The sequence below is a fragment of the Dendronephthya gigantea genome, unplaced genomic scaffold (assembly GCF_004324835.1).
Source record: "Dendronephthya gigantea isolate DGI-Jeju-01 unplaced genomic scaffold, DenGig_1.0 000003F, whole genome shotgun sequence".
In the NCBI taxonomy this organism is placed as follows: Eukaryota; Metazoa; Cnidaria; class Anthozoa; order Malacalcyonacea; family Nephtheidae; genus Dendronephthya; species Dendronephthya gigantea.
This window is the reverse complement of record NW_021163013.1, coordinates 2,434,098-2,501,233: the sequence shown is the minus strand read 5'-3', so window position 1 is coordinate 2,501,233 and position 67,136 is coordinate 2,434,098. Positions and strand designations below refer to the sequence as shown.

At 35.2% G+C, this 67,136-nt stretch overlaps 2 protein-coding genes, 1 long non-coding RNA gene and 60 other non-coding genes across 64 annotated transcripts; 29 read left to right on the top strand and 34 right to left on the bottom strand.

Moving 5' to 3' along the window:
• Nucleotides 1–580: 580 nt before the first annotated feature.
• On the bottom strand, nt 581–2,369 carry LOC114542165. Of its 2 annotated transcripts, XR_003689505.1 has the most exons (3): nt 2,271–2,369; nt 860–1,084; nt 581–757 (listed from the first exon to the last, which is right to left on the bottom strand). XR_003689505.1 is itself a non-coding variant. In XM_028561911.1 (2 exons), the coding sequence occupies exons 1-2, from the start codon at nt 1,065–1,067 to the stop codon at nt 657–659; spliced, it is 309 nt and encodes a 102-aa protein (XP_028417712.1). In that variant the 5' UTR covers nt 1,068–1,286; the 3' UTR covers nt 581–656. The 2 variants fall into 2 exon arrangements, 1 of the variants encoding a protein (XP_028417712.1); XM_028561911.1 differs by lacking the exon at nt 2,271–2,369 and having other exon boundaries at nt 860–1,286.
• A 392-nt stretch (nt 2,370–2,761) lies between these two features.
• LOC114542133 lies at nt 2,762–4,412 on the top strand. Its single transcript, XR_003689492.1, has 3 exons — nt 2,762–2,831; nt 3,198–3,305; nt 4,290–4,412. It is a non-coding gene; the product is annotated as an uncharacterized LOC114542133 (long non-coding RNA).
• Nucleotides 4,413–9,025: 4,613 nt separating this feature from the next.
• On the bottom strand, nt 9,026–12,992 carry LOC114539781 (fibroblast growth factor receptor 1-like). The gene is made up of 7 exons (XM_028560360.1): nt 12,665–12,992; nt 12,313–12,360; nt 11,079–11,216; nt 10,350–10,466; nt 10,004–10,197; nt 9,619–9,738; nt 9,026–9,100 (listed from the first exon to the last, which is right to left on the bottom strand). The coding sequence occupies exons 1-7, from the start codon at nt 12,990–12,992 to the stop codon at nt 9,026–9,028; spliced, it is 1,020 nt and encodes a 339-aa protein (XP_028416161.1).
• Nucleotides 12,993–24,880: 11,888 nt separating this feature from the next.
• Trnag-ucc lies at nt 24,881–24,952 on the top strand. The gene has a single exon. It is a non-coding gene; the product is annotated as a tRNA-Gly (tRNA).
• Nucleotides 24,953–25,273: 321 nt separating this feature from the next.
• On the bottom strand, nt 25,274–25,345 carry Trnaq-uug. The gene has a single exon. It is a non-coding gene; the product is annotated as a tRNA-Gln (tRNA).
• Nucleotides 25,346–25,661: 316 nt separating this feature from the next.
• Nucleotides 25,662–25,733, top strand: Trnag-ucc. Its single transcript has one exon. It is a non-coding gene; the product is annotated as a tRNA-Gly (tRNA).
• Nucleotides 25,734–26,311: 578 nt separating this feature from the next.
• Trnag-ucc lies at nt 26,312–26,383 on the top strand. Its single transcript has one exon. It is a non-coding gene; the product is annotated as a tRNA-Gly (tRNA).
• A 312-nt stretch (nt 26,384–26,695) lies between these two features.
• Nucleotides 26,696–26,766, bottom strand: Trnaq-uug. The gene has a single exon. It is a non-coding gene; the product is annotated as a tRNA-Gln (tRNA).
• A 192-nt stretch (nt 26,767–26,958) lies between these two features.
• Trnag-ucc lies at nt 26,959–27,030 on the top strand. Its single transcript has one exon. It is a non-coding gene; the product is annotated as a tRNA-Gly (tRNA).
• A 959-nt stretch (nt 27,031–27,989) lies between these two features.
• On the bottom strand, nt 27,990–28,060 carry Trnaq-uug. Its single transcript has one exon. It is a non-coding gene; the product is annotated as a tRNA-Gln (tRNA).
• A 195-nt stretch (nt 28,061–28,255) lies between these two features.
• Nucleotides 28,256–28,326, top strand: Trnag-ucc. The gene has a single exon. It is a non-coding gene; the product is annotated as a tRNA-Gly (tRNA).
• A 312-nt stretch (nt 28,327–28,638) lies between these two features.
• Trnaq-uug lies at nt 28,639–28,710 on the bottom strand. Its single transcript has one exon. It is a non-coding gene; the product is annotated as a tRNA-Gln (tRNA).
• Nucleotides 28,711–29,289: 579 nt separating this feature from the next.
• Trnaq-uug lies at nt 29,290–29,360 on the bottom strand. The gene has a single exon. It is a non-coding gene; the product is annotated as a tRNA-Gln (tRNA).
• A 195-nt stretch (nt 29,361–29,555) lies between these two features.
• On the top strand, nt 29,556–29,627 carry Trnag-ucc. Its single transcript has one exon. It is a non-coding gene; the product is annotated as a tRNA-Gly (tRNA).
• A 320-nt stretch (nt 29,628–29,947) lies between these two features.
• Nucleotides 29,948–30,018, bottom strand: Trnaq-uug. Its single transcript has one exon. It is a non-coding gene; the product is annotated as a tRNA-Gln (tRNA).
• A 312-nt stretch (nt 30,019–30,330) lies between these two features.
• Nucleotides 30,331–30,402, top strand: Trnag-ucc. Its single transcript has one exon. It is a non-coding gene; the product is annotated as a tRNA-Gly (tRNA).
• Nucleotides 30,403–30,722: 320 nt separating this feature from the next.
• Nucleotides 30,723–30,794, bottom strand: Trnaq-uug. The gene has a single exon. It is a non-coding gene; the product is annotated as a tRNA-Gln (tRNA).
• Nucleotides 30,795–30,991: 197 nt separating this feature from the next.
• On the top strand, nt 30,992–31,063 carry Trnag-ucc. Its single transcript has one exon. It is a non-coding gene; the product is annotated as a tRNA-Gly (tRNA).
• A 322-nt stretch (nt 31,064–31,385) lies between these two features.
• On the bottom strand, nt 31,386–31,457 carry Trnaq-uug. Its single transcript has one exon. It is a non-coding gene; the product is annotated as a tRNA-Gln (tRNA).
• A 197-nt stretch (nt 31,458–31,654) lies between these two features.
• Trnag-ucc lies at nt 31,655–31,726 on the top strand. The gene has a single exon. It is a non-coding gene; the product is annotated as a tRNA-Gly (tRNA).
• A 322-nt stretch (nt 31,727–32,048) lies between these two features.
• Nucleotides 32,049–32,120, bottom strand: Trnaq-uug. The gene has a single exon. It is a non-coding gene; the product is annotated as a tRNA-Gln (tRNA).
• A 198-nt stretch (nt 32,121–32,318) lies between these two features.
• On the top strand, nt 32,319–32,390 carry Trnag-ucc. Its single transcript has one exon. It is a non-coding gene; the product is annotated as a tRNA-Gly (tRNA).
• A 323-nt stretch (nt 32,391–32,713) lies between these two features.
• Nucleotides 32,714–32,785, bottom strand: Trnaq-uug. Its single transcript has one exon. It is a non-coding gene; the product is annotated as a tRNA-Gln (tRNA).
• A 198-nt stretch (nt 32,786–32,983) lies between these two features.
• Trnag-ucc lies at nt 32,984–33,055 on the top strand. Its single transcript has one exon. It is a non-coding gene; the product is annotated as a tRNA-Gly (tRNA).
• A 322-nt stretch (nt 33,056–33,377) lies between these two features.
• On the bottom strand, nt 33,378–33,449 carry Trnaq-uug. The gene has a single exon. It is a non-coding gene; the product is annotated as a tRNA-Gln (tRNA).
• A 311-nt stretch (nt 33,450–33,760) lies between these two features.
• Nucleotides 33,761–33,832, top strand: Trnag-ucc. Its single transcript has one exon. It is a non-coding gene; the product is annotated as a tRNA-Gly (tRNA).
• Nucleotides 33,833–34,155: 323 nt separating this feature from the next.
• On the bottom strand, nt 34,156–34,227 carry Trnaq-uug. Its single transcript has one exon. It is a non-coding gene; the product is annotated as a tRNA-Gln (tRNA).
• A 198-nt stretch (nt 34,228–34,425) lies between these two features.
• Trnag-ucc lies at nt 34,426–34,497 on the top strand. Its single transcript has one exon. It is a non-coding gene; the product is annotated as a tRNA-Gly (tRNA).
• A 592-nt stretch (nt 34,498–35,089) lies between these two features.
• On the top strand, nt 35,090–35,161 carry Trnag-ucc. Its single transcript has one exon. It is a non-coding gene; the product is annotated as a tRNA-Gly (tRNA).
• A 319-nt stretch (nt 35,162–35,480) lies between these two features.
• Nucleotides 35,481–35,552, bottom strand: Trnaq-uug. The gene has a single exon. It is a non-coding gene; the product is annotated as a tRNA-Gln (tRNA).
• Nucleotides 35,553–36,141: 589 nt separating this feature from the next.
• Trnak-uuu lies at nt 36,142–36,213 on the bottom strand. Its single transcript has one exon. It is a non-coding gene; the product is annotated as a tRNA-Lys (tRNA).
• Nucleotides 36,214–36,799: 586 nt separating this feature from the next.
• Nucleotides 36,800–36,870, bottom strand: Trnaq-uug. The gene has a single exon. It is a non-coding gene; the product is annotated as a tRNA-Gln (tRNA).
• A 313-nt stretch (nt 36,871–37,183) lies between these two features.
• On the top strand, nt 37,184–37,255 carry Trnag-ucc. Its single transcript has one exon. It is a non-coding gene; the product is annotated as a tRNA-Gly (tRNA).
• A 316-nt stretch (nt 37,256–37,571) lies between these two features.
• On the bottom strand, nt 37,572–37,643 carry Trnaq-uug. Its single transcript has one exon. It is a non-coding gene; the product is annotated as a tRNA-Gln (tRNA).
• A 582-nt stretch (nt 37,644–38,225) lies between these two features.
• Trnaq-uug lies at nt 38,226–38,297 on the bottom strand. The gene has a single exon. It is a non-coding gene; the product is annotated as a tRNA-Gln (tRNA).
• Nucleotides 38,298–38,609: 312 nt separating this feature from the next.
• On the top strand, nt 38,610–38,681 carry Trnag-ucc. Its single transcript has one exon. It is a non-coding gene; the product is annotated as a tRNA-Gly (tRNA).
• Nucleotides 38,682–39,004: 323 nt separating this feature from the next.
• Nucleotides 39,005–39,076, bottom strand: Trnaq-uug. The gene has a single exon. It is a non-coding gene; the product is annotated as a tRNA-Gln (tRNA).
• A 306-nt stretch (nt 39,077–39,382) lies between these two features.
• Trnag-ucc lies at nt 39,383–39,454 on the top strand. The gene has a single exon. It is a non-coding gene; the product is annotated as a tRNA-Gly (tRNA).
• Nucleotides 39,455–39,746: 292 nt separating this feature from the next.
• Trnaq-uug lies at nt 39,747–39,818 on the bottom strand. Its single transcript has one exon. It is a non-coding gene; the product is annotated as a tRNA-Gln (tRNA).
• A 197-nt stretch (nt 39,819–40,015) lies between these two features.
• On the top strand, nt 40,016–40,087 carry Trnag-ucc. The gene has a single exon. It is a non-coding gene; the product is annotated as a tRNA-Gly (tRNA).
• Nucleotides 40,088–40,410: 323 nt separating this feature from the next.
• Nucleotides 40,411–40,482, bottom strand: Trnaq-uug. Its single transcript has one exon. It is a non-coding gene; the product is annotated as a tRNA-Gln (tRNA).
• A 198-nt stretch (nt 40,483–40,680) lies between these two features.
• On the top strand, nt 40,681–40,752 carry Trnag-ucc. Its single transcript has one exon. It is a non-coding gene; the product is annotated as a tRNA-Gly (tRNA).
• A 320-nt stretch (nt 40,753–41,072) lies between these two features.
• On the bottom strand, nt 41,073–41,144 carry Trnaq-uug. The gene has a single exon. It is a non-coding gene; the product is annotated as a tRNA-Gln (tRNA).
• Nucleotides 41,145–41,456: 312 nt separating this feature from the next.
• Trnag-ucc lies at nt 41,457–41,528 on the top strand. The gene has a single exon. It is a non-coding gene; the product is annotated as a tRNA-Gly (tRNA).
• A 323-nt stretch (nt 41,529–41,851) lies between these two features.
• Trnaq-uug lies at nt 41,852–41,923 on the bottom strand. The gene has a single exon. It is a non-coding gene; the product is annotated as a tRNA-Gln (tRNA).
• A 587-nt stretch (nt 41,924–42,510) lies between these two features.
• On the bottom strand, nt 42,511–42,582 carry Trnaq-uug. The gene has a single exon. It is a non-coding gene; the product is annotated as a tRNA-Gln (tRNA).
• A 197-nt stretch (nt 42,583–42,779) lies between these two features.
• On the top strand, nt 42,780–42,851 carry Trnag-ucc. The gene has a single exon. It is a non-coding gene; the product is annotated as a tRNA-Gly (tRNA).
• Nucleotides 42,852–43,174: 323 nt separating this feature from the next.
• Nucleotides 43,175–43,246, bottom strand: Trnaq-uug. The gene has a single exon. It is a non-coding gene; the product is annotated as a tRNA-Gln (tRNA).
• A 198-nt stretch (nt 43,247–43,444) lies between these two features.
• Nucleotides 43,445–43,516, top strand: Trnag-ucc. Its single transcript has one exon. It is a non-coding gene; the product is annotated as a tRNA-Gly (tRNA).
• A 321-nt stretch (nt 43,517–43,837) lies between these two features.
• Trnaq-uug lies at nt 43,838–43,909 on the bottom strand. The gene has a single exon. It is a non-coding gene; the product is annotated as a tRNA-Gln (tRNA).
• A 198-nt stretch (nt 43,910–44,107) lies between these two features.
• Nucleotides 44,108–44,179, top strand: Trnag-ucc. Its single transcript has one exon. It is a non-coding gene; the product is annotated as a tRNA-Gly (tRNA).
• A 324-nt stretch (nt 44,180–44,503) lies between these two features.
• Nucleotides 44,504–44,575, bottom strand: Trnaq-uug. Its single transcript has one exon. It is a non-coding gene; the product is annotated as a tRNA-Gln (tRNA).
• A 198-nt stretch (nt 44,576–44,773) lies between these two features.
• Nucleotides 44,774–44,845, top strand: Trnag-ucc. The gene has a single exon. It is a non-coding gene; the product is annotated as a tRNA-Gly (tRNA).
• A 320-nt stretch (nt 44,846–45,165) lies between these two features.
• Trnaq-uug lies at nt 45,166–45,237 on the bottom strand. The gene has a single exon. It is a non-coding gene; the product is annotated as a tRNA-Gln (tRNA).
• Nucleotides 45,238–45,549: 312 nt separating this feature from the next.
• Nucleotides 45,550–45,621, top strand: Trnag-ucc. The gene has a single exon. It is a non-coding gene; the product is annotated as a tRNA-Gly (tRNA).
• Nucleotides 45,622–45,943: 322 nt separating this feature from the next.
• Nucleotides 45,944–46,015, bottom strand: Trnaq-uug. Its single transcript has one exon. It is a non-coding gene; the product is annotated as a tRNA-Gln (tRNA).
• Nucleotides 46,016–46,606: 591 nt separating this feature from the next.
• Nucleotides 46,607–46,678, bottom strand: Trnaq-uug. The gene has a single exon. It is a non-coding gene; the product is annotated as a tRNA-Gln (tRNA).
• Nucleotides 46,679–46,993: 315 nt separating this feature from the next.
• On the top strand, nt 46,994–47,065 carry Trnag-ucc. The gene has a single exon. It is a non-coding gene; the product is annotated as a tRNA-Gly (tRNA).
• A 323-nt stretch (nt 47,066–47,388) lies between these two features.
• On the bottom strand, nt 47,389–47,460 carry Trnaq-uug. The gene has a single exon. It is a non-coding gene; the product is annotated as a tRNA-Gln (tRNA).
• Nucleotides 47,461–53,294: 5,834 nt separating this feature from the next.
• On the bottom strand, nt 53,295–53,366 carry Trnaq-uug. Its single transcript has one exon. It is a non-coding gene; the product is annotated as a tRNA-Gln (tRNA).
• Nucleotides 53,367–53,675: 309 nt separating this feature from the next.
• On the top strand, nt 53,676–53,747 carry Trnag-ucc. Its single transcript has one exon. It is a non-coding gene; the product is annotated as a tRNA-Gly (tRNA).
• A 591-nt stretch (nt 53,748–54,338) lies between these two features.
• Trnag-ucc lies at nt 54,339–54,410 on the top strand. The gene has a single exon. It is a non-coding gene; the product is annotated as a tRNA-Gly (tRNA).
• A 324-nt stretch (nt 54,411–54,734) lies between these two features.
• Trnaq-uug lies at nt 54,735–54,806 on the bottom strand. Its single transcript has one exon. It is a non-coding gene; the product is annotated as a tRNA-Gln (tRNA).
• Nucleotides 54,807–67,136: the final 12,330 nt, after the last annotated feature.

Here is a 67,136-nt window from a genome sequence, read left to right as displayed (position 1 = left end):
ATAGGCGGGGTGTCTGAATTTCGGAAACCCCTATACCTCAATTTGAGAGACATATAGGGGTGTCCGAATTTCGGAAACGCTATATATCTCAATGTGAGAGACATATAAGGGTGTCCGAATTTCGGAAACCCCTATATCTCAATTCGAGAGAAATATAGGGGTGTCCGAATTTCGGAAACCCCTATATCTCAATGTGAGAGACATATAAGGGTATCCGAATTTCGGAAACCCCTGTATATCAATGTGAGAGACATATAAGGGTGTCCGAATTTCGGAAACCCCTATATCTCAATGTGAGAGACATATAGGGGTGTCCGAATTTCGGAAACCCTTATATCTCAATGTGAGAGACATATTGGGGTGTCCGAATTTCGGAAACCCTTATATCTCAATGCGAGAGACATATAGGGGTGTCCGAGTTACGCAGTGCATTGTATCTACAATTATTCGGGTTATATTCTCTACGCAAGTCGAATGGGCAATGGTCAAGTGAAACCAATTTAGAAGTATATTTTGTAAATTGCAAAGGAACATCTTGACAATTTAAAAAGTAAGTTGTCTTAATTAAATTTTCGTTATTGAATGTTTTCGCACGTAGAGCCGGGAATACCCAGCACACAATGAAGATATATAATATATATATAGATTTATAGGTTCTAAAGTTCTTTCAACTTTCGCCTGGCCTCTCGTTCCTCCTCTTCTGTTTTTACCAGAATGAGGCAATTGCGTTTGATCGTGACTGCTGCAACACCGCCAGCTGCAAGAAAAAGATTTGACAAAGATGATAATAAATGTTCAATACTGTACCAGGCGGGAAACGTATTATATTATTTACATATATATAACGTATTATATATACCTTCGGGTAAATTAACATCCAATATCCAGTCACCCGAGTGACTGAACATTTCTACCAGCCGCAAACATGTCTCAAATTCTCTGTTTGCCGAATTGACACAAATGAAGTTTGGGACCTTGCCAAACGTGAAGTTGAAGTGTTCTGGCAGAATTCGCCCAGATACCGAAGCATGCATGAAGACAACAAATGCTTCAACAGCCTCGTTCATGCCTGCTAATATATTCCCTACAGAGGGAAAAAGGACAACGATTAACCATTAGCTACAGTATTCTGCTACATGAATTGCGTACACAGTAACATTTTCTGCATTGTTTGGACAGAAGGAGGCCAGCCGCTCTGCTTGTGTTTGTCAACATAACAGGAAATTGCGAGTGAAATTATACACACTTCAAATTTAAATTAAAGCAAAATGAGTCAGCTATAGGTCCCCGGCAGGCTACGCTTTTACGTGCATCGAAACCCCTAAAATTTACGTGCATCAAGTGAAGTGCCAAAAATCATGCTTGATTGTGGATATATACTCCACAAACTGGAACAATCAGGAACACACACCACATGGTTGGCGGTTGCCTAACAAATTACTAACTATCATCTGTTTAAATTTATTTTTTACGCCCCTTAATTTACAAAAAACTTTTCAATACTCATGACGTTCCCCTTTTGCCCATAAAAACCTAAATTTGTGTTTTCATGGCATTCACGCATTGCCTGTATGCATATCGCTTAAGCGCAAGGCTATAAAAGGCATTTATTAATTTATATATAGTACTTTATTGATATCAAAACAGTCTCGCCGGGACAAAGGTCTTGTATAATAAGGAGAGTGTTTATATACATTGGTCACATACATGCAGTGGCGTAGCCAGCCTAAAGATTTTGTCCCGCTATCTAAATTTCAAGTTATTATAATTATTAATGCCTTTATAAATTCATTGTTTTCACAGTCAATGAACACCAAAATATTAGCATAGCATGACAAATCGTCGGGCTGCCTACGTTACTGCATACATTCAGCTGCATACTCGTACTTTACTCGTACTACGACACCGACATAGTCATTTTATTCAATCCCTATAAATAATGACATGCCTACTTCGTTTTTTCTCGGGCAAACAGGGATCATATACGAAGCGCCAATGAAACAAAATGAAAACGCAGCGCGAAAATGGAATTTCAGCGGTAACCAAATATAGATAACGACAGTCTCAAGCAATTTGATCACACATATAACTATATATACATGTGCATAGCATGCCTTTAAATAAGGCCTTTATATATGCTATATTTTTCTTCCTGCCTATAGCTTTGCTCTTAAAAAGGAGGTTTTTTTCTTTCTACCAACTATAAATCCGAGAAGACTAAGGCTAGCTAATATCAAAAAGTTTTCAAAATATCGAAACTTAATACATACCTTGAGAGGCTTATTATCCTCATTTTTCACGCCGGCAGCACTGATGATACTCGACGCCTGTCTTTGCTAGCGGCTTTCCAGCAACATATACATACGCCTTTCCTTGCCTGACGCAAACCGACCACTTTTTCATTTGTGGCATATCTATATATATAAACTCTCTCTCAAAACTACTGGCATTGACAATTGAAGCTCAATATGTTGGATGTGGGAAGAGCGCGCGTGCGAAGTATATCAGATGAACATTACACCTGGTCAAAGCGGTAAACTCAACCAATAACAAAGAAAGTTTTTTCTGTTGTCAGAGAGTTAATTAATAGGAATATCTTAATCCAATCAGTGGACTATAAAATAAAACAGGTTGTCAGACAACAAGGAATCACCTTCGAGCTTCGGCGCAATTTACTGATATACCATATATATGAACCAATATCACCAGCATTGTCTTTATTATCTACGAATAAGAAAGGACAAGCGTCAGCCACCAGCAGCTCACCCGGTTTTGATATAAGATTTAGTGACAGTGAAAAATCATCTCCTCTCATGATTCAGAGGCAAAAAGTAAGAGCATCATGAATTAATAATGCCATATAATTATACATATATTTTTTTTTTTCCCCTATCTTATGTATACAGTTTCAAACTCACTTGAAGCTTCTCCTTCATCAATCCCAACTAGTACAGATCTGCGCGAAGAATTTTCTTCACCATTTTCTGTTGGGTTAAGTAGCGACGCAAATGGATCCTTTATGATCCTTTATGATCTTATATGAAACTAAGCTAAATAGAAAGGCATTGGCGATTGCTATATATATTTTATCATATTTGGTTTTTGAGTGAAAATTTGGTTTCAGGTTTCAGAGCGATTTCTTAATTTGTGCTCTATTATGTGAAATAAGAATGCAAATTTTTGTTATTTGATTTTAGATCTTTCGTGTAATCTTTTGCCACACGATACGCCGTTAGCATATGTACCAAGTAGGAGCCCAAAAAAAGTCTAGAGAGCTTTACAATACGATTCAACCGATAGCAGTGGTAAGCGATAAATTTTTATGATATTTTGCAAGTTATTTTATTATATAAACACGCGATAATAATACTTCTGTATCCTGAGACACCATTCTGCAAATTTTCATATACCAAGCCGACTTTGCGTGCGCGCAACAATTAAAATATTTGGTCACTGAGGATTTACAGTTACATTATTCCCGGCGCTTGTTTGTGCGTGAATCAATATGTTAGATTATAATTTTGTTCCCCAAGACCAGAAAGGCGTAAAGATTGTTAAATATATAAACCAATGAATCACAGGCTGTAAAAAAACGCAATCACCAATATATTCATGAATATTTAAGTGAATATTAAGCGGATTTTTATGATCTTTGGCACTCGATCAAGTTCTAAAGTTCAAAGGGTCTTTATTTCGGGTGGAATTATACGTTTGAAGACGCTGCCACGCTGCTCCCTGGTTATATTAGCACATAACTTCATACATGCTAGAGTACTCATTTAATTATTTTAAAGACACACGTGGGGATAAATGGAACACCATACCCATGTAAATGAGAATGGATACTTTCGATTTTAGGATAAGGCGTTTTTCCATTACGGGCGAAGCGCGCTTAGATTTTTAAAGTAAAATAAAACGATCGGGGCTGTATATATCTAAGCACTGCTAATGCATGTCAACTTGCAATTCGATGATGACATGCAGTTTTTCCGCCAATACATACAAAGCTAAAATGTGTCACCAACAACAGCTAACACTATATGATTAAACCCAGAACTGGATACTTTATACATATAAAGGGTGCGGATAAATGCATGTAGTTCAGGGACACCATGATAAACATAAAATCTTTAATTCAAATCAAAATGCCAAAATTCATTAAAATGGCAAAACGGATAATTTATACGCTATCAGTCGCGCCTAACTAAACTTTTAGTAATATTTTAAAACTCTCAAAATATGTCAAAATTTTCAATAGGACTAAGATATTTTCTTTGCGCATATTTCAGTAAAAAATGATTCGGAGGAATTAGCTCGAGACTGGTTTGTGAAGTTTTGAATTCAAGTTGCATTACTGGAAAGGTACATATACCACGACCTGGCAACCCTTTATGGTTACGAGCAAAGATGGTGAAATATACCTTGGACAGACACTCTTCTAAAAGATTCAGTCATTCTCTGCTCGTTCGAACTTGACGATAACAGCCATCTCCAAGAAAATACCAGAAAATATTTAAAACGGTGGTATCGGGAGGAAGCTAAAAGGGCTAAGGGTCTGGATTAATTTAAAAAACAAGATATTTTCAACGCTTGTACCTATAATTATACAGACGCAAGATGCTAAATTTTTAAGTGCAGAACCATTGGAGAATATTACCCTCAATATCATTATCGCATGCTAACTAAAATGTATGCCAACATTCAAATGACTCATTTATCTTCAGGAATAATCACTGATATGAATAATAAAAACTCCCTAAGTATGGACTGCATTGTTTTGAGCTTTTATATTAACCCATTAACCCATTGTAGATACAGTGCACTACGTTACTCGGGCACCCCTATATGTCTCTCACGTTGAGATATAGCTAGGGGTTTCCGAAATTCGGACACCCTTATATGTCTCTCACATTTAGATATAAGGGTTCCGAAATTCGGACACCCCTATTTGTCTCTCGCATTCAGATATAGGGTTTCCGAAATTCGGACACCCCTATATGTCTCTCACATTGAGATATAGGGGTTTCCGAAATTCGGACACCCTTATATGTCTCTCGCATTGAGATATAAGGGTTTCCGAAATTCGGACACCCCTATATGTCTCTCACATTGAGATATAAGGGTTTCCGAAATTCGGACACCCCTATTTGTCTCTCACATTGAGATATAAGGTTTCCGAAATTCGCACACCCTTATATGTCTCTCGCATTGAGATATAGGGTTTCCGAAATTCGGACACCCTTATATGTCTCTCACATTGAGATATAAGGGTTTCCGAAATTCGGACACCCCTATATGTCTCTCGCATTGAGATATAGGGGTTTCCGAAATTCGGACACCCTTGTGTATTTGTAAAAATTCTACTGGTAAGTATAGTTTTCGTAAGTATTAACTTTTCCTCAGATTTTCTCGCTTTTTATTGATTTTGGAGCCATAGTTGGTTCATTCCGCTAGTATTTTCGAAAAACAGTAAAAACGAGGCCATATTTTTCTTACTCCGCGAGAAATAGGCTTTTTCACCAACGAAATTTTAACATATATCCGCAAGAAAATGACTTTTATAATGAAACTGACAGTGAAGTCCGCTGGATTTAGCAATTTAATGATATTTTTGCGGGAAAAAATCAAAATTCCGCAGAATTTAGCAAAATTTGGCTAATTTTGGCGGAAATTTAAAGTTTGGAAAATGACAAATTTCATTGGAAGGCGTTCTGACTATTTAGCAGGTCAAGGTCCGTCTAAGAAGTCGAGAGCGATTCGCGAATCGTATGACTATTTAACAGGTCAAGGTTTCGTTCATTAGTGACACTCAAATTTAAAGGGTGAATTATTTGTATATCTCAGATTGATGTTTATGTTAATAGACTGTTATAACAATCGATTTGGAAAGAAATTGATGAAGAGCAAAATAAATTTAAAAATATGTGCCGTTGTCTCCAATTATTGTGCTTCCTATTCGTCAGCGTTACAAACTTATATGTAACACTATAGTCATAGCGTCGTACTAAAAATTATTCCAAAGTCATGCTTTGTCTATATATGCTCTTATAACTTTAGCACTTCTAAACTGTATGGATATTACTATAGAGAATTTACTCTCGTGCAAAAAATACTGAATTAAATACTAAACTCTAATTATGTTTTTCAAAGAGATATTTAGTTCGATTGAAAGAAGATCTTTCTCAAACGTAAACACATTCATTTCTCACAGTGACGTGATCTTGGGTATTAATCTCTCTTCGCAAGTCTTCGCCCTTTACTTCATGCAAATTGATATACGATTTCTGAAAATAAATATATTGTTATCTTAATTGTAATATTAGTTGTATGATCGTTACATAGATAGCTGTAACAATTAGGCGTGTCTATATCCTCAGCAAAATCGCGAGTTATACATAGTGAAGAAACTAAAACTAGAAGGCTGGCTTCCAATCCCGACATGTATAAGCGTAGGCATTAGAAAAGGCAAAAAGAGAAACAATGAAACGCAATGAAACATGCAGCACTCGAATCGACATTAGCTCTAGACTTATAAAACATAGGCCAGTACTATAAAAGACAAAATGAATTTCAAATATATAAATTTCCTGCTTTTTCTTTTACATATACTTTATTTAATTAAGTCGGGATGCTTCATCTTTTACGCTTATGTTATGCAATAGTGAAAACAGGCTTTATAGTTCTATGTATATGAGCTTACTTGGTTATCGGTTAACATGTCATGAAGATGTTGTCGTATTTCCGAGAAATTTGGTCGCTTTTTTTCATGATCGCGCCAACAGTTCATCATTATTTCATACCTGAATAGAAATCAAAGAAAATATTGGGTTTTAAGGGATATAGCAAAAAAATATTTCTAATTTGTTGAAAAGAAAATTTTCAAAGCAGGGTTGCCGTTTAAAAAATAACAACTACATATGCATGTTCACGCTTTAGTATCGAACTCTTACAATTCAAACGTTTTAATTTGAGATAAGTGCAATTGTAATGCCATGAGACTGTCACTTCGCTAGATAGTTAATTTGAAATCACAAAACAAATTTTCATCCTGATTATGACGTAATGTATAATTATCAGGGTAAGAATATGCAAGTCAAAAATGGCGTATAGAAAATAATTTCATTCGAAAATATCAAGAGAGGTAATAAATTTATAATAATCATAATGTTCTTTTAAAATAGAGAAAGATCTTTTTTATTGCTGTAACCCTTAAAGGCAATTTTGAGATAAATAAGCGGTCCTAAAAATCGTGAGTATTTTTGCAGATTGCTGAAAAAACTAATTTTACTTACATTTCATTTGAGCAATTAAACGGTTTCGGCAATCGGCAACCGCGATTGATATGATCTTGCATTTCAAGCGGAGATATCTCGCTGTATGGTTCCCCACCTGTCCAAGCGTTATTTTTGTTAAAAAGGTTTGAAAATATACGCAGCATGTATGCGTACTATATATATATATATATATATATATATATATATATATATATATATATATATATATATATATATATATACACCCATTTGCAAAAACGTTGGCCGCATATAGATAGATAGATAGATAGATACTCAAGATCTAATTAGAATTGCATATGTTGTGTAATATTATAGAAATCCCATGCAAACGTAATCATATGCAATTCTAATTAGACTTCGAGTATCTATCTATCTATCTATCAGCGGCCAACGCTTTTGCAAATGGGTGTATATATATATATATATATATATATATATATATTAATATATATATATATACAGTCGTTATCAAAAAGGTTGTCCCGATCAATATATATATAAATATATAAATATCAATCACGTGACCATTAAACATGCCTTATTTTGATCACTTATCACTTGTTTCTTTATTATTACAATATTGTTCACCTTACTATGACATTTAAGAAATTTTCACGACAGATTTCCAACGATTTCTCATAAAATTAACGTATGTAGTAAAATCACGTGACCGATATTTACGTATTTATATATATTTCCATTTGACAACCTTTTTGATAACGACTGTATATATATATATATATATGTATATATACATATATATATATATACATATATATATACATATATATATATATATATATATATATATATATATATATATATATATATATATATATATATATATATATATATATATATATATATATATATACATAAAAGAAGTAAAAGACACGGTTTTCTGTGGTTTATAGCATACAGTTCTGTTTCGTACAGGACTAGCCTGCACTCCTCAGTGCTATTTAGTGCAGGCTAGTCCTGTACGAAACAGAACTGTATGCTATAAACCACAGAAAACCGTGTCTTTTACTTGTTTTATTTCGCTCTACTTAACGGTATTGAGCACTCTGGATACGCTAATAGAACTCTTAATAGAAATATATATATAGGTAGCCGGGAGGGCACATTGTTTTACACATGTTGATATATATATATAATATATTATATTATATATATTAATATATATATATATATATATATATATATATATATATATATATATATATATATATATATATCACCATTATGGATTGATATTCACCATTATGGATTGAAGGAGACTATAATTAAAAATAATAATTCGTGTCATGCATTTCAACGAGTTTACCTATCCTAAATAGTGGATACGATTTTCCTCGACGGTCTTAGAAAGAGAAACAGTAAATGGGGAGGAAATTGGACAGGCATCTAATCGAAAGGGTATAAAAGGGGCGCAGGAAATCCCCATGCAGCTGTTTAGAAAGAATCTGTACAAAAGATTCGTTGGTTGTATGGCTAAAAATTTTTTAGGTTGAATATAGCAAATTCTTATCCCAGGCATTTTGTACGACCCGAAAGATTCATGAACATATATTGCAAGTTCATATTTTCTCGACTCAAAATTTTAGTATATCGATAAACTTACCTAAAGTTACCAATTCATACAGAAAAACGCCAAAACTCCATCTAAAAATTTGAATAGAAATTATTGCCTAAATTTAAAAAGACCTCACCGAAAGTTATATTGGGACTTACACATCACTAGAAATTGTGAAGCGACCATAAAGTAAACTTTCCAAAGCCATCCATTTAATAGGTAGTAGATCCTACAAGAATCATTGCAACAAATTAATTTTAAACACTTATTAATTTTGTAGTTTCATGAATGTTATCTACCCCAAAAAATTTTGGTTTTAAATTACATTCCTACATTTATTATACGTTCACGCCCAACTGAGCCCAAACACCGCATTACCTACGCTCACTTTAAAACGTTCAATTCGCTTATATACCAGTGTAGTTCGCACGTACACATACAGAGCAGCTAGCAACATTTTTTTTGTCATAACCAGGAAATATACGAAGACATTTTAAAGTTTGGAATAGTGAACTGATGTATACAGGATATGCAAGAGCCTGCTTGGCTGCATGCGCAAAGTTCTTTCTATTAAGAATATCAGAAACTTTTTTCACTATCATTGCTGCTTAACAGTTGTCAATTGCAAGGTATAAAGCTCGGTGAATTTTGCATTTTGTTTCCTGAACTGCATTATTCAATAACCTTCAGCACGAAGCCCGTCCGTAGTATGATTTCACTTTTATATATTTTTAAAATTAATTATACCTGGTTTGTTCGTATGTATTCCTCAACATTTGCAATATCCCTTGTCAGCCCGAAGTCTGAAATTTTTGCCACATCACAGCTAAGGAGAATATTTCTTGCAGCCAAATCACGATGAACGAACTGAAATGCATGAGGGCTTTTAAGGTGGATTGATAAATTGCCTTTCTTTTTATAGTCATATTGATTGCAGGGAAAAACTACCGTGCATCCCATCCTAATATAGGCGATCTACGTGTATTACACAATTCTGCTACCATATCTTTTCAATAATACCTATTTTTATACAGTAGAAACTAAATATGTCTGATATGTTGATTATTGCGTTTAAGGGTAAAATTGCAACGAACTGTCTAACTTTGAAATCGTATGCAACAAATATGTTCACCTTCAGATCGGAAAGATGCACCATTCCACTTGCTACATCCAAACCCATTTTCAATAGTTCACGACCACTTACAGTCGATATCATTTGAACATTTCGCAAGTCAGATGTAGTGGAGTTGTCATCGACTTTACTTTTTCTGAGAAAGGTTTGCAGATTACCTGGAGAGCAGTACTCTGTTACAACCATTAGTTTCCCTAAAACAAATGAACATGCATTATCCGTCATCTAACAAAAACTTTTACAAATTCAAAAGCTATACCTAAAATGATAATTTCATAGTTCGAAGCCGTAGCCAGGCAAAAGCACGTACGAGTATATTCTTTAATAACATATTTACAGATATTACCTTTCGAAAAACAACATCCGATCAATCTTACAATATTTGGGTGTAGGTCTTTGTTAATTCTTTTCAAGGTTTCTAACTCAGTTATCAGATCTGATAGATCAAGTTCCGTGGCGTTTTCTAAACATAAGTGTTAACTAAGAGTCTAAAACTTTAATACAACGAGCAATAAAATACAGTTGTGAAATTTGTGAGTATCATATACCGATCGCTGCGCAGTATTTTTGTCACATGTGTACATCTGTAATTCTCAATAAAGGTATTTTGATCATTAATAATTCATATAATTATTAACTTTGATGAAACTAAACTTAATTAATATAGTCATAACTTTGTTACACACATGCCCTAATATGCATATTGCATTAACGCTTGATCTATTCATTTCAAAAGCACGTAAAATACTCTTGGCCGATCTGTATGGGATTTACAATGGCTCATTCTACGCAGACGGCATTGTATCATTCCCATGTAGATCCGCTGCTCCTAGTTTAGCTACTTAATTAATATAGTTACTTTCACTGCTTTTCCTCCTACTTTTCCTCCTACCATATTGATATAGTTCAATATATTAACTTCTTCTCTCTTATAGAGTTAAATGAAAGAGGGAAAGGGCATATGCTCCCTTTCAGTTGAGTGTTGCTGCCCAACAAGAAAGGGATTTTAGATTGGTGGTGTTAAAATTCATAAAAAGTGAAAGATTTTTTGATAATAAATTCACCCATTATTTACCTTTTAACATTTTGACAGCAACCTTTTTGTGTTTTTCTTCCTGAAGAGACGTGTATAACCCTTGCTTTACGATGCCGAATTGACCTGATCCAAGTGTCTCGTTCAAAATCTGCAAACGGTCTAGGCAGATTTCCCAGTCTTTTAAGATCGTAATGTACGAAATTTCGCCAGGCAGAGGTACTAAAACGTGGAATTATATCATGGAATTATGTCCAAAAAATACATCAAAAATACGATGTGTATTGCGTAGAGAAGGTGTTTACAAAAAAATTACCGTTATATTCATTTATTTCCCCAAAATTAACGAACCCATCTTGTGTAGTATGTTCACTTTCCTGGCGGGATTGATATTCCTACCATAGATAAATAACATAATCCTTAACAGGATCTTTGTGAAAAAGACCTGTATTTTCATTTGACACATCTAGCTCTCATAAATAAATAAAATTTAGGTTCAGAGGGAGGTCTTACTGAGGTTATTTGAATTTTACTTCCTTTATTTCGTCTTCGCATTAAGAAAAGATAAATAATCACTGCAAGGCCAACGAATGTAACGGTTCCGGCTAATCCTCCTGCAATAGCGGGCATATTGCGCTGAGACTTCTTAGCTTCAGGGGTAATAGATTCCTCGGTAACTTCACTCTGTATTGTTATATTGTAATAGTAAGCAGCTTCACCAACAATGCCAATATCAACAGCCTCGATTTTCACAGTGTACACTCCAGATTCATCTGAAAAATAAACAGGCCTGAAGAAAAAGGAAGAAATATTCGATCACGGCTATCAACCAGGATCTTCATAAGCGCGAGAGCAGGGCTGCACATCCGTCGAGATTAAAAGAAATGAAAAAACGAAAATACTGAAACCACATAAAGAATGAAAGAAAAAAGTTCAGAAATAATCTCTGCAATATTCCACAAGAGCCTGAATGGCATTCTAGATCAACTGCATGCATGGTATTATCCAAGTTTATCTGGAATACTATTTCAAAATACTCTTTCTACTTCAAAGTATTCCAATGCTGGAGCATAACGAGGAGAAATATGTTTCGCTCAGCTTCTAAATAATATTAACGTGGTAAATGTATTCTTACTTGCAAAATCGTGGATAAACGGACTCGTTGCAACCTGTGGTTTCCGAAAAGTATCGTTTCCATTTTCTCTCAAGGACACTAAGTAGTGTTCGGCATAACCAGCAAAAACCTCCGTTGGCAACCATTTAACGATCATCATGCTTCTATTAACAGCCACTGAAACGTTTCTAGGTTTACCTGGCGACGGTCCTGAAAAAATTTTGAAAATATCATCGTTATCATAATTTGTGTGAGAATGGCCTTAAAATCGGAAAATAATTAAAAAAGTTTGTTTGAATTTCAATGACAATGCAAGATTTGATAACATTTTTTGAAAAAAAAAGAGTCTAGTAATACCTAGCACTATAATTGGGGGGACTGTTCATGTATTTAAGTTATCGGTTATGTTAATATTATATTCATGTTCATATATTCATGTTCAGTTTGTTAATATGAATATACGAACATGTCTCCTCATCTTATTTATCTATGCTGGCTATACACCACTGCATACCATGTGAAAGAGGGTTTAAATCATAGCCCCCAGGGTAACCAAATGAAGATTGATAGTTCCATCCAAACACAATGAGACCGAACTTCACCGAGGAAGAAGTGTGGTATATTGCAACCTTGCTTAGATCTGGTAGATTTATCACTGTCCAAACATATTTCGATGCATTGATGCCTCTCCAATCTAGATCACTCAATTTCAGCCCATCCGCATGTAAACCATTGACGTTTTTCTGTTCTATAACTATTGTGATAGAGTAGGAAATTTGTAAATCAAACGGAAGGACAACGTGATATAACGAAAGAAACTGGTTTACTGCAGGAAGAGCCATCATTGACCATATTCTATTCTTCCAAAAAATTGATTCGCTTCGGATATACTGAACAACTTGACATGGCTTATTGCACTTAATATATGAAGCTAAATCTTTATTTAGGGTCAACTCCACGTATGACCCAGATGACAACACTTTTGTCCAGTATGAACATTGGACAACAGTATTATTTTGTGAGGCAAAAATACGAAAAATGTCTCCGTGTTTTTTTTCCGTGGTTCCTATTGTTGTCAAGATGTATTCATAGCCCCACAAATAAGTCGGCAAAAGTGTCGCTTCTAGGAAACTGTATGATCCACGCAATCTGCGATCATCAACGCCTGATATCACGGTCATTGGTGACCTTGAAACAACGAGTGTTCCAGATAAATCTTCTTTACTAGAGACGTATAACACATTACGTTTTGTAGGATAAATATATAAGATACGCCTTCTATATTCATCAATTATCCCACCGTTAGAGCGATAAGTTATATTTTTTCCAATAGTAATCATAACACGAAAGCTGTGCACTGCTGGTATGACAGCAAGATTTGAAGTGCAATTAGTGCAAAATGGTAAATATGATGCTGCATAATAGGCAAAACCCGTGGCGTTATATAGAGTTGGTAACGCTAAACTTCCTTCAAATTTGAGACTTTCGCCGATATTTAAGCACAGAACTGAAATATCTCCGGATGAGATAATCTCGATACCTCCCTGGCTACTTATTAGTTCCCTCAATCGCCATGAAATTTGCAGTTTCTGTCTTAAAATTCCTCCTTCTTTAATGAATTTTTCTATTACCAATCGCGTTCCTGTCTGTTCGCTAAAAATCGTCACGTTTGTTTCTTCAAGAGCTGTAATGACTACATATATGTAGTCGAATTCACGATACCCATTTCGAGATGTAAATGTGACGAAGAAGTGTTTTCCATAACTAGTCTGTGTACCTGGAAGAACGTATAATTGATTAGACAAGCTCATCCCGGAAAATATATATCTGCTGCATGCTGATATATAGCAACAAATCCGGACGTGCTGATGTAAGTAAGGGGGGGGGACTGGGGAATACAAATGTTCAGCATCATGTTAACTTCTTGTATAGGAATATACGATATTTTTCAATTCAGTCAAGATAAATTGAGCGAATTTTTAAAATTTCCCGCCATGTCGTGAAAATACAATTGGTCTTAATTGTTTTGAATTCAAAACTAAATTCAGTAACGTTAGAAATATAACGAAAACACTTAAAAGACATCGTTAGAAAAGTAAGTGAAATTTATTTTACCTTTTTATGAGTCACCCTCGTACATAAAATCCATAACTTCTCGCAACCATTTAATATCATAATCATGATGGCAGTGCATACCTAATTTTAGTGTGCAGTGATAACCCTTTGTGCACTGATAAAAGTAGAATGTGCAGTGCTTCTCAACAGACCTCACTCTGCTCAGAAATGCTAGAAATCAAGTCATAAGAACGCAAAAATACAGAAAAATTTCTGCAAGAGGTCCTGCAGACCCCCTAAAATTCTACCATCTTTAAATTACCAATTTCCTGTTAGGACCGTTTTTATCATGCCCCTCTTTACTATACCATTGTTATGATAGGTGCAGTGACAAAAAATTCTTAAAATTTGCTATAGTGGATCTAACGAATGATACATATAAATTATGTGCTACGCATATAAACTATTAGTCAATGGGCATCAGGCATATAGTCATACTCATATACAGTCATGTACAGGATGTATCAAAACGAAGGTCAATCATGGCCAGAAATGCAGTCCATGCAGTAAGTGGCGAGGTTGGTGGTCTCATGCAGTTTAGTTTTCATTTAATTATATAGATCGATCAGCATTTGCCAAAAGACAATTCTCGATTGTTCTTATTCCATCAATCAACTAAATAAATAATCTAATACAGATTCGGCTCGATTATAAAAACAAACTTATGAAAATTAATAGTTAGAGTAGAGGGTAAGATAAAAAATGACCAACTTATCGCTTAGTTCGCATACTTAATATTCAAGCCATATTGCATTATTATTGCGTCATATATAGCAACAGCTAAAGGAAATATTAGTGGCGATCAAACAAAATCACTCTACGAAATTGATAAAATTAATCGCATTGGGAAACGCATCAAACGTCAACCTCTTAAGCATTTTCTAACGCGCTGCATGAGTTTGTATGCAAAAACTGCTGAGTATAGGCCAAAACGCCACATGACGTCAGAAACCCATGCACCACAATATCCCTCATTACACTTACCTTTGAACCTCGACTTGTAAGACGGGACTTGCGATAAAATTGACTTTTCATCTTGAGAAAAATATCAAAAGCAAGATTATTCTATTTTTTCCAATTAGATCCAAGTAAAGCATACTAGTTTCATCTACGCGGTAAATCTAACTAGTTTTCCGCTCAGTGCTTTTTAAAATGATACAAAATATTAGAATTTGTTTCATGTAAATTTATGCTTTCACGCAGTTGATAGTTCACTAAACTGAACATCAAAACAATTCAACACAGCTTAGAAAGCACACAACTGGACAACACATTTTACTCTAATTTGATTATTCATACCGCACTGTAGCTAAAGCCTAAACATAATAAGTTAACGTATAGCAATTATATAGCATAAAGATCACGCAGCAGGCAAAAATTTAAGCTTATACCTGCAGCAAATAGAGAATGGATCTAACTGTATTGAGAGCTACAGTACCGGCAAATTCAAAACAGGTCAAAGCTACCTAACACATGCGCCGGGACAGAAAATTGTTTTGCGAATTAGGAGATTACTTATTACTACTTGCGTTCCCTCGGTCGGATTTCCCACACACGTAACATGCAGTAAACAATTAATGCGTTTCGATTACTATTATTACAATACATTACAATACAAACAATTTATTTATAGACACGGAGGAATCTTCAGTTAAAAATACAACTGGTTTACAAAATTGCCGTGGGAATGTGGTTGTATAAATTAGTAAAATAATCATTTGTAGCTTTCTTAAATTGAGGAAAGAGGGTAAAATCACGCATTTCTTCAGGAAAGCTGTTCCATAGCAAAGCCCCGTTAGAGCATAAGCTACGCGTTGATTATTTCTAAAATTGATTATTTCTAAAATCATACTCAGAATTTCGAATAGAAAACAAGGTTTGTAAATATGGAGAAATATTTCCTTTTAATATTTTAAACATCAACTGAGCCTTCAATTTTTACGTCGTATATAGAGATTATCTAATCGGAGCATTTAACTATGCTCAAACTAAGCTTATTAGTTGTAAGCCAGTTATTCAGATTTTCTAATACACGGTTAGTAACAAATTACATTTTGTCCAATGAATTAGCGGAATAACTGATACTCGTATGAGTCGTATCGTCTAATGTCAAAAGCTGTCGTTCCGCTTTTGCTATACCAACTCCACGATATAAAATTCATTTATTGCATTTAAATTGCCTATATCACTTGTGGGATCTTTGCGGATTTGAATAGGGCTTAAAAAATTTGTTTATACGTTCTACAACCTTTTTTGATATAATAAATAGTTTCAAAAATTCATCGGTTGGGGGGACTGGGACTCAGGAATGATTTGCAAACACGCCGTCTTTTATAATGTAAACATGAAGAGTTTCACTGGCGATATAGTTTATGCTTTTTCTCAAAATATTTTACGTCATTGGAAGATCGAAGTAAAATTACAATTGATTATATTATGTTTTACAAGAACTCGGTTCTTGAGTCCCAGGCACCCGAGCACGACGGAAGTTTAAGCAAATCGTCATGATTAGATGTAGATATTTCCGAAACTATTTAACTATATCAAAAAGGGTTCTAGAACTTATAAACTAATTTTTCAAGCTCTATTCAAATCCGTAAAGATCCCACAAGTGATATAGGCACTTTAATAATTCTACGCGAATTTCTTTGGATGAACTTTAACTCGAGTAAATTTTACTAGCCAAATTAAATTAAGCTCACTCAGTATCAATGAAGTTACGAAAGAAAAATTTGCCTTTGGTTTCATTAGCGAAGTTATTTAGATGTCGTACATGCATCACAAATCCTAATAATTATATAAGACTCTCTAAATCATCGTTTGACGAATGCAGTAAGCAGTGCCCAATATAAGTTTTTATTTTGGGTTTGCAGACTCATATCGTAAGGTCATTGTCTGCATATCTAATTGTAAGCTATTTGAATTTAGTTGGTATGTAAATTGCTCGGCTGGCTACAATACTGCATTGTATAATACTCACCAGCAGAACAGAATACGAACTGAAAGCAAAATATGACGCCAGTTGTTAACAGGAAGTTTATCATCTTCAGAGATTTTGCGCTGCACAGCAAAAAATCATTTTCTTATTTCAAGAAAAAAAAACTCATTTTAAGAAAATTTTCTTAAAATGAGTTCAAATTTTCTTGGGAGAATAATAAGAAAATTTTCTTACTTTTTTTCTTAAGAATTTTTTTCTTGAGAAAATTTTCTCAAAATAAGAAAAGTTGCACACAAATAATTTCTCAGTTTAAGTAAATTTTCTTGAAATTAGTCCAAAATTTCTTACAGAATGTTCATAATGAGAAAAATTTTCTTAAGAAATTTTTCTTAATATAAGAAATATTTCCAACAAAATATTTTCTTATAATAAGAAAAGTCATTCTCAAGCAACGCTATAAACTCTGACATGATATTTTGTTATAAGTAAGAATGTAATGTAAATTTACTAAAATATCTATGAGTCATAATATAGAATACACAGCAGACATTAATACATGAGAATTATAGGCCCTACATGATTATATAGAAATACAGAGAAATTATTATATATAATATTGCACCACGGCTTTGAAGGTTTTGTATTTGTCAAGTGTTTATTTGACATGTTTTTAAATATCAATTATTGCAGTACAGATCAATTATTGCAAAAGAATTTTTGTGGTGCTTAAAATCAGATGAGACGTCATCAGATAAATTTGAGAGTAAATAATTTAAAGATTGGTGTGAAGTAAATCCTAAGTTCACACTTAACTTGAAATAAAACTATGCGATCATGTTAGGAATTGAGTACATCAAACAAAAATACTGGTAAATGATAATTTAGCTACTCTGGGGAATTTTAAGCTATTCTTTAGCTATCGCTTGCAATACCGGCATCTTTAAGGAAACTACTTTAAGACCATTATCAAATACACCCATCCTTCAACCCATTCTACACTGCTTTTCTACCTCCCTATGATAGTTTAATTCCAATCAATTCACCATGAAAATGCATGTAATCAATTCAAACAATATATAGATAGAGGCCTTATCCAATGAAATCAAATGGTGTTAAATCCAAAAATTGTCCCTAACAAAATATGTATGGATAAATGTATCTGAAGGCAAAATAGAGAGCTTTGTGATAATTTTAATGATATAGGCAGACTCTGATGCACAATTTATACCCTTTGGAACAGTCGCAACCCTACTGTGGAGAAGCACTGTTACATTTAATAACCCCTCTGGATTTAGTATCAATCTGAAAATACAACTCAACTCTAATCCTACATTTCAAACAAAGACATTAGAAACACTGCCATATGCTGCTCTTTAGTTATATATCACAACATGGGACTATTCTATGTTGCTCCTCTGAGGTATTCTAGGCCATAATTGCTGAGGAATTCTAAGGTATTGTTTAGCTATCCCTGCTATAGCCAACTATTTGACTATATAAACAGATAATAACATGGAAAATCATAGCGCAAATCATTAACCGATGCAGAAAGACCTAAATACAATTCTTGATCTATAATAGGGTGGAATAAAGGCTAACGAAGGCTAACAAATAAAGGCTTATACGTTGTATATAATAACACACTCGATCAGCATGTTGGCATATGACATCATGAAACATCAACTCACCTTATGAAATACCACAAATTTGCGCCGATATAGTGTATATTTTCTCACATCCTAAACGTCCATATCTTTATCGGTCATATATAAAGTTAATATCAAGATACAAATGCCATATTCGCCGTAAAAACAATATTTCTTTAATATGCGTTATTAGTATAAACTGACTAATAGGCTATCACTTTTCCTGCGTTCTGATTGGCTACGCTACTGGTAGGCTATTAGTGATAGCCTACTAGTAGCAAAATTCAAAACAATGGCGGAAAATTCGCGTTTCGCCGAAGTATCTGAAGATTTTTTGGACGACTTGTTGGACAATTCCGTACCAGAAAAAACAAAAAAAGCAACAAAATACGGAATTGCAATTTTTAAGGGTAAGAAAATACATAAAAATAACGTATACTCAATTGAATTTTTATATTTAAACTGAATTTTAAAACATTTTACGCGAACAACAATTAAAATATTTTCTTCCTTTAATATACGAAATAAATTTCAGAATGGTTTGCAAGCCAACAAGAATTTTATATTGTGTTTCCTAGTTGTAAATTAATGTTATAGTTTATACTAAAACAATTAGACAACTCGGCCTCGTTGTCTATGAGCAAATAGTCAACTCGGCTTCGCCTCGTTGACTATTCGCTCATAGACAACTCGGACTCGTTGTCTAATTGTTAAATAGCGTATAGGTTGTTTCGCTAAGTATTCAAATTTCCCTCGTGGTCTACGGTCGAAAAGCATAATGGGATAAATTGAATAATCAGGCTCTGCGTCAGGCTGGACCATATAATTATATATAATTATATATGTATTAAACCTTTGAATGCTTTGAATTATCTCACGCTGGGTTCCGTAAATGAAAGCAGCATTTCGCAAACATTATATAAGGACTTTGTTCTATTTTAACGGTTCTTGACCGAATATGTCACGCCATGCTTGTAAAGTGCTAGTACGAAAAGCTTCATTGTTGACTAGGGCACTTTTCTCATACTGATGTAATTAGCTAGCGATAAATTAATAAAATCATCTAATGATCGGAACGAAAAACAATAAAATATGAACCATATATAACTTTTTGAAATCAACAGACTTCAACAGTAAAGAACATTTGAAACACAAGTAATTTTGAAGTACTCTCAGCTGAAATTCTTCAAATTTAATGCGAAGAGCATTTTCTTAGTTTAAGAATATATATTTCTTATAACAAGAAATTGATATCTCAATATTTTCTTAAGAAAACAATTTCTCATTTTAAGAAAAACATTTTCTTATGATAAGAAAGTGATATCTCTGATATTTTCTCGAGAAATAATTTTCTTATTTCAAGAAAATGTTTTCTCAAATTAAGAAGAAAAAAACTTAAGAAAATATTTTCTCAATTTAAGAACATTATTTCTTGAAACAAGAAAATATTTTCTTAAATTAAGAAAATTCAATTTCTTAAGAAATTCATTTTTTGCTGTGTGGGTAAAAAATAATACCCGTTCATTCTAAAAATACTGAGATAGTCAAAACAGAGATAAATCTGTCATTCGATCAGCTGTGTATTTTTGCCGTTTAAAGATGATAATATAACCTCGCATCCATATATAATTATACCTTTGCAACTTTACATCGATATGAATTGACTGATCGTGAGTTGGCCTGTGAAACTCCTGGCAAAATAGCTTTGATAGAATTATTGAAATGATATTGTTTTGCGTTTTTATAGGTTGTCCTCTTTTTGCTATTTTACCGAATTAGCATTTTTCCGGTTCGGAATTCCATTGCTATTATAATGATAGTTCTGGGTTTATTGTAATGCACAGTTGGGTGAAATTATATGCACTTTCAGAAGGAGTTCCAAATCAATGTTTCGCTTTCGAAACTGAACATCGTCATGCATATATAATTATAATAGCATATATTATAATATAACATTCATAGTAAGCAGTTGAGAAGTGTGTTCCTACAACCGTATAGAAACACGGCAATCCTCCCGCCGAACTTTAAAAGCAAAGCTCGATGTAGTGAGAATTTGTTATTGAATGGAATTATAATATTTGTACAAAATTTTTTTATTGAGGTATATCATAAAATAAATAAAAACAAATTTCTGTTCTACGAGCTCGTTTTCCTACTGATTATTTCCTAAACTCCCACGCGTGTTTCTATAACTGTATATGGAAAAACACGGAAAACGTTTTGTATTTCACAATTAAAAGGTTGTTAATGTATAATTAATATCGCCATACAGTTTATATGCACAGTAAATTTTTGATGTTATCCGTATGTTTGAGTTAAAAAACTCATGATTTTTTTACGTTCTTTGAATGATTCGAAAGCTGTGTTATCACGCATGACTTTGACCCTTAGTGAAGGAGAGTACTTCCGGTAAATTCTGCCCAAGCTTATATTATTAGAATTAAATTACTGCATCTAACCATTTGCAAAACTACTAATAACTAATTTGCTGGACCCAAAGAAACGTTCTTATGGCGCCCTCAATTTTATGATCAATTATTGCTGATTTCCTGGTTTGCAGGTATTTGCATTTTTACCAATTTTCAGTAGGAACTTTAAGGAGAAAGATAACAATAGAAGGAGAAAGTCGTTACTTAATCATACTCTAATTTTTTGAAATTGTCAGCAATTTACCGTCAGCAATTTAATCTCTTCCTTATTAATAAATTGATAAATAACAATCAGATTTTAAGCCTATTTTTTAGGGTCAGTCTTTGCATTATTGTGTTACTAGGCAGTTACGTAATGATTGCATAACATCCTGTTTAAATATATTCAGCTCAACATCTAGACATTTGCAATAATATAATAACGCCATCCTGTAGTTTTGACAAAGAAAATTGTCGATGTAGGAACTGAGTCTACCGTGATATGCACAAAAATCCTACGCAATACAAGACATATGAAAGCTCTTTTTCAAATGCTCACTAGCAATAAATTTCCTGTCCTATAAAATTGTAATCGGGTTTCGTATCCATTTGCTTCCTTAATGATCCCTTACGTAAAAATTCGTAGCTCCGTGTGCATTTCTATAGTTTCATCCATATCCATAAAATCTTCAACACAAGACATTTTGCATATTAAAAAGAAGTAACTGCAAATTACATCATACTATCCAAGCTGTCTGACCTAGATTCGCGCACGGCGTGGTTATATGACGCGATAGCAGCATAGTGAAACAAATTTACAAACTTTTGTGTGTACAATTGAGATAATGATATGAACCACATTCTCCAATATTATACCATAGGTGTAAAAACTGCTTCATCTTTAAATGAAACAAAAGATAGATAGAACGAGCATAATGGTGGCAATAATTCGCTTGTTTTATTGATATTAGATTCGTGCACAAGGTGCTTATTTGCATGATGACAAGACAACTAATAACAAATTTGCTGGACCCCAAAAATGCTCTGGATAATGTGAACTGGATAATAACTACATTGCTGGACCCTAATTCACCCAAAAATTGGAAATTAGTAATAGTAATTATAGTTCACATGCACAAACATGCATATATAGATTAGAAATTATCGACTAAATTTAAATTTACGTGCATTATGGCGCCCTCAATTTTATGATCAATTATTGCTTATTCCCTGGTTTGCAGGTATTTGCATTTCCACCAATTTTCCGTAAAACAAAATCCTACGCAATGCGAGACGTTGTTTGAATGTTTCGAAACCTGTTTTATGCATGCATGACTTTGACCATTAGTGAAGGAGGATACTTTCGTAAATTCTCCTGAAGCTAATACTATTAAAATTATATTATTGAATCTAACCAGTTGCGAAACTACTAATAACTGATTTGCTGGACCTTAAGAAATTTTCTCATTCACCCAAAAGTTTGAATTTAGTCATTGTAGTTAATAAAAACATGCATATAGATAAGAAATTATCGAACAAGTTTAAATTTGCATTCATTATGGCGCCCTCAATTCCATGATTAATTATTGCTGATTAGATTTAATTAAAATTTATTGAAAAAGAGCTTAACTGTGTCTCACATTTCGTAGGATACTATACACCACGTGAGACATAGTTAAGCTCTTTTTCAATAAATTTCCTGTCTTAAGAAGTGGTAATTGGGTTGTTTCCGTTCGCTTCCTTATTCATTCCTTGCGTAAAAATTCGCAGATCCGTGTGCCGGTGTGCGTGTCTATGGTTTCATCTATATCCATAAAATCTTCTTCGAACACAAGGCATTGCATATCAAATGGGAGAAACTGCAAATTACATCATTACATCCAAGCTGTCCGGCGCGATAGCAGCATAGTGAAACAAATTCACAAAATTTTGTGTGTACAATTGAGATAATTATATGAGCTACATTCTCTTATATTACCATAGGTGTAAAAACTGCTTCAAATCACGTGATCCTTGTGTAGGTCGTAGCTATATTCCGTCGATCGCTTCGCTTTGTGAAACTGTTTGGTTCCGCTGGTCCACACGAACGTGTTCAAAAACAGCAAGATGGTAAAAATCGTATTTGTGCTTGTCATCTGTGAAGATTTTCTGAATGAATACATGCGAAGAAAATAATATTAGTCCGTTGTGCGTTAGCAATAGTCTGTCGAGCCAGATTTACATGTACATCATGGATGCAGAATAGCAAACATTTGAGCAAACAGATGTAGCTAATACAATCGTTGCTTTGTGTTTCCTCCAAAACGATTATATTATTTCAAATGAAGGAAATTTAATGCATATATAACAAGTAAAGGTTCAGACATTCACAAGATGTATAAATGAATTTTGAAATTTTCGTTTATTTGATTTTTGGTATTTCTTTAAGACACCTTTTCGGTTGGTCCTAATGTCAGGGGTCTTAGAAGAGACCGTTGCTTACATTGAATACCTCTGCAAGTATTTAGGCTAAAGATACCGGAATACCACCAAACCATAGCGCTTGAGGAGATAATATAAATAGTATATTAAAATCAGCAGATACTAGTTATAAGCCGCACTTGTAATATAATTCAAAATACTAGCTTGCGTTGTTATCACAAATTCCTTGCCGATTGCAACTATATACTTTTCGAAATTCTATGTTTCTCGTTTTATCTTGTTCTTTGTTGTCTTTAGACTGTCTGAATTTTGGCTAATTATCATTCTGTTATAACTTTGATTTTTTTTTTATTAGGATGCCCAAAAATTGATTTTTAAATACAGGATGTTAATTTGAAACAACTGCAGAGCACGTAGCTATCTTAGATATCTGATGATGGGTTCGATTCTCACATCCGACTTAACTAACGAGGCAGAGAATCAGTAGACATATAATAAATCTTCAAGTAAGCATCTTAGAAAGCGCCTCGTTTCCACGAAAAGTGCAATGCTTGCAATTTTATTGCGTGAAAGCGTGATTTGCTTTAATGCAGTGGTAGGTCCTGCCGAGATTTGAACCCAGATTCTTGGATTCAGAGTCCAAATTAAGTGCTAACCATTACACCACAGAACCAATTTGAGATTGGTTTCAAAACGCATTTTTACTGAAGGATTATAACGATGCTTACCAGTCTGTTCACCGTGAATTTCTCCATTCAAACTAGCGTACAAATTTTTAAATCGGGAACAATATAATTCAAGTGAATTTACGGGACACAAAAAACTAGCAAAAAACGTTTGAATTATCTTCAATGCCAAAAATCTTCAAGTAATCATCTTAAAAAGCTCCTCGTTTCCACGAGACGTGTAATGCTTGCAAATTTTTTGCGTGAAAGCGTGATTTGCGTTAAAGATGATCGTAGGTCCTGCCGAGATTTGAACTCGGATCCTTAGATTCAAAGTCCAACTTGAGATTAATTTCGAAACGCATTTTTTTCATCAAGGATTATAACGATGCATATAGGACTGTTCACCATGACTTTCTCCATTCCAACTATCCTGCAAATTTTTTCTATCCCCGATTTTCGTCATTTATTCCAGCTATTCGCTACCTTCGATTTTTAAAAAAAAGTACAATGATGTTTTGCACATTACCATATCTTGCGTTGATGGTGTAATGGTTAGCATTGCTGCCTTCCAAGCAGTAGATCTGGGTTCGATTCCCGGTCAACGCATATTCGCTTTCGGATCTTTATCATCCTCAATTTGATTGAAAATATTGCCTGGTTTTACGGCGAAAATAGAAATTAACTTTTGCCTTTGCTAACAAAACCGATTCATTTTATTCCATTAGTTTGATATATTCAAAAAAATCAGGAACAACATATTTCGGGTGAATTTACGGGAAACAGAACACTTGCAAAAAACGTTTGAATTATCTTCACTGCGATAAATCTTCGACTAATGATCGTAAAAAGGGCCTCGTTTCCAAGAGGCGTGCAGTGCAGCCAATATTTTTTTTGCTTCAAAGCGTGATTTGCGTTATACACGGTCATAGGTCCTGCCGAGATTTGAACTCGGATCCTTGGATTCAAAGTCCAAAGTGCTAACCATTACACCACAGAACCAACTTGCAAATTGAAATTAGGTTTGAAAAGCATTTTTTTATCAAGGATTATAACGATGCATATAAGACTTTACACCATGAAATTCTCCATTCAATATTTTTTCACTACACCACAGAACCAACTTTAGATTGGTTTTGAAACGCATTTTTTATCAAGGATTATAACGATGCATATAAGACTGTTCACCATGAATTTCTCCATTCCAACTAACGTGCAAACTTTTTCTATCCCCGATTTTCTTCATTCTCTCCATCTATTTGCTACCTTCGATTTTTAACAAAAAGTACAATGATGTTTTGATCAATTACCATATCTCGCGTTGATGGTGTAATGGTTAGCATTGCTGCCTTCCAAGCAGTAGTTCTGGGTTCGATTCCCGGTCAACGCATATCCGCTTTCAGGTCTTCATCATCCTCAATTTGAATGAAAATATTGCATGGTTTTACGGCGACGATAGAAAATAACTTTTGCCTTTGTAAACAAAACAAATTCTTTTTTTTTTCCATTAGTTTGATATATCCAAAAAAGTCAGGAACAACATATTTCGGGTGAATTTACGGGAAAGAGAACACTTGCAAAAAACGTTTGAATTATCTTCACCGAAATCTTCGACTAATGATCGTAAAAAGGGCCTCGTTTCCAAGAGCTACGCAATGCAGCCAATAATTTTTTGCTTGAAAGCGTGATTAGCGTTCTACACGGTCATAGGTCCTGCCGAGATTTGAAACTCGGATCCTTGGATTCAAAGTCAAAATACTAACCATTACCCACAGAACCAACTTGAAATTAGTTTGGAAACGCATTTTTTATCAAGGTTATAACGATGCTATAAGACTGTTCACCATGAATTCTCCATTCGAACTAGCGTGCAAACTTTTCAATCCTCGATTTCTTCATTCTTCCATCTATTTGCTACCTTCGATTTTAACAAAAAGTATAATGATGTTTGATCAATTACCATATTTTGCGTTGATGGTGTAATGGTTAGCATTGCTGCCTTCCAAGCAGTAGATCTGGGTTCGATTCCCGGTTAACGCATATCCGCTTTCGGGTCTTCATCATCTCAATTTAAATAAAAATATTGCATGGTTTACGGCACAATAGAATTAACTTTTTGCCTTTGTTAACAAAACGATTCTTTTTATTCCATAAGTTGATATATCCAAAAAAATCAGGAACAACATATTCGAGTGAATTTACGGGAAACAGAACACTTGCAAAAACGTTTGAATTATCTTCACTGACATAAATCTTCGACTAATGATCCTAAAAAGGGCCTGTTTCCAAGAGACGTGCAATATGCAGCAATAATTTTTTGCTTGAAAGCGTGCTTTTCTTTAAAGAGGTCGTAGGTCCTGCCGAGATTTGAACTCGGATCCTTGGATTCAAAGTCCAAAGTGCTAACCATTACACACAGAACCAACTTGAAATTTGTTTTGAAACGCATTTTTTCATTAAAGATTATAACGATGCATATAGGACTGTTCACCATGAATTATCCTTCCAACTATCCTGCAAATTTTTTCTATCCCGATTCTCGACATTTCTCCATCTATTCGCTACCTTCGATTTTTAACGAAAATACAATGATGTTTTGAACATTACCATATCTTGCGTTGATAGTGTAATGGTTAGCATTGCTGCCTTCCAAGCAGTAGATCTGGGTTCGATTCCCGGTCAACGCATATCCGCTTTCGGGTCTTCATCATCCTCAATTTGAATGAATATTGCATGGTTTTACGGCGACAATAGAAATTAACTTTGCCTTTGTTAACAAAACCGATTCTTTTTTATTCCATTATTTATTATCCAAAAAATCAGGAACAACATATTCGGGTGAATTTACGGGAAACAGAACACTTGCAAAAAACGTTTGAATTATCTTCACTGACATAAATCTTCGACTAATGATCCTAAAAGGGCCTTGTTCCAAGAGACGTGCAATATGCAGCCAATAATTTTTTGCTTGAAGCGTGCTTTTCTTTAAAGACGGTCGTAGGTCCTGCCGAATTTGAACTCGGATCCTTGGATTCAAAGTCCAAAGTGCTAACCATTACACCACAGAACCACTTGAAATTGTTTTGAAACGCATTTTTTCATTAAAGATTATAACGATGCATATAGGACTGTTCACCATGAATTTCTCCATTCCAACTATCCTGCAAATTTTTTCTATCCCGATTCTCGACATTTTCTCCATCTATTCGCTACTTCGATTTTTAACGAAAATACAATGATGTTTTGAACATTACCATATCTTGCGTTGATAGTGTAATGGTTAGCATTGCTGCCTTCCAAGCAGTAGATCTGGGTTCGATTCCCGGAACGCAATCCGCTTTCGGGTCTTCATCATCCTCAAATTGAATGAATATTGCATGGTTTACGGCGACAATGGAAAATAACTTTTGCCTTTGTTAACAAAACCGATTCTTTTTTATTCCATTAGTTTGATATATCCAAAAATCAGGAACACACATATTTCGGGTGAATTTACGGGAACAGAACACTTGCAAAAAACGTTTGAATTATCTTCACTGACATAAATCTTCGACTAATGATCCTAAAAAGGGCCTTTTTCCAAGAGACGTGCAATATGCAGCCAATAATTTTTTGCTTGAAAGCGTGTTTCTTTAAAGACGGTCGTAGGTCCTGCCGAGATTTGAACTCGGATCCTTGGATTCAAAGTCCAAAGTGCTAACATTACACCACAGAACCAACTTGAAATTGTTTTGAAACGCATTTTTTTCATTAAAGATTATAACGATGCATATAGGACTGTTCACCATGAATTTCTCCATTCCAACTATCCTGCAAATTTTTCTATCCCCGATTCTCGACATTTTCTCCATCTATTCGCTACTTCGATTTTTAACAAAAATTACAATGATGTTTTGAACATTACCATATCTTGCGTTGATGTGTAATGGTTAGCATTGCTGCCTTCCAAGCAGTAGATCTGGGTTCGATTCCCGGTCAACGCATATCCGCTTTCGGTCTTCATCATCCTCAATTTGAATGAAATATTGCATGGTTTACGGCGACAATAGAAATAACTTTTGCCTTTGTTAACAAAACCGATTCTTTTTATTCCATTGTTTATATCCAAAAAAATCAGGAACAACATATTTCGGGTGAATTTACGGGAAACAGAACACTGCAAAAAACGTTTGAATTATCTTCACTGCATAAATCTTCGACTAATGATCCTAAAAAGGGCCTTGTTTCCAAGAGACGTGCAATATGCAGCCAATAATTTTTTGCTTGAAAGCGTGCTTTTCTTTAAAGACGGTCGTAGGTCCTGCCGAGATTTGAACTCGGATCCTTGGATTCAAAGTCCAAAGTGCTAACCATTACACCACAGAACCAACTTGAAATTGTTTGAAACGCATTTTTTCATTAAGATTATAACGATGCATATAGGACTGTTCACCATGAATTTCTCCATTCCAACTATCCTGCAAATTTTTTCTATCCCGATTCTCGACATTTTCTCCATCTATTCGCTACCTTCGATTTTTAACGAAAATTACAATGATGTTTTGAACATTACCATATCTTGCGTTGAGTGTAATGGTTAGCATTGCTGCCTTCCAAGCAGTAGATCTGGGTTCGATTCCGGTCAACGCATATCCGCTTTCGGGTCTTCATCATCCTCAATTTGAATGAAATTATTGCATGGTTTTACGGCGACAATGAAATACTTTTGCCTTTGTTAACAAAACCGATTCTTTTTTATTCCATTAGTTGATATATCCAAAAAAATCAGGAACAACATATTTCGGGTGAATTTACGGGAAACAGAACACTTGCAAAAAACGTTTGAATTATCTTCACTGACATAAATCTTCGACTAATGATCCTAAAAAGGGCCTTGTTTCCAAGAGACGTGCAATATGCAGCAATAATTTTTTGCTTGAAAGCGTGCTTTCTTTAAAGACGGTCGTAGGTCCTGCCGAGATTTGAACTCGATCCTTGGATTCAAAGTCCAAAGTGCTAACCATTACACCACAGAACCAACTTGAAATTTGTTTTGAAACGCATTTTTTTCATTAAAGATTATAACGATGCATATAGGACTGTTCACCATGAATTTCTCCATTCCAACTATCCTGCAAATTTTTTCTATCCCCGATTCTCGACATTTTCTCCATCTATTCGCTACCTTCGTTTTTAACAAATTACAATGATGTTTTGAACATTACCATATCTTGCGTTGATAGTGTAATGGTTAGCATTGCTGCCTTCCAAGCAGTAGATCTGGGTTCGATTCCCGGTCAACGCATATCCGCTTTCGGGTCTTCATCATCCTCAATTTGAATGAAATTATTGCATGGTTTTACGGCGACAATGGAAAATAACTTTTGCCTTTGTTAACAAAACCGATTCTTTTTTATTCCATTAGTTTGATATATCCAAAAAAATCAGGAACAACATATTTCGGGTGAATTTACGGGAAACAGAACACTTGCAAAAACGTTTGAATTATCTTCACTGCGATAAATCTTCGACTAATGATCGTAAAAGGGCCTCGTTTCCAAGAGGCGTGCAGTGCAGCCAATATTTTTTTTGCTTCAAAGCGTGATTTGCGTTATACACGGTCATAGGTCCTGCCGAGATTTGAACTCGGATCCTTGGATTCAAAGTCCAAATGCTAACCATTACACCACAGAACCAACTTGCAAATTGAAATTAGGTTTGAAACGCATTTTTTTATCAAGGATTATAACGATGCATATAGGACTTTTCACCATGAAATTCTCCATTCAAAATTTTTTCACTACACCACAAAACCAACTTTAGATTAGTTTCGAAACGCATTTTTTATCAAGGATTATAACGATGCATATAAGACTGTTCACCATGAATTCTCCATTCGAACTAGCGTGCAAACTTTTTCAATCCCCGATTTTCTTCATTCTCTCCATCTATTTGCTACCTTCGATTTTTAACAAAAAAAATGATGTTTTGATCAATTACCATATTTTGCGTTGATGGTGTAATGGTTAGCATTGCTGCCTTCCAAGCAGTAGATCTGGGTTCGATTCCCGGTCAACGCTTATCCGCTTTCGGTCTTCATCATCCTCAATTTAAATAAAAATATTGCATGGTTTTACGGCGACAATAGAAATTAACTTTTGCCTTTGTTAACAAAACCGATTCTTTTTTATTCCATTAGTTTGATATATCCAAAAAAATCAGGAACAACATATTTCGAGTGAATTTACGGGAAACAGAACACTTGCAAAAAACGTTTGAATTATCTTCACTGCCATAAATCTTCGACTAATGATCCTAAAAAGGGCCTTGTTTCCAAGAGACGTGCAATATGCGCCAATAATTTTTGCTTGAAAGCGTGCTTTTCTTTAAAGACGGTCGTAGGTCCTGCCGAGATTTGAACTCGGATCCTTGGATTCAAAGTCCAAAGTGCTAACCATTACACCACAGAACCAACTTGAAATTTGTTTGAAACGCATTTTTTTCATTAAAGATTATAACGATGCATATAGGACTGTTCACCATGAATTTCTCCATTCCAACTATCCTGCAAATTTTTTCTATCCCCGATTCTCGACATTTTCTCCATCTATTCGCTACCTTCGATTTTTAACGAAAATTACAATGATGTTTTGAACATTACCATATCTTGCGTTGATAGTGTAATGGTTAGCATTGCTGCCTTCCAAGCAGTAGATCTGGGTTCGATTCCCGGTCAACGCATATCCGCTTTCGGGTCTTCATCATCCTCAATTTGAATGAAATTATTGCATGGTTTTACGGCGACAATGGAAAATAACTTTTGCCTTTGTTAACAAAACCGATTCTTTTTTATTCCATTAGTTTGATATATCCAAAAAAATCAGGAACAACATATTTCGGGTGAATTTACGGGAAACAGAACACTTGCAAAAAACGTTTGAATTATCTTCACTGACATAAATCTTCGACTAATGATCCTAAAAAGGGCCTTGTTTCCAAGAGACGTGCAATATGCAGCCAATAATTTTTGCTTGAAAGCGTGCTTTTCTTTAAAGACGGTCGTAGGTCCTGCCGAGATTTGAACTCGGATCCTTGGATTCAAAGTCCAAAGTGCTAACCATTACACCACAGAACCAACTTGAAATTTGTTTTGAAACGCATTTTTTCATTAAAGATTATAACGATGCATATAGGACTGTTCACCATGAATTTCTCCATTCCAACTATCCTGCAAATTTTTTCTATCCCCGATTCTCGACATTTTCTCCATCTATTCGCTACCTTCGATTTTTAACGAAAATTACAATGATGTTTTGAACATTACCATATCTTGCGTTGATAGTGTAATGGTTAGCATTGCTGCCTTCCAAGCAGTAGATCTGGGTTCGATTCCCGGTCAACGCATATCCGCTTTCGGGTCTTCATCATCCTCAATTTGAATGAAATTATTGCATGGTTTTACGGCGACAATGGAAAATAACTTTTGCCTTTGTTAACAAAACCGATTCTTTTTTATTCCATTAGTTTGATATATCCAAAAAAATCAGGAACAACATATTTCGGGTGAATTTACGGGAAACAGAACACTTGCAAAAAACGTTTGAATTATCTTCACTGACATAAATCTTCGACTAATGATCCTAAAAAGGGCCTTGTTTCCAAGAGACGTGCAATATGCAGCCAATAATTTTTTGCTTGAAAGCGTGCTTTTCTTAAAGACGGTCGTAGGTCCTGCCGAGATTTGAACTCGGATCCTTGGATTCAAAGTCCAAAGTGCTAACCATTACACCACAGAACCAACTTGAAATTTGTTTTGAAACGCATTTTTTTCATTAAAGATTATAACGATGCATATAGGACTGTTCACCATGAATTTCTCCATTCCAACTATCCTGCAAATTTTTTCTATCCCAGATTCTCGACATTTTCTCCATCTATTCGCTACCTTCGATTTTTAACGAAAATTACAATGATGTTTTGAACATTACCATATCTTGCGTTGATAGTGTAATGGTTAGCATTGCTGCCTTCCAAGCAGTAGATCTGGGTTCGATTCCCGGTCAACGCATATCCGCTTTCGGGTCTTCATCATCCTCAATTTGAATGAAATTATTGCATGGTTTTACGGCGACAATAGAAATTAACTTTTGCCTTTGTTAACAAAACCGATTCTTTTTTATTCCATTAGTTTGATATATCCAAAAAAATCAGGAACAACATATTTCGGGTGAATTTACGAGAAACAGAACACTTGCAAAAAACGTTTGAATTATCTTCACTGACATAAATCTTCGACTAATGATCCTAAAAAGGGCCTTGTTTCCAAGAGACGTGCAATATGCAGCCAATAATTTTTTGCTTGAAAGCGTGCTTTTCTTTAAAGACGGTCGTAGGTCCTGCCGAGATTTGAACTCGGATCCTTGGATTCAAAGTCCAAAGTGCTAACCATTACACCACAGAACCAACTTGAAATTTGTTTTGAAACGCATTTTTTTCATTAAAGATTATAACGATGCATATAGGACTGTTCACCATGAATTTCTCCATTCCAACTATCCTGCAAATTTTTTCTATCCCCGATTCTCGACATTTTCTCCATCTATTCGCTACCTTCGATTTTTAACGAAAATTACAATGATGTTTTGAACATTACCATATCTTGCGTTGATAGTGTAATGGTTAGCATTGCTGCCTTCCAAGCAGTAGATCTGGGTTCGATTCCCGGTCAACGCATATCCGCTTTCGGGTCTTCATCATCCTCAATTTGAATGAAATTATTGCATGGTTTTACGGCGACAATGGAAAATAACTTTTGCCTTTGTTAACAAAACCGATTCTTTTTTATTCCATTAGTTTGATATATCCAAAAAAATCAGGAACAACATATTTCGGGTGAATTTACGGGAAACAGAACACTTGCAAAAAACGTTTGAATTATCTTCACTGCGATAAATCTTCGACTAATGATCGTAAAAAGGGCCTCGTTTCCAAGAGGCGTGCAGTGCAGCCAATATTTTTTTTGCTTCAAAGCGTGATTTGCGTTATACACGGTCATAGGTCCTGCCGAGATTTGAACTCGGATCCTTGGATTCAAAGTCCAAAGTGCTAACCATTACACCACAGAACCAACTTGCAAATTGAAATTAGGTTTGAAACGCATTTTTTTATCAAGGATTATAACGATGCATATAGGACTTTTCACCATGAAATTCTCCATTCAAATTTTTCACTACACCACAAAACCAACTTTAGATTAGTTTCGAAACGCATTTTTTATCAAGGATATATAACGATGCATATAAGACTGTTCACCATGAATTTCTCCATTCGAACTAGCGTGCAAACTTTTTCAATCCCCGATTTCTTCATTCTCTCCATCTATTTGCTACCTTCGATTTTTAACAAAAATAATGATGTTTTGATCAATTACCATATTTTGCGTTGATGGTGTAATGGTTAGCATTGCTGCCTTCCAAGCAGTAGATCTGGGTTCGATTCCCGGTCAACGCTTATCCGCTTTCGGGTCTTCATCATCCTCAATTTAAATAAAAATATTGCATGGTTTTACGGCGACAATAGAAATTAACTTTTGCCTTTGTTAACAAAACCGATTCTTTTTTATTCCATTAGTTTGATATATCCAAAAAAAATCAGGAACAACATATTTCGAGTGAATTTACGGGAAACAGAACACTTGCAAAAAACGTTTGAATTATCTTCACTGCCATAAATCTTCGACTAATGATCCTAAAAAGGGCCTTGTTTCCAAGAGACGTGCAATATGCCGCCAATAATTTTTGCTTGAAAGCGTGCTTTTCTTTAAAGACGGTCGTAGGTCCTGCCGAGATTTGAACTCGGATCCTTGGATTCAAAGTCCAAAGTGCTAACCATTACACCACAGAACCAACTTGAAATTTGTTTTGAAACGCATTTTTTTCATTAAAGATTATAACGATGCATATAGGACTGTTCACCATGAATTTCTCCATTCCAACTATCCTGCAAATTTTTTCTATCCCCGATTCTCGACATTTTCTCCATCTATTCGCTACCTTCGATTTTTAACGAAAATTACAATGATGTTTTGAACATTACCATATCTTGCGTTGATAGTGTAATGGTTAGCATTGCTGCCTTCCAAGCAGTAGATCTGGGTTCGATTCCCGGTCAACGCATATCCGCTTTCGGGTCTTCATCATCCTCAATTTGAATGAAATTATTGCATGGTTTTACGGCGACAATGGAAAATAACTTTTGCCTTTGTTAACAAAACCGATTCTTTTTTATCCATTAGTTTGATATATCCAAAAAAATCAGGAACAACATATTTCGGGTGAATTTACGGGAAACAGAACACTTGCAAAAAACGTTTGAATTATCTTCACTGACATAAATCTTCGACTAATGATCCTAAAAAGGGCCTTGTTTCCAAGAGACGTGCAATATGCAGCCAATAATTTTTTTGCTTGAAAGCGTGCTTTTCTTTAAAGACGGTCGTAGGTCCTGCCGAGATTTGAACTCGGATCCTTGGATTCAAAGTCCAAAGTGCTAACCATTCACACCAGAACCAACTTGAAATTTGTTTTGAAACGCATTTTTTTCATTAAAGATTATAACGATGCATATAGGACTGTTCACCATGAATTTCTCCAATCCAACTATCCTGCAAATTTTTTCTATCCCCGATTCTCGACATTTTCTCCATCTATTCGCTACCTTCGATTTTTAACGAAAATTACAATGATGTTTTGAACATTACCATATCTTGCGTTGATAGTGTAATGGTTAGCATTGCTGCCTTCCAAGCAGTAGATCTGGGTTCGATTCCCGGTCAACGCATATCCGCTTTCGGGTCTTCATCATCCTCAATTTGAATGAAATTATTGCATGGTTTTACGGCGACAATGGAAATAACTTTTGCCTTTGTTAACAAAACCGATTCTTTTTTTTCCATTAGTTTGATATATCCAAAAAAATCAGGAACAACATATTTCGGGTGAATTTACGGGAAACAGAACACTTGCAAAAACGTTTGAATTATCTTCACTGACATAAATCTTCGACTAATGATCCTAAAAAGGGCCTTGTTTCCAAGAGACGTGCAATATGCAGCCAATAATTTTTTGCTTGAAAGCGTGCTTTTCTTAAAGACGGTCGTAGGTCCTGCCGAGATTTGAACTCGGATCCTTGGATTCAAAGTCCAAAGTGCTAACCATTACACCACAGAACCAACTTGAAATTTGTTTTGAAACGCATTTTTTTCATTAAAATTATAACGATGCATATAGGACTGTTCACCATGAATTTCTCCATTCCAACTATCCTGCAAATTTTTTCTATCCCAGATTCTCGACATTTTCTCCATCTATTCGCTACCTTCGATTTTAACGAAAATTACAATGATGTTTTGAACATTACCATATCTTGCGTTTGATAGTGTAATGGTTAGCATTGCTGCCTTCCAAGCAGTAGATCTGGGTTCGATTCCCGGTCAACGCATATCCGCTTTCGGGTCTTCATCATCCTCAATTTGAATGAAATTATTGCATGGTTTTACGGCGACATAGAAATTAACTTTTGCCTTTGTTAACAAAACCGATTCTTTTTTATTCCATTAGTTTGATATATCCAAAAAAATCAGGAACAACATATTTCGGGTGAATTTACGAGAAACAGAACACTTGCAAAAAACGTTTGAATTACTTCACTGACATAAATCTTCGACTAATGATCCTAAAAAGGGCCTTGTTTCCAAGAGACGTGCAATATGCAGCCAATAATTTTTTGCTTGAAAGCGTGCTTTTTTTAAAGACGGTCGTAGGTCCTGCCGAGATTTGAACTCGATCCTTGGATTCAAAAGTCCAAAGTGCTAACCATTACACCACAGAACCAACTTGAAATTTGTTTTGAAACGCATTTTTTTCATTAAAGATTATATAACGATGCATATAGGACTGTTCACCATGAATTTCTCCATTCCAACTATCCTGCAAATTTTTTATCCCCGATTCTCGACATTTTCCATCTATTCGCTACCTTCGATTTTAACGAAAATTACAATGATGTTTTGAACATTACCATATCTTGCGTTGATAGTGTAATGGTTAGCATTGCTGCTTCCAAGCAGTAGATCTGGGTTCGATTCCCGGTCAACGCATATCCGCTTTCGGGTCTTCATCATCCTCAATTTGAATGAAATTATTGCATGGTTTTACGGCGACAATGGAAAATAACTTTTGCCTTTGTTAACAAAACCGATTCTTTTTATTCCATTAGTTTGATATATCCAAAAAAATCAGGAACAACATATTCGGGTGAATTTACGGGAAACAGAACACTTGCAAAAAACGTTTGAATTATCTTCACTGCGATAAATCTTCGACTAATGATCGTAAAAAGGGCCTCGTTTCCAAGAGGCGTGCAGTGCAGCCAATATTTTTTTTGCTTCAAAGCGTGATTTGCGTTATACACGGTCATAGGTCCTGCCGAGATTGAACTCGGATCCTTGGATTCAAAGTCCAAAGTGCTAACCATTACACCACAGAACCAACTTGCAAATTGAAATTAGGTTTGAAACGCATTTTTTTATCAAGGATTATAACGATGCATATAGGACTTTTCACCATGAAATTCTCCATTCAAAATTTTTTCACTACACCACAAAACCAACTTTAGATTAGTTTCGAAACGCATTTTTTATCAAGGATTATAACGATGCATATAAGACTGTTCACCATGAATTTCTCCATTCGAACTAGCGTGCAAACTTTTTCAATCCCCGATTTTCTTCATTCTCTCCATCTATTTGCTACTTCGATTTTTAACAAAAAATAATGATGTTTTGATCAATTACCATATTTTGCGTTGATGGTGTAATGGTTAGCATTGCTGCCTTCCAAGCAGTAGATCTGGGTTCGATTCCCGGTCAACGCTTATCCGCTTTCGGGTCTTCATCATCCTCAATTTAAATAAAATATTGCATGGTTTTACGGCGACAATAGAAATTAACTTTTGCCTTTGTTAACAAAACCGATTCTTTTTTTCCATTAGTTTGATATATCCAAAAAAAATCAGGAAACATATTTCGAGTGAATTTACGGGAAACAGAACACTTGCAAAAAACGTTTGAATTATCTTCACTGCCATAAATCTTCGACTAATGATCCTAAAAAGGGCCTTGTTTCCAAGAGACGTGCAATATGCCGCCAATAATTTTTGCTTGAAAGCGTGCTTTCTTTAAAGACGGTCGTAGGTCTGCCGAGATTTGAACTCGGATCCTTGGATTCAAAGTCCAAAGTGCTAACCATTACACTACAGAACCAACTTGAAATTGGTTTTGAAACGCATTTTTTTGATCAAGGATTATAACGATGCATATAGGACTATTCACATGAATTTCTCCATCTCAACTAGCCTGCAAATTTTTTCTATCCCCGATTTTCGTCATTCTATCCATCTATTTGCTACTTCGATTTTTAACAAAAAGTACAATGATGTTTTGAACATTACATATCTTGCGTTGATGGTGTAATGGTTAGCATTGCTGCCTTCCAACAGTAGATCTGGGTCGATTCCTGGTCAACGCATATCCGCTTTCAGGCCTTCATCATCCCAACTTGAATGAAAATATTGCATTGTTTTACGGCGACAATGGAAATAACTTTTGCCTTTGTTAACAAAACCGATTCTTTTTTTATTCCATTAGTTTGATATATCCAAAAAAATCAGGAACAACATATTTCGGGTGAATTTACGGGAAACAGAACACTTGCAAAAAACGTTTGAATTATCTTCACTGCGATAAATCTTCGACTTATGAACGTAAAAGGGCCTCGTTTCCAAGAGGCGTGCAGTGCAGCCAATATTTTTTTTGCTTCAAAGCGTGATTTGCGTTCACGGTCATAGGTCCTGCCGAGATTTGAACTCGGATCCTTGGATTCAAAGTCCAAAGTGCTAACCATTACACCACAGAACCAACTTGCGAATTGAAATTAGGTTTAAAACGCATTTTTTTATAAAGGATTATAACGAGCATATAGGACTTTTCACCATGAAATTCTCCATTCAAAATTTTTTCACTACACCACAGAACCAACTTTAGATTGGTTTCGAAACGCATTTTTTATCAAGGATATAACGATGCATATAAGACTGTTCACCATGAATTTCTCCATTCGAACTAGCGTGCAAACTTTTTCAATCCCCGATTTTCTTCATTCTCTCCATCTATTTGCTACCTTCGATTTTTAACAAAAAATAATGATGTTTTGATCAATTACCATATTTAGCGTTGATGGTGTAATGGTTAGCATTGCTGCCTTCCAAGCAGTAGATCTGGGTTCGATTCCCGGTCAACGCTTATCCGCTTTCGGGTCTTCATCATCCTCAATTTAAATAAAAATATTGCATGGTTTTACGGCGACAATAGAAATTAACTTTTGTCTTTGTTAACAAAACCGAATCTTTTTTATTCCATTAGTTTGATATATCCAAAAAAAATCAGGAACAACATATTTCGAGTGAATTTACGGGAAACAGAACACTTGCAAAAAACGTTTGAATTATCTTCACTGCGATAAATCTTCGACTAATGATCGTAAAAAGGGCCTCGTTTCCAAGAGGCGTGCAGTGCAGCCAATATTTTTTTTGCTTCAAAGCGTGATTTGCGTTATACACGGTCATAGGTCCTGCCGAGATTTGAACTCGGATCCTTGGATTCAAAGTCCAAAGTGCTAACCATTACACCACAGAACCAACTTGCAAATTGAAATTAGGTTTGAAACGCATTTTTTTATCAAGGATTATAACGATGCATATAGGACTTTTCACCATGAAATTTCCATCAAAATTTTCATACACCACAAACCAACTTTAGATAGTTTCGAAACGCATTTTTATCAAGGATTATAACGATGCATATAAGACTGTTCACCATGAATTTCTCCATTCGAACTAGCGTGCAAACTTTTTCAATCCCCGATTTTCTTCATTCTCTCCATCTATTTGCTACCTTCGATTTTTAACAAAAAATAATGATGTTTTGATCAATTACCATATTTTGCGTTGATGGTGTAATGGTTAGCATTGCTGCCTTCCAAGCAGTAGATCTGGGTTCGATTCCCGGTCAACGCTTATCCGCTTTCGGGTCTTCATCTCAATTGAAATGGCATTTTACGGCGACAAAGAAATAACTTTTGCCTTTGTTAACAAAACCGATTCTTTTTATTCCATTAGTTTGATATATCCAAAAAAATCAGGAACAACATATTTCGAGTGAATTTACGGGAAACAGAACACTTGCAAAAAACGTTTGAATTATCTTCACTGCATAAATCTTCGACTAATGATCCTAAAAGGGCCTTGTTTCCAAGAGAAATGCGCCAAATTTTTGCTTGAAAGCGTGCTTTTCTTTAAAGACGGTCGTAGGTCCTGCCGAGATTTGAACTCGGATCCTTGGATTCAAAGTCCAAAGTGCTAACCATTACACCACAGAACCAACTTGAAATTTGTTTTGAAACGCATTTTTTTCATTAAAGATTATAACGATGCATATAGGACTGTTCACCATGAATTTCTCCATTCCAACTATCCTGCAAATTTTTTCTATCCCGATTCTCGACATTTTCTCCATCTATTCGCTACCTTCGATTTTTAACGAAAATTACAATGATGTTTTGAACATTACCATATCTTGCGTTGATAGTGTAATGGTTAGCATTGCTGCCTTCCAAGCAGTAGATCTGGGTTCGATTCCCGGTCAACGCATATCCGCTTTCGGGTCTTCATCATCCTCAATTTGAATGAAATTATTGCATGGTTTTACGGCGACAATAGAAATTAACTTTTGCCTTTGTTAACAAAACCGATTCTTTTTTATTCCATTAGTTTGATATATCCAAAAAAATCAGGAACAACATATTTCGGGTGAATTTACGAGAAACAGAACACTTGCAAAAAACGTTTGAATTATCTTCACTGACATAAATCTTCGACTAATGATCCTAAAAAGGGCCTTGTTTCCAAGAGACGTGCAATATGCAGCCAATAATTTTTTGCTTGAAAGCGTGCTTTTCTTTAAAGACGGTCGTAGGTCCTGCCGAGATTTGAACTCGGATCCTTGGATTCAAAGTCCAAAGTGCTAACCATTACACCACAGAACCAACTTGAAATTTGTTTTGAAACGCATTTTTTTCATTAAAGATTATAACGATGCATATAGGACTGTTCACCATGAATTTCTCCATTCCAACTATCCTGCAAATTTTTTCTATCCCCGATTCTCGACATTTTCTCCATCTATTCGCTACCTTCGATTTTTAACGAAAATTACAATGATGTTTTGAACATTACCATATCTTGCGTTGATAGTGTAATGGTTAGCATTGCTGCCTTCCAAGCAGTAGATCTGGGTTCGATTCCCGGTCAACGCATATCCGCTTTCGGGTCTTCATCATCCTCAATTTGAATGAAATTATTGCATGGTTTTACGGCGACAATGGAAAATAACTTTTGCCTTTGTTAACAAAACCGATTCTTTTTTATTCCATTAGTTTGATATATCCAAAAAAATCAGGAACAACATATTTCGGTGAATTTACGGGAAACAGAACACTTGCAAAAAACGTTTGAATTATCTTCACTGCGATAAATCTTCGACTAATGATCGTAAAAAGGGCCTCGTTTCCAAGAGGCGTGCAGTGCAGCCAATATTTTTTTGCTTCAAAGCGTGATTTGCGTTATACACGGTCATAGGTCCTGCCGAGATTTGAACTCGGATCCTTGGATTCAAAGTCCAAAGTGCTAACCATTACACCACAGAACCAACTTGCAAATTGAAATTAGGTTTGAAACGCATTTTTTTATCAAGGATTATAACGATGCATATAGGACTTTTCACCATGAAATTCTCCATTCAAAATTTTTCACTACACCACAAAACCAACTTTAGATTAGTTTCGAAACGCATTTTTATCAAGGATTATAACGATGCATATAAGACTGTTCACCATGAATTTCTCCATTCGAACTAGCGTGCAAACTTTTTCAATCCCCGATTTTCTTCATTCTCTCCATCTATTTGCTACCTTCGATTTTTAACAAAAAATAATGATGTTTTGATCAATTACCATATTTTGCGTTGATGGTGTAATGGTTAGCATTGCTGCCTTCCAAGCAGTAGATCTGGGTTCGATTCCCGGTCAACGCTTATCCGCTTTCGGGTCTTCATCATCCTCAATTTAAATAAAAATATTGCATGGTTTTACGGCGACAATAGAAATTAACTTTTGCCTTTGTTAACAAAACCGATTCTTTTTTATTCCATTAGTTTGATATATCCAAAAAAAATCAGGAACAACATATTTCGAGTGAATTTACGGGAAACAGAACACTTGCAAAAAACGTTTGAATTATCTTCACTGCCATAAATCTTCGACTAATGATCCTAAAAAGGGCCTTGTTTCCAAGAGACGTGCAATATGCCGCCAATAATTTTTGCTTGAAAGCGTGCTTTTCTTTAAAGACGGTCGTAGGTCCTGCCGAGATTTGAACTCGGATCCTTGGATTCAAAGTCCAAAGTGCTAACCATTACACCACAGAACCAACTTGAAATTTGTTTTGAAACGCATTTTTTCATTAAAGATTATAACGATGCATATAGGACTGTTCACCATGAATTTCTCCATTCCAACTATCCTGCAAATTTTTTCTATCCCCGATTCTCGACATTTTCTCCATCTATTCGCTACCTTCGATTTTTAACGAAATTACAATGATGTTTTGACATTACATATCTTGCGTTTGATAGTGTAATGGTTAGCATTGCTGCCTTCCAAGCAGTAGATCTGGGTTCGATTCCCGGTCAACGCATATCCGCTTTCGGGTCTTCATCATCCTCAATTTGAATGAAATTATTGCATGGTTTTACGGCGACAATAGAAATTAACTTTTGCCTTTGTTAACAAAACCGATTCTTTTTTATTCCATTAGTTTGATATATCCAAAAAAATCAGGAACAACATATTTCGGTGAATTTACGAGAAACAGAACACTTGCAAAAAACGTTTGAATTATCTTCACTGACATAAATCTTCGACTAATGATCCTAAAAAGGGCCTTGTTTCCAAGAGACGTGCAATATGCGCCAATAATTTTTGCTTGAAAGCGTGCTTTTCTTTAAAGACGGTCGTAGGTCCTGCCGAGATTTGAACTCGGATCCTTGGATTCAAAGTCCAAAGTGCTAACCATTACACCACAGAACCAACTTGAAATTTGTTTTGAAACGCATTTTTTTCATTAAAGATTATAACGATGCATATAGGACTGTTCACCATGAATTTCTCCATTCCAACTATCCTGCAAATTTTTTCTATCCCCGATTCTCGACATTTTCTCCATCTTTCGCTACCTTCGATTTTTAACGAAAATTACAATGATGTTTTGAACATTACCATATCTTGCGTTGATAGTGTAATGGTTAGCATTGCTGCCTTCCAAGCAGTAGATCTGGGTTCGATTCCCGGTCAACGCATATCCGCTTTCGGGTCTTCATCATCCTCAATTTGAATGAAATTATTGCATGGTTTTACGGCGACAATGGAAAATAACTTTTGCCTTTGTTAACAAAACCGATTCTTTTTTATTCCATTAGTTTGATATATCCAAAAAAATCAGGAACAACATATTTCGGGTGAATTTACGGGAAACAGAACACTTGCAAAAAACGTTTGAATTATCTTCACTGACATAAATCTTCGACTAATGATCCTAAAAAGGGCCTTGTTTCCAAGAGACGTGCAATATGCAGCCAATAATTTTTTGCTTGAAAGCGTGCTTTTCTTTAAAGACGGTCGTAGGTCCTGCCGAGATTTGAACTCGGATCCTTGGATTCAAAGTCCAAAGTGCTAACCATTACACCACAGAACCAACTTGAAATTTGTTTTGAAACGCATTTTTTTCATTAAAGATTATAACGATGCATATAGGACTGTTCACCATGAATTTCTCCATTCCAACTATCCTGCAAATTTTTTCTATCCCCGATTCTCGACATTTTCTCCATCTATTCGCTACCTTCGATTTTTAACGAAAATTACAATGATGTTTTGAACATTACCATATCTTGCGTTGATAGTGTAATGGTTAGCATTGCTGCCTTCCAAGCAGTAGATCTGGGTTCGATTCCCGGTCAACGCATATCCGCTTTCGGGTCTTCATCATCCTCAATTTGAATGAAATTATTGCATGGTTTTACGGCGACAATGGAAATAACTTTTGCCTTTGTTAACAAAACCGATTCTTTTTTATTCCATTAGTTTGATATATCCAAAAAAATCAGGAACAACATATTTCGGGTGAATTTACGGGAAACAGAACACTTGCAAAAAACGTTTGAATTATCTTCACTGACATAAATCTTCGACTAATGATCCTAAAAAGGGCCTTGTTTCCAAGAGACGTGCAATATGCAGCCAATAATTTTTTGCTTGAAAGCGTGCTTTTCTTAAAGACGGTCGTAGGTCCTGCCGAGATTTGAACTCGGATCCTTGGATTCAAAGTCCAAAGTGCTAACCATTACACCACAGAACCAACTTGAAATTTGTTTTGAAACGCATTTTTTTCATTAAAGATTATAACGATGCATATAGGACTGTTCACCATGAATTTCTCCATTCCAACTATCCTGCAAATTTTTTCTATCCCAGATTCTCGACATTTTCTCCATCTATTCGCTACCTTCGATTTTTAACGAAAATTACAATGATGTTTTGAACATTACCATATCTTGCGTTGATAGTGTAATGGTTAGCATTGCTGCCTTCCAAGCAGTAGATCTGGGTTCGATTCCCGGTCAACGCATATCCGCTTTCGGGTCTTCATCATCCTCAATTTGAATGAAATTATTGCATGGTTTTACGGCGACAATAGAAATTAACTTTTGCCTTTGTTAACAAAACCGATTCTTTTTTATTCCATTAGTTTGATATATCCAAAAAAATCAGGAACAACATATTTCGGGTGAATTTACGAGAAACAGAACACTTGCAAAAAACGTTTGAATTATCTTCACTGACATAAATCTTCGACTAATGATCCTAAAAAGGGCCTTGTTTCCAAGAAGACGTGCAATATGCAGCCAATAATTTTTTGCTTGAAAGCGTGCTTTTCTTTAAAGACGGTCGTAGGTCCTGCCGAGATTTGAACTCGGATCCTTGGATTCAAAGTCCAAAGTGCTAACCATTACACCACAGAACCAACTTGAAATTTGTTTTGAAACGCATTTTTTTCATTAAAGATTATAACGATGCATATAGGACTGTTCACCATGAATTTCTCCATTCCAACTATCCTGCAAATTTTTTCTATCCCCGATTCTCGACATTTTCTCCATCTATTCGCTACCTTCGATTTTTAACGAAAATTACAATGATGTTTTGAACATTACCATATCTTGCGTTGATAGTGTAATGGTTAGCATTGCTGCCTTCCAAGCAGTAGATCTGGGTTCGATTCCCGGTCAACGCATATCCGCTTTCGGGTCTTCATCATCCTCAATTTGAATGAAATTATTGCATGGTTTTACGGCGACAATGGAAAATAACTTTTGCCTTTGTTAACAAAACCGATTCTTTTTATTCCATTAGTTTGATATATCCAAAAAAATCAGGAACAACATATTTCGGGTGAATTTACGGGAAACAGAACACTTGCAAAAAACGTTTGAATTATCTTCACTGCGATAAATCTTCGACTAATGATCGTAAAAAGGGCCTCGTTTCCAAGAGGCGTGCAGTGCAGCCAATTTTTTTTGCTTCAAAGCGTGATTTGGGGTTATACACGGTCATAGGTCCTGCCGAGATTTGAACTCGGATCCTTGGATTCAAAGTCCAAAGTGCTAACCATTACACCACAGAACCAACTTGCAAATTGAAATTAGGTTTGAAACGCATTTTTTATCAAGGATTATAACGATGCATATAGGACTTTTCACCATGAAATTCTCCATTCAAAATTTTTTCACTACACCACAAAACCAACTTTAGATTAGTTTCGAAACGCATTTTTTATCAAGGATTATAACGATGCATATAAGACTGTTCACCATGAATTTCTCCATTCGAACTAGCGTGCAAACTTTTTCAATCCCGATTTTCTTCATTCTCTCCATCTATTTGCTACCTTCGATTTTTAACAAAAAATAATGATGTTTTGATCAATTACCATATTTTGCGTTGATGGTGTAATGGTTAGCATTGCTGCCTTCCAAGCAGTAGATCTGGGTTCGATTCCCGGTCAACGCTTATCCGCTTTCGGGTCTTCATCATCCTCAATTTAAATAAAAATATTGCATGGTTTTACGGCGACAATAGAAATTAACTTTTGCCTTTGTTAACAAAACCGATTCTTTTTTATTCCATTAGTTTGATATATCCAAAAAAAATCAGGAACAACATATTTCGAGTGAATTTACGGGAAACAGAACACTTGCAAAAACGTTTGAATTATCTTCACTGCCATAAATCTTCGACTAATGATCCTAAAAAGGGCCTTGTTTCCAAGAGACGTGCAATATGCCGCCAATAATTTTTGCTTGAAAGCGTGCTTTTCTTTAAAGACGGTCGTAGGTCCTGCCGAGATTTGAACTCGGATCCTTGGATTCAAAGTCCAAAGTGCTAACCATTACACTACAGAACCAACTTGAAATTGGTTTTGAAACGCATTTTTTTGATCAAGGATTATAACGATGCATATAGGACTATTCACCATGAATTTCTCCATCTCAACTAGCCTGCAAATTTTTTCTATCCCCGATTTTCGTCATTCTATCCATCTATTTGCTACCTTCGATTTTTAACAAAAAGTACAATGATGTTTTGAACATTACCATATCTTGCGTTGATGGTGTAATGGTTAGCATTGCTGCCTTCCAACAGTAGATCTGGGTTCGATTCCTGGTCAACGCATATCCGCTTTCAGGCCTTCATCATCCTCAACTTGAATGAAAATATTGCATTGTTTTACGGCGACAATGGAAAATAACTTTTGCCTTTGTTAACAAAACCGATTCTTTTTTATTCCATTAGTTTGATATATCCAAAAAAATCAGGAACAACATATTTCGGGTGAATTTACGGGAAACAGAACACTTGCAAAAAACGTTTGAATTATCTTCACTGCGATAAATCTTCGACTTATGAACGTAAAAAGGGCCTCGTTTCCAAGAGGCGTGCAGTGCAGCCAATATTTTTTTTGCTTCAAAGCGTGATTTGCGTTATACACGGTCATAGGTCCTGCCGAGATTTGAACTCGGATCCTTGGATTCAAAGTCCAAAGTGCTAACCATTACACCACAGAACCAACTTGCGAATTGAAATTAGGTTTAAAACGCATTTTTTTTATAAAGGATTATAACGATGCATATAGGACTTTTCACCATGAAATTCTCCATTCAAAATTTTTTCACTACACCACAGAACCAACTTTAGATTGGTTTCGAAACGCATTTTTTATCAAGGATTATAACGATGCATATAAGACTGTTCACCATGAATTTCTCCATTCGAACTAGCGTGCAAACTTTTTCAATCCCCGATTTTCTTCATTCTCTCCATCTATTTGCTACCTTCGATTTTTAACAAAAAATAATGATGTTTTGATCAATTACCATATTTAGCGTTGATGGTGTAATGGTTAGCATTGCTGCCTTCCAAGCAGTAGATCTGGGTTCGATTCCCGGTCAACGCTTATCCGCTTTCGGGTCTTCATCATCCTCAATTTAAATAAAAATATTGCATGGTTTTACGGCGACAATAGAAATTAACTTTTGTCTTTGTTAACAAAACCGAATCTTTTTTATTCCATTAGTTTGATATATCCAAAAAAAATCAGGAACAACATATTTCGAGTGAATTTACGGGAAACAGAACACTTGCAAAAAACGTTTGAATTATCTTCACTGCCATAAATCTTCGACTAATGATCCTAAAAAGGGCCTTGTTTCCAAGAGACGTGCAATATGCAGCCAATAATTTTTGCTTGAGAGCGTGCTTTTCTTTAAAGACGGTCGTAGGTCCTGCCGAGATTTGAACTCGGATCCTTGGATTCAAAGTCCAAAGTGCTAACCATTACACCACAGAACCAACTTGAAATTGGTTTTGAAACGCATTTTTTTCATCAAGGATTATAACGATGCATATAGGACTGTTCACCATGAATTTCTCCATCTCAACTAGCCTGCAAATTTTTTCTATCCCCGATTTTCGTCATTTTATCCATCTATTTGCTACCTTCGATTTTTAACAAAAAGTACAATGATGTTTTGAACATTACCATATCTTGCGTTGATGGTGTAATGGTTAGCATTGCTGCCTTCCAACAGTAGATCTGGGTTCGATTCCCGGTCAACGCATATCCGCTTTCAGGCCTTCATCATCCTCAATTTGAATGAAAATATTGCATTGTTTTACGGCGACAATAGAAAATAACTTTTGCCTTTGTTAACAAAACCGATTCTTTTTTATTCCATTAGTTTGATATATCCAAAAAAATCAGGAACAACATATGTGACCCTCCACGGGAAAACCAACATTAACGGTTTGAAAAAACGGGCTGAAATACCGTTTGCTATCCGTTTTCTATCCGTGAAAATCAAAAACGGTTGCCGTTTAAAAATTTTAAACGCCCGTTTAAATTTTATTGCTTGGCGTTTAAACGGTTTGTTCAAAACGTGAAAACGTTTTCATCGATCCGTGAAAATGTTTTGAGCGATCCGTGAAAACATTTCGGTAGAGCTGTGAAAACGTTTTGCTTTGGCCGTAAAAACGTTTTGGTAAAACCGTGAAAACGTTTTGGTAGAGCCGTGAAAACGTTTAAATAAAACCGTGAAAATGTTTTATCACAGACGTAAACATGCAGGTTTCACCTTTCACCTATATAACCAGTGTAACGTTTCCGCTAGCGTGCAATTAAATATTTCCATCAAACAGTCGGGACGACCTTGTAAAGTTAATCGTATAAAACTATATAAAATGTAATAAAATGTTTATATATCAGAGGCAAGCAAAATGGGTCGAACACCAAAGTGAGATATCCCTATATATCACTGATTACAACAAATCTAGTTTAGGTTTATAATGCTTATTAAAGAAGTATGATTGATTATATGTCTATCTTTTAATGAAGTATTATCACAGAAGCGAAGACACAGCCGCCCTTGATGATTTGCCAAATTGCACTGCCAGAAACCCATCACCTGGGTCAACAGGCCCCAAAATGCTTTTTCGCAATTATAAATGTACCTATTTCTATAGTGCGTGTGAGAAAACATATAGTTTAAAATTTATTACAGCAATTAAATTCTATACACATACTAAGCAACATATCTGAGATGCAAATATAATTCAACTAATTATAACGAGAGATATATGGTATTTGTTATGCAAATACTTATATAGATATAATAAATACGCACATTCACGATCCATTTTGGCAAAAACAACTAATTAATGCGTTATAGGATCGTGTGCGAGTTTCCTGTTATATTATATCAACTTTTATATACGCTATATTACACATTTTCACAATATTTTCAACAAAGTGCATTTAACCAATCTTCGCCAGTGCGTGTCGAAGTTTGAAAATGGGTTGGTAAAAAATCACGATCGGTATGATATATATAAAATCGCCGTTTTTCTGCCATATCGATCGCTTTTTAGACTAGTTATATATGCTTTCATTTTGAGAACACACGACTACACAGTCATAATAGCCTTATGCTGTATAATCAGATTATTCTAATCCGTACTTAAAATTGACGCAATATTTATGTATGTTATTGAAAAGATTTGACCTCTGTAGGAAAAATATGAGCTCTATGTCAAATCTTACTTAACTAAGAATTCTTGGTGGTCACAAAATATCTCTAAATATTTCATAATGAAATACTTTATCTCCTTCCATATTTTAGAGCATCTGCCAAAACTTTAACAGTAGAATATAGCTAGCATGTTATCTGAATAATATTATACGCTATCTGCGCTACACTGCATGAAAAAAAGTTTTTGTTAGTTGAATATGGGATCGAAGGCCTGCGTTCTGTAATCCAAACGTCAAGATTTCCGCCCTGAAAAGCAACTTAATACTCCATCCCGGCGCAAAGGTGCACAATTTTTTAGCCAAAACATATAGCAATTACATATACTGCCCTTATAGAAACAGCGGATCGAAACTGTCAAAAATGCGCACAATTTTTTCTGCAAAGCATATAGCAGTGCAGTCGCCCATATAGACGCGACAATCCCAAACGCACGCACAGGGGAGTTTATACTCACCATTATAACAAAAAATCAATCCACATCATCTTCGAGACATCTAATTGTGACACAATTTGTGCCCCCTGCCTACGATTACCCGGCAGCAAGACTTCTCCAGAAACATTATGTGTTGATGCATAAATGTATCTACTGTACTCTGACTCTCGTGTCTGGAAAAATCTTATTTGCCTGTCCTGCCTGTCTCAGCTTAGGAATTAATAAGGTTGCATCTACACACAAATTACTTAGGAATTTGCATGCAATTTTTGGTTAAGAAAAATTTCTGGTGTTTGAGTGCAGATGCACCTATTTATGTTATCTCAGTTTTGTGACCACCCAATTAAAGTACTCAAACCTCTTTGAACCTCTGGCAAACGATGTTCGATTTTACGATGTTCGACTGAGCCAAAGTGATCTTGACCAAACAGCAACTTTCTTTTGTCATATAGTCTACAAAAATTTCATATAAGCCTTAGTGCGCACTTAACAAATAAATATATATGCACACACTTAACAAATAAATATATATGCACACAAGGCAAAAAAAATAAAGTTTTGATCGAGCCAACAGTAATACGAAATCTGATGATTCATGATTTCATCGATAGGGCCTGATTTCAATGCTTGACGGGAATTATTTCCAAGCGCGACTGATGCATAAAGTATTTTTAATCAAACATGCCTTATATCAAACACTACAGTCTAGAAATTAATCAATATGTGTTCATACCTTTATATGCACGTGTTAAAACACCTCGACGTATCCATAGATTTGAATATCCAGCAAATATTTGGGATAGGACTTCGCGAAATTATTGGTAAAGATCTTTACCCGCGTGCTTATGAACTTGATTGGCGCCATTTCATATTTGTTCACTTCGCCGATCCCGTGCGCCGATCTATATAGCTGGCAACAGCCTTCAAAGCGCAAATGTGCAATGACCATACATGCCAAATGCATGATTACAATTTAATATCCGGAATGCAATTTCCTTATAAAGAGAACCGAAATCAAAATTAGTGAATATTTTCCTATTGTCCAAGCAGCTGTTAAATAAGAATTCTAATGTTTATTTTCTGTGAGGTCAAGCTTAAATGTTTGTAAGACCTATGATAATCGAACGAAATGGGTTTCTTTTAGATATAACTTATCGCCATTCCCAATATTGTATTAGGCTTACGCTGCGGCATGTCAGCTGCCAATTTTACCAATTGGGCTTGTGCCAGTGTGCGCAAGGATTGCACAAACTTGGTAAAAACATAGCGCTAAAACTTTACCTCGTAAAACACGCAATTTGTAGACCGTGTCTTTCATTGCTTATGCTCTAGTTTAATATCCAGAAAGCTTATATATATAGTTAAATGGTATAATATCGATTATAATTTCTGGTTTGTTATATTTGTCACATGATCCTGATTATTTTGAACAATTAGTATGGCTTGTGTTTTGTGCCTATCAAAGTTTAGCTACGCTAAATTTCAGTGAGGAATATTATGATGTTCATTGGGCGACTTCCTTGTGGTTCTATTTTTTTCATTACTTTCATACAATCTATATCATTTGTACAATTTGAGCTTTTCCGCGTTCCACGTTTCCGATTCGAGGAGCTAGTCGAGGGAAATCAAATTATAACCAAACATAAGATGCCTGATTATAAATGTGCTTCAGTGCTTGGTGCATCTGACTTTGCCGAAAGTTGCGAAGTGTTTTATTCGGATCGCCCTCGGCCGGTGAACATCGGCGTCCACGATCAAGCGCTTCAAAAGATCTATGTCTGTTGTTGATACAATTATTGCGATATAGTTTAATAGTTATTTACATTTATTTCATTGTTTACACAACTATATAAGGGTTTTAATCATTGCATACTATAGATATGCAGTTATCCGCGGTTTTGCTCCTATACTATCAGGCTGCTTCGTATCTATCCTAATGACTATTTAAACGACTTCCAACAACCACACAACAACTATGCAATTCTACGTAATGCTGCTTTTAAGGTATATATGGCTAGAGACGTTGCATGTTTGTGCGCGCGTTGAACTTTGGCTTTATGGAAACAACAAAAGTATTAAAGCATAGATTCTAACCATTGCATTGCCGCGGCATTAAAAAAACAATCAATTTTTGAAAGAAAGCTTTTTCAGTTTATGACTTGAAATTTGACCTTAATGACATAATTGCATGCACTGAACGCTAAGAGAAATCTTGAAGCGCACGAAATAGCATTCGATTCGGCTAAAATGATGTAACCCCTCTACAAGCCTTCTGTTAAGGAACTGAATACGTTTCTAGGAATATTATGTGTTACACATTCGTCGCTTCTTCTATAAAGTTGTAACATTGCAAATGTTTAATCTAATGTTCTACCAAATCCAATGCGATTGAACAAAATTCCAGCAAACGTTCCAACGAACGGTAAATCAAAACGGTTGAACGCTTTTGGAACGATTTTCGAACTTTTTTTCTCGAGGCGTTCAAACGGGCAATTTCGAACAATGAACGATCTCGAAAATCGTTTCAACGAACGCAAGAACGCTTGAAGTGTTTAATTGAACGGGAAACGAATGAATAATGAACAATATTTTTCAAGGAACCAAATAGCGTTAACGTATGTTTATGTGTGGAAGGCCACACATAAACAACAAAGTAAATTGCTTCGCACGAGTGGCAAATCACAACTGTATGACTGTTACTGGTCTGCTTGCTTCTACTACCTATAATTAACTTCGTTGACTAGGTACATATGACATTGATCAAGTAGCTATTTATGTGTAGCTGTCAACGGAGCGTAATTAGCCCTAAAGCTGTTGGACTGCATGTATAATAACATATGTCTGCAGTCAGTGCAGTGGCATGACTGTGGCCATGTTCTTCAGGTATATTTTGCTATTGTTTTTACAATTTTACTCCATTTTATGATTTTAATATTATCCATGCTGTACTGGGATAACGAAGCAATAAAGAGTAGTGTACGTGCGGATAGCGATCGAAGCTCTCGCTCCCTCATAGCTGAACATAAACAACGTATATAATGTTACACCCGCTACTTGCGTTTACCTGTTAATCATTTTCCCCCTCCCGGTATATCAAACATGCCCATGCAACAGACAGTTGACATATTTTACCGTTGTTTGATTTAAACACCAGTATCATGGTCTGCGATCAAAGGATTCCCCAAATCGTCTGGTTTCGTCCGTGAAATTGGGTATATAAATTCGTCAAACCGTTTATACGGATGAATAGGCCCATCCAAAAAAACGGTTCATTTTTCTGTGCGTTTAAACGGTTATTCGTATCCGTGCAAACGCTTTCACCAAAGCGTAAAAACGCTTTCTTGAAAGCGTTAAATTTTTTCATCGAACCGTTTTAACGTTTTAACGAAGCGTGAAAACGCTTTACGGCATCCGTTTACTAACCGTTTGTAATCCGTTTTTTTGCCCATTTAAACGGAAAAGCGTTAATGTTGGTTTTCCCGTGGAGGGTCACATATTTCGGGTGAATTTACGGGAAAGAGAACACTTGCAAAAAACGTTTGAATTATCTTCACTGCGATAAATCTTCGACTAATGATCGTAAAAAGGGCCTCGTTTCCAAGAGGCGTGCAGTGCAGCCAATATTTTTTTTGCTTCAAAGCGTGATTTGCGTTACACACGGTCATAGGTCCTGCCGAGATTTGAACTCGGATCCTTGGATTCAAAGTCCAAAGTGCTAACCATTACACCACAGAACAAACTTGAAATTGGCTTTGAAACGCATTTTTTTATCACGGATTATAACGATGCATATAAGACTTTACACCATGAAATTCTCCATTCAATATTTTTTCACTACACCACAGAACCAACTTTAGATTGGTTTCGAAACGCATTTTTTATCAAGGATTATAACGATGCATATAAGACTGTTCACCATGAATTTCTCCATTCCAACTAGCGTGCAAACTTTTTCTATCCCCGATTTTCTTCATTCTCTCCATCTATTGGCTTCCTTCGATTTTTAACAAAAAGTACAATGATGTTTTGATCAATTACCATATCTCGCGTTGATGGTGTAATGGTTAGCATTGCTGCCTTCCAATCAGTAGATCTGGGTTCGATTCCCGGTCAACGCATATCCGCTTTCAGGTCTTCATGATCCTCAATTTGAATGAAAATATTGCATGGTTTTACGGCGACAATAGAAAATAACTTTTGCTTTTGTAAACAAAACCGATTCTTTTTTTTTCCATTAGTTTGATATATCCAAAAAAGTCAGGAACAACATATTTCGGGTGAATTTACGGGAAAGAGAACACTTGCAAAAAACGTTTGAATTATCTTCACTCCGATAAATCTTCGACTAATGATCGTAAAAAGGGCCTCGTTTCCAAGAGCCACGCAATGCAGCCAATAATTTTTTGCTTGAAAGCGTGATTAGCGTTCTACACGGTCATAGGTCCTGCCGAGATTTGAACTCGGATCCTTGGATTCAAAGTCAAAAGTACTAACCATTACACCACAGAACCAATTTGAAATTAGTTTCGAAACGCATTTTTTTATCAAGGATTAGAACGATGCATATAAGACTGTTCACCATGAATTTCTCCATTCGAACTAGCGTGCAAACTTTTTCAATCCCCGATTTTCTTCATTCTCTCCATCTATTTGCTACCTTCGATTTTTAACAAAAAGTATAATGATGTTTTGATCAATTACCATATTTTGCGTTGATGGTGTAATGGTTAGCATTGCTGCCTTCCAAGCAGTAGATCTGGGTTCGATTCCCGGTTAACGCATATCCGCTTTCGGGTCTTCATCATCCTCAATTTAAATAAAAAGATTGCATGGTTTTACGGCGACAATAGAAATTAACTTTTGCCTTTGTTAACAAAACCGATTCTTTTTTATTCCATAAGTTTGATATATCCAAAAAAAATCAGGAACAACATATTTCGAGTGAATTTACGGGAAATAGAACACTTGCAAAAAACGTTTGAATTATTTTCACTGCCATAAATCTTCGACTAATGATCCTAAAAAGGGCCTTGTTTCCAAGAGACGTGCAATATGCAGCCAATAATTTTTTGCTTGAAAGCGTGCTTTTCTTTAAAGACGGTCGTAGGTCCTGCCGAGATTTGAACTCGGATCCTTGGATTCAAAGTCCAAAGTGCTAACCATTACACCACAGAACCAACTTGAAATTTGTTTTGAAACGCATTTTTTTCATTAAGGATTATAACGATGCATATAGGACTGTTCACCATGAATTTCTCCATTCCAACTATCCTGCAAATTTTTTCTATCCCTGATTTTCGTCATTCTAACCATCTATTTGCTACCTTCGATTTTTAACAAAAAGTACAATGATGTTTTGAACATTACCATATCTTGCGTTGATGGTTGAATGGTTAGCATTGCTGCCTTCCAAGCAGTAGATCTGGGTTCGATTCCCGGTCAACGCATATCCGCTTTCGGGTCTTCATCATCCTCAATTTGAATGAAATTATTGCATGGTTTTACGGCGACAATAGAAAATAACTTTTGCCTTTGTTAACAAAACCGATTCTTTTTTATTCCATTAGTTTGATATATCAAAAAAAATCAGGAACAACATATTTCGGGTGAATTTACGGGAAACAGAACACTTGCAAAAAACGTTTAAATTATCTTCACTGCGATAAATCTTCGACTAATGATCGTAAAAAGGGCCTCGTTTCCAAGAGGCGTGCAGTGCAGCCAATATTTTTTGCTTGAAAGCGTGATTTGCGGTAAAGACGTTGGTAGGTCCTGCCGGGATTTGAACCCGGATCCTTGGATTCAAAGTCCATAGTGCTAACCATTACATCACAGAACCAACTTAAAATTGGTATCGAAACGCATTTTATTCATCAAGGATTATAACGATGCATGTAGGATTCTTCAATATGAATTTCTCCATTCAAACTTGCGTGCGAAATTTTTTTATCTTCGATTTTCGTCATTCTCTCTATCTATTTACTACCTTCAATTTTTAACAAGAAGTAGAACGATGTTTTGAACATTACCATTTCTTGCGTTGATGGTGTAATGGTTAGCATTGCTGCCTTCAAATAAGTATATCTGGGTTGGATTCCTGGTCAACGCATATCCGCTTTCGAGTCATATCACCCCCTACCTGATTGAAAATATTGCATATTTTTACGCCGACACTGGAAATTAACTTTTGCCTTTGTTAACAAAACCGATTCTCTTTTATTCCATTAGTTTGATATATCCAAAAAAATCAGGAACAACATATTTCGGGTGAATTTAGGAGACACAGAACACTAGCAAAAAACGTTTGAATTATCTTCACTGCCATAAATCTTCGACTAATTATCCTAAAAAGGGCCTCGTTTCCAAGAGACGTGCAATGGAGGCAATAATTTTTTGCTTGAAAGCGTGATTTGCGGTAAAGACGGTCGTCGAAAGTCGGATCCTTGGAGTCAAACTCCATAGTGCTAACCATTACACCACAGAAATAACAACAGATTAGTTTCGAAACGCATTTTTTTTCATTTTGGATTATAACGATAACAAAAAAAAAGTTTAATGATCTTCACTGCAATAAATCTTCAACTACTCATCTTAAAAGTTCCTCGTTTCCACGAGACGTGAAATGCTTGCAATTTTTTTCTTGAATTGTGATTAGTTTTAATGCGTTCGTACCTCCTGCCGAGAATTGAACCCGGATCCTTGGATTCAGAGTCCAAAGAGCTAACCATTACACCACAGAACCGACTTACAGTGGTTTCGAAACGCTTTTTCATCCAGGAATATAACGATGCTTATAAGACTGTTCACCGTGAATTTCTCCATTCAAACTAGCGTACAATTTTTTCTATCAACCATTTTCTTCGATCTCTCCATCGAATTGCTACCATTAATTTGTGACAAAGGTGCAATGACGTGTCGAGTATTACTATAACTTGCGTTGATGGTGTAATGGTTAGCATTTCTGCCTTCTACTCGGTAGGTCTGGGTTTGATTCTCGGTCAACGCATATCCGCTTTCGGGTCTTCATCATCCTTTATTCGAAGGAAAATATTGTATTTTTTGACGATTGCCGTAAGTAAACTCAAATTTTCGGTATTTTTTCATCCCGTGCAAAGTTTCTTGCTCAATTTTTTTCGCATTTGCGATTGAAAAATAACGCATTCTCATTAATTGAGAAACTCGCGTGATAGCTGTCCAACCTCCTCTTGAATCCGGCCATCTCGGAAAAATATCCTGTGAGTCCGGTAAATTCAAACTGACCTGTAGTAATGCAAGAAATGGACTGATTGGTTTCCCTTATGCAAATCAGTCCGTCACCCACAAGTCAGTCGAGATAAATCCAATTGGGCTTATGGACCAGTGAAATGAGCATACTGCCTGTGCCACTTTCGGCGTTTTACAGCGCTGCTCTGAATAAGCGAATATGTTTTAATGTGAACCCACTACATGACATTAAACTGGATTATGATGTTGTGAAACAAAACTGGACTATGACGTTGTTTAGTCTTCCATAATTTTTTACTAATAATTTTTTATGTTATTTGACACTTTACTTAATGCAGGTAAACTCTGGTAGTTTAAAGGGTCTTATAATTACTAATTTTCCCCTGTAATAATTTTTTAGGTATATATTGCAAAAATTAATGACAATAATGGTCGAAATGATGTCATGCAGGATACATCATTAAGGTTAGCGTGCGATCGTAACCTTGGCTGGTACGCGAAAAACATTGTGACAAATGAATTTTGAGCGGAATTATTAAAGAGAAGACATTTCCTAGAGCTTTATAGCTGCTTCATCTTCAACAGTCACGTGACAAGGGGTGGTCGTTGTTCGTAATTCTTCGTCCTTCACTTGTTGTACATTGATGTAAGATTTCTAAAAATAATTTTGAAGTTATTGCAGAAAATTCACTATAACAGTGATAATAATCATAGTTATATAATTTTTGTTTGTTTAAAAATTCTTCATCTCGATTTGCAAACTGTGCATAGGAACTATATTTTTCGAACAATAATACATTATATCGTTTCTATACAACAGTTCTGGTAATGAGAAAAAGACATGAATGATTGTGAGGAATATCTACATCGATCTTATTTCTAAATGCTTCTCAGTACAAAAAGATATTATGATATTACTAGTTTTTATGCGTGGAAGTATAGTAATAAACGAACAGGGCTTAGATCAATTTCTGCCGACTTTAAGACATTCTGCGTGGTTCTTTCTCTTTGCTACAATCTCTGTGCTGCAAACATCTTTATTATACAGCAAGTTTGAAAGTTAATCTTTTGCAGAATCTGATTGTTTAAAACGATGCCACGTGAAAGACAAGAAATTGGATTGTTAACGGCAAAATATTGTTTGTCTGATTTCAACCGTTTGATCGAGGGTAACGGGAGTTAGGTTGTCGTTTTTTGTTAATGAATATATATATAATCAAATTTAACTGACAAAGAATAAAAGAAATACAACCTTATACTTAAAGGCTTTGCTCTACACTATATAGCTAAATAAAAAACAATATGGCGTCCTTAAATATTGAGTTCAGCAGGCGGCCTCGTAAGTAAGGTTATTAAAAAGGCAAAAAAGATCCTTATAAATTAGCACTATACTAAATAGCAAGTTTTCATTTGTTTCTCAATTTGTTGGTTAAAACTACGTCGCGTGGAGTCGTAAAAGGCGGGAAATTCTAATGTTTAACGCAAAATCTTGTTTCTCAGGTTTAAACCAGTTTGATAGGGGGTCAATTCTTTTAACCACCTGGGTTAATAAAACCAGAAGTCATAAAGTACGCGACATATGACCTTTCAACTTCAGCCGATTTCTTTCTATAATGTCTGCTTTCCAGTTACGCGTTTTTCATACGCACGTACACGCACGTAAAAGTCTAAATCCTTTTGCATGATATCTTTTAAAAAACTAAGTAAATAAATCGAAGGAACTTAGTTTCCTGCTTATTTTAGTATGCATTAGTTGACCTAGATGTTAAATAATGAAAATTTAAAAGCATTTAAAATTTTCCGTACGTGTACATGCGTATAAAAAACGCGTAAGTGGAAAGCAGCCTTAACGAAGAGTTACTTTGCCTACGTTTTTGTCGCGTATTTTTACCCCATGTTTCCTTGGAAACTTGCTATATTAACCACGGGAAACATTAGTCCACAAAGCATGATTTCGGGTCCACAAAGCAGGATTTTTTCCGAGGAGATCAGTCAATAAATCTTAATTATACCAGTCTTTCAGTTTTGAAAAATATAAAAATGTTTTATGCCATATTGCAAGCCAAGTTGCCATAGTGAAAAAAAAACAACTGTAGGATTCGGTCCACAAATCGGTCGGGAGTTCCCAATATTGGAAAATAGACGTTTTTTTTAAACGCATTAAACAAACTACTGTAGGTTTTAACTCTAGAACGACGGAATTGGTTTATTTATTTCTATATATTTTTGCCTTGGAGCTGAACGGCCTGAACCTAGAATAAAACTTTTCTAGCATTAAAAAGTTTTGCAGGCTAAGAATATAAAACTTCTACGATCTACTGATCTAAAATAAACAGTCGCTTTTCACTTAGACTGAACGGAATACAACACTTTTAGGTTTGCGTCCGAGCCAATTGTCTTTAAAGTCAAGCATTAAAATTTTATTATGTTAGACTTATTACTTTTTTAATTATTGCACCCGAAAATATGGGGAATGAGAATTTTAGTTTGCTAAGAAAAGCGGCGAAAAATTTTTTGCATATAATTATTCATAAATTATAGAAAACAATACAATAGAACAACGATATAATAGAATAAACAAATTGCCCCTTTTGTTTGCTCCGGATAAAACACTAATTAATAAAACTTTTCGTTTAATCCTCGCGTTCTTTTTATATTTTTTTGAGAAAAAATATCCATGCAGGATTGATTAGGGAGACAAAGTTTTTACTAGAGATGACGTTTTCATCCCTTGAAATTCTTAAAAAGGAATGAATCGTGTTTTTTATAAGACCACTTTAAAAAATGCGGAAGTCGTACATGATGTTAGGTCAAATCACGCCACATATGGACTTTGAACCCAGCCATTTTTTTTTCATTTTTTCACAAAACGTTTGTTGGTTAGTTTGCGTATGTATACTTTATTATAATTTATTATACTAATTCTTCCGGCGTCATGAACTTAATACCTTTCTAACCGCAAAATACGACATTTGTGATTTCACTGATTTAAACCTTAAGGCCTACCTGATCATCCATTAACATATCATGGAGATCTTTTCTTAATTGGAAAAAACTTGGTCGCTTCTTTTCATCAACATCCCAACAATTCATCATTATCTTATATCTACATGGAAAAGAGATTTAATAACGCTTGAAAGATTCTTCCTGGCAGAGCAGGCACAGATTTTCGGCGGTTTACTGACAATGACTTCCTTTTTAGCAATATATTGGCGATCAACATAATTATGAGCAACATATGAGCTAACTGATTGGCTCTCTGCTTGACAGATATTAGCTCATATCTTTCCAGTAAAGAAACGTAGACAAAAAGGCGGCAAGATTTGGCGCCTTTAAAAATAGTGAAGTTCAAAATGTAAATAAACCATTTGCTCACAACTTTAAGTTTGCTTTACTTACATTTCGTTGGAACAGTTTGGCGGTTTTTGTAATCGACGTCCTGAACTAATGTAGCTGACAATCACAAACGGTGATAAATGTTTGTATGGTATTTCCCCTGAAAATTCAATCATTTCATTTCTTTAAACTTGACGTTTTATACATAGTGGAAGCTACCACAAGGGGGATGCAAAGTGGATGAAGCAGAGTTCACTTGAATCATGCAGGCCGGACTGGAAATGGGGATGAATTACAATCTAATCACTTAGGAAATTTCAAGTTCGCAGAGACATTAAAAAATTCGTGCATGAACGCCTAGTAAGAATTCCGACTAATGTTCCTAATATTCCGACGAATTTAAAAATTTCATTACTCACCTAGAGTTACGATTTCATACAGGAGGACACCAAAACTCCACCTGATTAATTTTAAATGCAAATAAAATATTTCAATAGTATTCTTATTGGACCTAATTATATGATACTGCATGAATAATTTGTGATTGAGAATACATGCCATTTTTGTATAAAATAAACAGTAGGCTATAAACTTACACGTCGCTAGCAGTCGTAAAGCGACCGTAAAGTAGACTTTCCAATGCCATCCATTTTACTGGAAGTAGGTCCTAATAGAATACACGAGAAATTAAGGTTATATTCGAATTGTAAGCACTGATTGCCTACAATAAAAAGGTTAAAAAACACGGCCAGTGCCAGAAATAAAACGGAGGGACAATACAAATACATGCATAGTTAGTGATCATCCAGGAAGAACGCTCAAGTCACAGTTTTCATTTTTCAAGTTAATAATTTATATATTTTTCAACCTCACGTTCGAACTAAATAAACAGTCTTTTTGAAACGCTGACTATGATCTTATTTTTCAAGCCATTCATTTACAACCACGATCATTTTTTTGCCTAGTTTTATAGTATTGATTAAAAATATAGCCTTGCGAAGCATTTGAATACACGTTTGGTGTAATTACTTGATTCAAACATTTACTTTCGCTCACAATAAAATAATTTAGGTAAAATACCTGGTTCGTTCGCATATATTCTTCAGTATTTGCAATATCCCTTGTCAACCCAAAGTCCGTAATTTTTGCGACATTATCGTTACTGCTGATAAGAATATTTCGTGCAGCTAAGTCACGATGAACCAGCTGAAATATTAAAGGTTTAATAAGGCACTGGAACTTTCCTTCATCTTTTTTGTTTCAAATTCCATATACTAAGGGACTATGTTACACATATTCTGTTCCCATACTATTGCTATATCCATAGTATGGAAATGGCAATTACAGTATGGATATTATAAACTCCCATACTATTTTCAACCACCATCCATGCATGATCTCCGTATATAATATGGATTTTGAAAGGTTTAATAAGGCACTGGAAGTTTTTTCATCAGTTTTTTGTTTCAAATTCCATACACTATGGAACAATGTTGCGCCTATTCTGTTCCCATACTATGGCTATATATCCACAGTATTGAAATGGGAATTATAGTGTGGATATTATAAACTTCCGTACTATTTTCAACTACCATCCAAGCATCATCTTCGTGTGTATAATAATATACATATATTAATAATTTATGTATATATATATATATATATATAATATATATATATATATATATATATATATATATATATATATATAATATAGATCTTGAAAAATCTGGGAGGTGATATGGACTGTTGATAGGTAGTGAATCAATGTCGATTCCTAACACAGTGAATGGAGAAAGAAAATGCTATACAATGACCACCATTTAACTAAGCTGTATTTTATTTCCCTGCAGCGAAACTCGCACTGTGTCCATTTTTTGTTTACTTATTACCATTGCTATTATAAAAAATTGGATATTCTCATAAAAATAATCGGTTTCGTTGTGGCGCTATATATCTTATTTTAGATATTTAATATGAAATTTTGAGAAGGCGTATGCTATGTTAATGATTTTTTTTACATTTAATGCCAAGCTGTATGCATGTAAACACTAAGACTGGTATATACCTTCAGTTCAGAAAGATGCACCATTCCACTTGCGACATCCACACCGAATTTCAGCAGTTGACGACTGTCTAAAGTCGAAGTTGTTTTGACATACTTCGAGTCAGATGTTGAAGAGTTGTCAATAACTCTTCTTTTTTTCAAAAAACTTTGCAGATTACCACAAAAGCAATACTCTGTCACCACCATTAGTTTATCTGAAATTAAGGAAGTATCTTCAGACATGCCGTAAATGATAACCTTATTGCAACTGAAAATATTTGTCTACTAGAAATACATTGCATGCAAAGTCCCCTCGCCTGAAGCAATAAACATATATTTCCATCACTGAAATGCTATAATACTCGTTTCTGCTGAATGATCGAAGTCGTAAAGTAAAATCCTATATCTTGGTACAATTATAAAGTCGACTCTCGAGCTATCAAATTCGACTATAATCATAATTGTGCTACGAATAGTTTTAAATACTACAATTTTTAGCGAAATTTCAATTACTTTTTAAACAAATTCACCTTTAAAAATAAATACTTTCCAAATCAAAATCATTTCAACGAAATTGACGAATGAATTCAAAGAGGTGTCATACTTTTGTTGATGCTTAAAATACTTGTATGCTTAAAATACTAAATCTACCCATTTACCTGTTCAAAACCACTTTAAAAATGCTTCAAAATCGTAGATTTTTTACCATTCCTTTGAATGAAAATTTTTCTATCCAAAGGCATCTTTTACATTATATTTTAATTAATATTACGAGTCAATTTTTCGTATATTTTTAAGACCATCCAAATGAAAAATATTATATAAAAAAGTTTTATAATTCGGCAAAATATCAGTTATGCTGACGTGATCCAAATTTTAATTTAGCCAATCACACGTTTGTAAACGTTTGCTAGTTACCAGTTTTAAATCGTCTTATACTCACGCATGCGCATAACTTACAAAAACGCCCAACGTCCATGACATAATGGCGGACAACTTTCATTTCGCATTTGCATTCACGGGCGTAATTAAAATCTCCAGGCGGAATTAGTACCCTCGCCCGGTGCTTCGCACTGGCTCGGGGATAAATTTTTGGTACGTTCCAATATCACCTGGGAGCAAGGTGAAAGCGTCTTCAAACAACTTAGCAACAAATGGGGTATAACAGCTGCCGAAAATAGACAAAACACTTCTCAACGTTTCGAGCTGAGGACCTTGATACTAACTCATCCTTGACGTATGATACTTACTAACTCTCCTGACGAAGACCTTCAGGTCGAAACGTTGAGACGTCGAGAGAGTGTTTTTTCTATTTTATAAATTGTTGGTTCTTACCAAACGGTACGATTTTGTCCGGCTATGTAAATTTCGAGCTTTTATAATTATTCATGTCTTTAGAAATTTACTGTTTTCACAGTCAATCAACACCAAAGTATTAGCATAGCAAGACAAAATGTTTAGGCAGGCTACGCTACTGTTTTTACATGGCAGTTGCAGCTGTATGTATTATAAACCTATAAATCATGCAATTGTCTTGAAGAAAGTTAAAAATTATCGATTCGCAGGCCCCCGAAATTTTCGCCATCGACTCTTTTTGATTGATAAATAAGGACTTACCTTCAGAAATACAAGCTCCAATAAATCGTATGACATTTGGGTGTGGTTCTTTGTTTGTTTTTTTTAACATCTCCAACTCATCTAAGAAATCTGACACGTCAGATTCCGTTGGATTATCTAAACAAAAGCGTTAAAAGCTTTAAGTGAGAATAACAATAAATAAATAATCAAGGTAAAAACAGTAAAATATCACCTATGTGATATGATATGAAATATATCTTAGACCAAAGAAATTGTGTTTTGATGGGGAAAATTGGAATTTACCGTAAATATTAAATAAAAGTATTCAACAGCTAATTTAATAATTATTACATTTTTAACTCAAAAGATGTTCACCTGTAAAATCATAAGTAGTCCAAGACTCGTGGTCCGCGCGCGTACACGCTACTCTGTGATAAGCATATATTAATTTATCATAAGGTTGGCAAATTTATCACCAATTATCAATAATATATCACATACATACATGTCAAACTTCGATAAAAACTGAAAAACTACCACAAAATACTGCAAAATTAATGAAATATAAATGAACTTGGATATATTTTCTAAATTCCAACATAGTTTTTAGCTTCAAAATGTATTAGGAAATACGGAAATTTGTTCCTTTAAAATAACGTTTTTGAAAATATATTGTCGAAATTTTTTTGTCGATAGGCGGGATCCAATTTACCCTACATTACGTCACCTTATTGCAGTCAACCCTATTGAATTTTTCAGTTTTTATCGAAGTTTGACATGTATGTATGTGATATATTATTGATAATTGGTGATAAAGTTGCCAACCTTAGGATAGATTAATATATGCTAATCACTGAGTAGCGTGTACGCGCGCGGACCACGAGTGTTGGGCTACCTATGGTAAAATGAGAACGAAATAGTTTGAGGACTATCTTTTCTGTGATTTAATGAACCAATACGAAATTGGGATCGCAAAGCCAAACGTGATTTCAGACTATTCTCTTATTCATGCAGTCAGTGCTAAGGAATCATCCGGTTTGCTTATACATTACGTCGCCTAAAATAAAAGTTAAACAAATGCTTTCGTCCAGCAATATAGCTTGGTATCACGACTGTATTATAGTATATACGTATCCTTTCCAGGGCCGAAACTAGAACGATAATTGGGGGGGTGTTTATTCATATATTCATTTCTGCCCTGCGGATTTCTTTTGTAAGTGTAAAAGCTCACAATGGAAATCCGTCGGGCAGAACTGAATATATGAATAAACACCCCCCCCCCCAATTATCGTTCTAGTTACGGCCCTGATCCTTTCCGAGCTTCCTTAAGACCTTAACTTAAGCCGGTTTAGCATTAGGCGTACAAATCAAGATTTTATACCGTAAATCAGTATGGAATAAAAATAAAACATTGTATGAATTATTTACTTTTTAACATTTTCACAGCAACCTGTACCGGTTCTTCACCTAGGAAAGCTGTATATAACCCTTTTTTCACAATCCCAAACTTTCCAATTCCAAGTATATCATCCAGAACCTTTAAGCGGTTGGGGGGAATTTCCCAGTTATTCAACAGTCTAACGTAAGTTAGTTCTTCTGACTGTAACTCTAAAAGAAAAATGTATTTCTGATCAGTGATCGTGAATTGACTTTCTCTCTCCCTTTTCCCTCTGATGTTTTTTCCTTGAATCTTCATGTTAAAATAAGGAGTAAACATGTGGGACTTGGTTTTCAAGGCGAAAGATGTACATATATTTTGACGATTATTTAAGTATACTATATATAGAGAGAGAGGTTTAAAGGGTCTTAATTTCGAGTGGAATTATACACACTTCAAATTCAAGCCAGGAACAGTAGATGGAAAAATGAGTCAACTATAGGTCCTCCGACAGGAATCGAACCTATTTTTTCTCTCTCAAGGGGCTTTTCGTGCAGCTTAATCACAAAAATTTATATTGTTTAACTTTAAAATGTTTAGGAATACTATATAATAATATATATTAAAATGTCATTGGTTTGGGAGAACGAGAAATAATCAGTCGGAAAACGAGCCCGTAGGACAAGTTTTTTCCAGTGAACTCAAATAAGACTGGAACGCTCACTCTTTCGGAGTTTAAAGCCAAGATGGCGGAAACTGAAGCCTTTCTCGCAGGTATGTCCCAGGCTTCTACGCATAAATTTTTTAGGTAAAATATTGCGGCAATTATTTTTAATCTTTGAAATTTCCGCTTAGAGGCCTTGTTCACACCTACAAGAGAGGCTTCATTTTCCGCCATCTTGGCTTCACTCATTAATGAGGGAAAGTCAGAGAGTAAGCGTTCCAGTCTTATTTGAGTTCACTGGTTTTTCCTCCTTATTTCGAGTTCTCTCCAACTCCCACATGTCTTTCTACACGGAAAAAAATTATTATATTTCTTTAAAAATATCACTCAATAAAAAGATTCCTCACGAATTCCTCGCGAATTCCTCACGAAAAACTCTCCGCACACGAGAGTAACTTGCTGAGCTAACAGCCACGCGTGGTCTTATCTCAGCTATATAGCTCTCGTGTGCTGCGGGTTAAATTTGACTGTAGTACTGTACGCCTTATTTTAGAAACAAGAAAAAACATTGCGCTTTTCCTAGCAATATAAATACTCACTATCATTTTCCTTCGATTGCTCTGAATTGTTAACTGTACTCGACGGATAATGTCCTCTTTTATCTCTCATTTCGGCTTGCGAAGTTTCAAAATCCTGCAAGAAATAAAATAATAGCTATAAAAGTTTTATTTTCAATTGCACATTGGAGAAAATTATTATGTAAACTATATATATGAGATTAATAGAGAAAAAGTGTACTTTTAGAAATTAATTTACACAAGAGGATTTATATAAATATGGAAAGGTCGAGGAAGAAAGTTTTTCACAAAATGAATTATACGATGACAACGTTCTAATGTCCTCCGGGATTTGGTTCCAGACATAAGCACCGTTGTTGCCAAAACTTTTTTCACGTAATCCGTCCTGGGCTTGGGAAGACATAACCTAGTTGAGGACCCTCTCAAATCATAATTATGCATCGTATTAGAATGTTGAAATAGATCTCTCAGACAAATATGACCTTATTTAAAGTGCCTATATCACCTGTGGGATCTTTACGGATTTGAATAGAGCTTGAAAAATTAGTTTATAAGTTCTACAATCCTTTTTGATATAGTGAAATAGTTTCGGAAATATTTAAATCTAAACATGACGATTTGCCTAAATTTCCATCGTGCTCGGAGGCCTGGGACTCAGGAACCGAGTTCTTGTCAAATATAATATAATCAATTGTAATTTTA

What these genes read in the sequence shown, in the direction of transcription:
- LOC114542165 (XM_028561911.1), bottom strand. Translation starts at nt 1,067, where the DNA reads ATGAACGAGGCTGTTGAAGCATTTGTTGTCTTCATGCATGCTTCGGTA. An exon ending in GGATGTTAATTTACCCGAAG is followed by an intron (nt 758 to 859) that starts GTATATATAATA and finishes TTTTTCTTGCAG; the next exon opens with CTGGCGGTGTTGCAGCAGTC.
- LOC114539781 (XM_028560360.1), bottom strand. Translation starts at nt 12,992, where the DNA reads ATGGCTCTTCCTGCAGTAAACCAGTTTCTTTCGTTATATCACGTTGTC. An exon ending in TGCTGTCAAAATGTTAAAAG is followed by an intron (nt 10,467 to 11,078) that starts GTAAATAATGGG and finishes ACTTATGTTTAG; the next exon opens with AAAACGCCACGGAACTTGAT. An exon ending in CGGATGTTGTTTTTCGAAAG is followed by an intron (nt 10,198 to 10,349) that starts GTAATATCTGTA and finishes CATTTGTTTTAG; the next exon opens with GGAAACTAATGGTTGTAACA.